Source organism: Balaenoptera ricei, chromosome 2 (genome assembly GCF_028023285.1).
Source record: "Balaenoptera ricei isolate mBalRic1 chromosome 2, mBalRic1.hap2, whole genome shotgun sequence".
NCBI classification, from domain to species: Eukaryota; Metazoa; Chordata; class Mammalia; order Artiodactyla; family Balaenopteridae; genus Balaenoptera; species Balaenoptera ricei.
The window spans coordinates 240,385-312,473 of NC_082640.1; the positions used below are offsets into that span (position 1 = coordinate 240,385).

The 72,089-nt window shown below is 39.5% G+C and overlaps 1 protein-coding gene across 1 annotated transcript; it reads right to left on the reverse strand.

Annotated features, from left to right (window-relative positions):
- Positions 1-23,033: 23,033 nt before the first annotated feature.
- On the reverse strand, positions 23,034-44,906 carry LOC132360216 (patched domain-containing protein 3). Its single transcript, XM_059915257.1, has 4 exons — positions 43,842-44,906; positions 42,631-42,752; positions 26,960-27,105; positions 23,034-24,703 (listed from the first exon to the last, which is right to left on the reverse strand). Exons 1-4 carry the CDS (start codon positions 44,904-44,906, stop codon positions 23,199-23,201), a joined length of 2,838 nt encoding a protein of 945 aa, XP_059771240.1. The 3' UTR covers positions 23,034-23,198.
- Positions 44,907-72,089: the final 27,183 nt, after the last annotated feature.

The window sequence follows — 72,089 nt, forward strand, 5'->3', positions numbered from 1 at the left end:
CGTGCTAAGGGGTATCTAGAGAGTGGGATAGGTTTAATAACTACCCTAACCCTAACGCGTACCCTAACCCTAACCCCTAACCTAACCCTAACACGTACCCTAATCCTAACCCGTACCCTAAACCGAGCCCTAACCCTAACACTAACCCTAACCCTAACCCTAACCCTAACCCATACCCTACGCCGTACCCGAACCCCTCCCCGAACCCGTACCCTAAGCCGTACCCTAACCCTAACCCTAAGCCTAACCCTAACCCTAGGCTACCCTTGACTGCTTCTGCCTCCAATAGATTTCCTAAGCACTAGTGTTTTAAGGAACAGCTTAAAAAGAGAATCCTAATGTGATTTCTTTATAATGGGTGTGTTCCTTATCTTATCCTAGTGTCTAAACTCTTCTCCATGGCTGGACGCCCAAATAATATTCCTTTACGTGCTAAGGGGTATCTAGAGAGTGGGATAGGTTTAATAACTACCCTAACCCTAACGCGTACCCTAAACCTAACCCCTACCCTAACCCTAACACGTACCCTAATCCGAACCCGTACCCTAAACCGAGCCCTAACCCTAACCCTAACCCTAACCCTAACCCTAACCTATACCCTACGCCGTACCCGAACCCCACCCCGAACCCGTACCCTAAGCCGTACCCTAACCCTAACCCTAAGCCTAACCCTAATCCTAGGCTACCCTTGACTGCTTCTGCCTCCAATAGATTTCCTAAGCACTAATGTTTTAAGGAACGGCTTAAAAATAGAATCCTAATGTGATTTCTTTATAATGGGTGTGTTCCTTATCTTATCCTAGTGTCTAAACTCTTCTCCATGGCTGGATCCCCAAATAATATTCCTTTACGTGCTAAGGGGTATCTAGAGAGTGGGATAGGTTTAATAACTACCCTAACCCTAACGCGTACCCTAACTCTAACCCCTACCCTAACCCTAACACGTACCCTAATCCTAACCCGTACCCTAAACCGAGCCCTAACCTTAACACTAACCCTAACCCTAACCCTAACACATACCCTACGCTGTACCCGAACCCCTCCCCGAACCCGTACCCTAAGCCGTACCCTAAGCCTAACCCTAAGCCTAACCCTAACCCTAGTCTACCCTTGACTGCTTCTGCCTCCAATAGATTTCCTAAGCACTAGTGTTTTAAGGAACAGCTTAAAAAGAGAATCCTAATGTGATTTCTTTATAATGGGTGTGTTCCTTATCTTATCCTAGTGTCTAGACTCTTCTCCATGGCTGGACCCCCAAATAATATTCCTTTACGTGCTAAGGGGTATCTAGACATTGCGATAGGTTTCATAACTACCCTAACCCTAACGCGTACCCTAACCGTAACCCCTACCCTAACCCTAACACGTACCCTAATCCGAACCCGTACCCTAAACCGAGCCCTAACCCTTACACTAACCCTAACCCTAACCCTAACCCATACCCTACGCCGTACACGAACCCCTCCCCGAAACCGTACCCTAAGCCGTACCCTAACCCTAACCCTAAGCCTAACCCTAACCCTAGGCTACCCTTGACTGCTTCTGCCTCCAATAGATTTCCTAAGCAGTATTGTTTTAAGGAACAGCTTAAAAAGAGAATCCTTATGTGATTTCTTTATAATGGGTGTGTTCCTTATCTTATCCTAGTGTCTAAACTCTTCTCCATGGCTGGATTCCCAAATAATATTCCTTTACGTGCTAAGGGGTATCTAGAGAGTGGGATAGGTTTACTAACTACCCTAACCCTAACGCGTACCCTAACCCTAACCCCTACCCTAACCCTAACACGTACCCTAATCCTAACCCGTACCCTAAACCGAGCCCTAACCCTAACACTAACCCTAACCCTAACCCTAACCCATACACTACGCCGTACCCGAACCCCTCCCCGAACCCGTACCCTAAGCCTTACCCTAACCCTAACCCTAAGCCTAACCCTAACCCTAGGCTACCCTTGACTGCTTCTGCCTCCAAAAGATTTCCTAAGCACTAGTGTTTTAAGGAACAGCTTAAAAAGAGAATCCTAATGTGATTTCTTTATAATGGGTGTGTTCCTTATCTTATCCTAGTGTCTAAACTCTTCTCCATGGCTGGACCCCCATATAATATTCCTTTACGTGCTAAGGGGTATATAGAGAGTGGGATAGGTTTAATAACTACCCTAACCCTAACGCGTACCCTAACCGTAACCCCTAACCTAACACTAACACGTACCCTAATCCTAACCCGTACCTTAAACCGAGCCCTAACCCTAACACTAACCCTAACCCTCACCCTAACCCATACCCTACGCCGTACCCGCACCCCTCAAAGAACCCGTACCCTAAGCCGTACCCTAAGCCTAACCCTAAGACTAACCCTAACCCTAGGCTACCCTTGACTGCTTCTGCCTCCAATAGATTTCCTAAGCACTAGTGTTTTAAGGAACAGCTTAAAAAGAGAATCCTAATGTGATTTCTTTATAATGGGTGTGTTCCTTATCTTAGGCTAGTGTCTAAACTCTTCTCCATGGCTGGACGCCTAAATAATATTCCTTTACGTGCTAAGGGGTATCTAGAGAGTGGGATAGGTTTAATAACTACCCTAACCCTAACGCGTACCCTAAACCTAACCCCTACCCTAACCCTAACACGTACCCTAATCCGAACCCGTACCCTAAACCGAGCCCTAACCCTAACCCTAACCCTAACCCTAACCTAAACCCTACGCCGTACCCGAACCCCTCCCCGAACCCGTACCCTAAGCCGTACCCTAACCCTAACCCTAAGCCTAACCCTAACCCTAGGCTACCCTTGCCTGCTTCTGCCTCCAATAGATTTCCTATGCACTAGTGCTTTAAGGAACAGCTTAAAAAGAGAATCCTAATGTGATTTCTTTATAATGGGTGTGTTCCTTATCTTATCCTAGTGTCTAAACTCTTCTCCATGGCTGGACCCCCAAATAATATTCATTTACGTGCTAAGGGGTATCTAGAGAGTGGGATAGGTTTAATAACTACCCTAACCCTAACGCGTACCCTAACCCTAACCCCTACCCTAACCCTAACACGTACCCTAATCCTAACCCGTACCCTAAACCGAGCCCTAACCCTAACACTAACCCTAACCCTAACCCTAACCCATACCCTATGCCGTACCCGCACCCCTCCCCGAACCCGTACCCTAAGCCGTACCCTAAGCCTAACCCTAAGCCTAACCCTAACCCTAGGCTACCCTTGACTGCTTCTGACTCCAATAGATTTCCTAAGCACTAGTGTTTTAAGGAACAGCTTAAAAAGAGAATCCTAATGTGATTTCTTTATAATGGGTGTGTTCCTTATCTTATCCTAGTGTCTAAACTCTTCTCCATGGCTGGACCCCCAAATAATATTCATTTACGTGCTAAGGGGTATCTAGAGAGTGGGATAGGTTTAATAACTACCCTAAACCTAACGCGTACCCTAACCCTAACCCCTACCCTAACCCTAACACGTACCCTAATCCTAACCCGTACCCTAAACCGAGCCCTAACCCTAAAACTAACCCTAACCCTAACCCTAACCCATACCCTACGCCGTACACGAACCCCTCCCCGAAACCGTACCCTAAGCCGTACCGTAACCCTAACCCTAAGCCTAACCCTAACCCTAGGCTACCCTTGACTGCTTCTGCCTCCAATAGATTTCCTAAGCACTAGTGTTTTAAGGAACAGCTTAAAAAGAGAATCCTAATGTGATTTCTTTATAATGGGTGTGTTCCTTATCTTATGCTAGTGTCTAAACTCTTCTCCATGGCTGGACGCCCAAATAATATTCCTTTACGTGCTAAGGGGTATCTAGAGAGTGGGATAGGTTTAATAACTACCCTAACCCTAAAGCGTACCCTAACCCTAACCCCTACCCTAACCCTAACACGTACCTAATCTGAACCCGTACCCTAAACCGAGCCCTAACCCTAACACTAACCCTAACCCTAACCCTAACCCATACCCTACGCCCTACCCGAACCCCTCCCCGAACCCGTACCCTAAGCTGTACCCTAACCCTAACCCTAAGCCTAACCCTACCCCTAGGCTACCCTTGACTGCTTCTGCCTCCAATAGATTTCCTAAGCACTAATGCTTTAAGGAACAGCTTAAAAAGAGAATCCTAATGTAATTTCTTTATAATGGGTGTGTTCCTTATCTTATCCTACTGTCTAAACTCTTCTCCATGGCTGGACCCCCAAATAATATTCCTTTACGTGCTAAGGGGTATCCAGAGAGTGGGAAAGGTTTACTAACTACCCTAGCCCTAACGCGTACCCTAACCCTAACCCCTACCCTAACCCTAACACGTACCCTAATTCTAACCCGTACCCAAAACCGAGCCCTAACCCTAACACTAACCCTAACCCTAACCCTAACCCATACGCTACGCCGTACCTTAACCCTAACCCTAAGCCTAACCCTAACCCTAGGCTACCCTTGACTGCTTCTGCCTCCAATAGATTTTCTAAGCACTAATGTTTTAAGGAACGGCTTAAACAGAGAATCCTAATGTGATTTCTTTATAATGGGTGTGTTCCTTATCTTATCCTAGTGTCTAAACTCTTCTCCATGGCTGGACCCCCAAATAATATTCCTTTACGTGCTAAGGGGTATCTAGAGAGTGGAATAGGTTTACTAACTACCCTAACCCTAACGCGTACCCTAACCCTAACCCCTACCCTAACCCTAACACGTACACTAATCCTAACCCGTACCCTAAACCGAGCCCTAACCCTAACACTAACCCTAACCCTAACCCATACCCTACGCCGTACCCGAACCCCTCCCCGAACCCGTACCCTAAGCCGTACCCTAACCCTAACCCTAAGCCTAACCCTAACCCTACGCTACCCTTGACTGCTTCTGCCTCCAATAGATTTTCTAAGCACTAATGTTTTAAGGAACGGCTTAAAAAGAGAATCCTAATGTGATTTCTTTATAATGGGTGTGTTCCTTATCTTATCCTAGTGTCTACACTCTTCTCCATGGCTGGACCCCCAAATAATATTCCTTTACGTGCTACGGGGTATCTAGAGAGTGGGATAGGTTTAATAACTACCCTAACCCTAACGCGTACCCTAACCCTAACCCCTACCCTAAACCTAACACGTACCCTAATCCTAACCCGTACCCTAAACCGAGCCCTAACCCTAACACTAACCCTAACCCTAACCCTATCCCATACCCTACACCGTACCCGAACCCCTCCCCGAACCCGTACCCTAAGCCGTACCGTAACCCTAACCCTAAGCCTAACCCTAACCCTAGGCTACCCTTGACTGCTTCTGCCTCCAATAGATTTCCTAAGCACTAGTGTTTTAAGGAACAGCTTAAAAAGAGAATCCTAATGTGATTTCTTTATAATGGGTGTGTTCCTTATCTTATGCTAGTGTCTAAACTCTTCTCCATGGCTGGACGCCCAAATAATATTCCTTTACGTGCTAAGGGGTATCTAGAGAGTGGGATAGGTTTAATAACTACCCTAACCCTAAAGCGTACCCTAACCCTAACCCCTACCCTAACCCTAACACGTACCTAATCCGAACCCGTACCCTAAACCGAGCCCTAACCCTAACACTAACCCTAACCCTAACCCTAACCCATACCCTACGCCGTACCCGAACCCCTCCCCGAACCCGTACCCAAAGCTGTACCCTAACCCTAACCCTAAGCCTAACCCTACCCCTAGGCTACCCTTGACTGCTTCTGCCTGCAATAGATTTCCTAAGCACTAGTGTTTTAAGGAACAGCTTAAAAAGAGAATCCTAATGTGATTTCTTTATAATGGGTGTGTTCCTTATCTTATGCTAGTGTCTAAACTCTTCTCCATGGCTGGACCCCCAAATAATATTCCTTTACGTGCTAAGGGGTATCTAGAGAGTGGGATAGGTTTAATAACTACCCTAACCCTAACGCGTACCCTAACCCTAACCCCTACCCTAACCCTAACACGTACCCTAATCCTAACCCGTACCCTAAACCGAGCCCTAACCCTAACACTAACCCTAACCCTAACCCTAACCCATACCCTACGCCGTACCCGAACCCCTCCCCGAACCCGTACCCTAAGCCGTACCCTAACCCTAACCCTAAGCCTAACCCTAACCCTAGGCTACCCTTGACTGCTTCTGCCTCCAATAGATTTCCTAAGCACTAGTGTTTTAAGGAACAGCTTAAAAAGAGAATCCTAATGTGATATCTTTATAATGGGTGTGTTCCTTATCTTATCCTAGTGTCTAAACTCTTCTCCATGGCTGGACCCCCAAATAATATTCCTTTACGTTCTAAGGGGTATGTAGAGAGTGGGATAGGTTTAATAACTACCCTAACCCTAACGCGTACCCTAACCCTAACGCGTACCCAAACCCTAACACGTATCCTAATCCTAACCCGTACCCTAAACCGAGCCCTAATCCTAACACTAACCCTAACCCTAACCCATACCCTACGCCGTACCCGAACCCCTCCCCGAACCCGTACCCTAAGCCGTACCCTAAGCCTAACCCTAAGCCTAACCCTAACCCTAGGCTACCCTTGACTGCTTCTGCCTCCAATAGATTTTCTAAGCACTAATGTTTTAAGGAACGGCTTAAAAATAGAATCCTAATGTGATTTCTTTATAATGGGTGTGTTCCTTATCTTATCCTAGTGTCTAAACTCTTCTCCATGGCTGGATCCCCAAATAATATTCCTTTACGTGCTAAGGGGTATCTAGAGAGTGGGATAGGTTTAATAACTACCCTAACCCTAACGCGTACCCTAACCGTAACCCCTACCCTAACCCTAACACGTACCCTAATCCTAACCCGTACCCTAAACCGAGCCCTAACCTTAACACTAACCCTAACCCTAACCCTAACACATACCCTACGCTGTACCCGAACCCCTCCCCGAACCCGTACCCTAAGCCGTACCCTAACCCTAACCCTAAGCCTAACCCTAACCCTAGGCTACCCTTGACTGCTTCTGCCTCCAATAGATTTCCTAAGCACTAGTGTTTTAAGGAACAGCTTAAAAAGAGAATCCTAATGTGATTTCTTTATAATGGGTGTGTTCCTTATCTTATCCTAGTGTCTAGACTCATCTCCATGGCTGGACCCCCAAATAATATTCCTTTACGTGCTAAGGGGTATCTAGACAGTGCGATAGGTTTCATAACTACCCTAACCCTAACGCGTACCCTAACCGTAACCCCTACCCTAACCCTAACACGTACCCTAATCCGAACCCGTACCCTAAACCGAGCCCTAACCCTTACACTAACCCTAACCCTAACCCTAACCCATACCCTACGCCGTACACGAACCCCTCCCCGAAACCGTACCCTAAGCCGTACCCTAACGCTAACCCTAAGCCTAACCCTAACCCTAGGCTACCCTTGACTGCTTCTGCCTCCAATAGATTTCCTAAGCACTAGTGCTTTAAGGAACAGCTTAAAAAGAGAATCCTAATGTGATTTCTTTATAATGGGTGTGTTCCTTATCTTATCCTAGTGTCTAAACTCTTCTCCATGGCTGGACCCCCAAATAATATTCCCTTACGTGCTAAGGGGTATCTAGAGAGTGGGATAGGTTTACTAACTACCCTAACCCTAACGCGTACCCTAACCCTAACCCCTACCCTAACCCTAACACGTACCCTAATCCTAACCCGTACCCTAAACCGAGCCCTAACCCTAACACTAACCCTAACCCTAACCCTAACCCATACCCTACGCCGTACCCGAACCCCTCCCCGAACCCGTACCCTAAGCCGTACCCTAACCCTAACCCTAAGCCTAACCCTGCCCCTAGGCTACCCTTGACTGCTTCTGCCTCCAATAGATTTCCTAAGCAGTAGTGTTTTAAGGAACAGCTTAAAAAGAGAATCCTAATGTGATTTCTTTATAATGGGTGTGTTCCTTATCTTATCCTAGTGTCTAAACTCTTCTCCATGGCTGGATTCCCAAATAATATTCCTTTACGTGCTAAGGGGTATCTAGAGAGTGGGATAGGTTTACTAACTACCCTAACCCTAACGCGTACCCTAACCCTAACCCCTACCCTAACCCTAACACGTACCCTAATCCTAACCCGTACCCTAAACCGAGCCCTAAACCTAACACTAACCCTAACCCTAACCCTAACCCATACCCTACGCCGTACACGAACCCCTCCCCGAAACCGTACCCTAAGCCTTACCCTAACCCTAACCCTAAGCCTAACCCTAACCCTAGGCTACCCTTGACTGCTTCTGCCTCCAAAAGATTTCCTAAGCACTAGTGTTTTAAGGAACAGCTTAAAAAGAGAATCCTAATGTGATTTCTTTATAATGGGTGTGTTCCTTATCTTATCCTAGTGTCTAAACTCTTCTCCATGGCTGGACCCCCATATAATATTCCTTTACGTGCTAAGGGGTATCTAGAGAGTGGGATAGGTTTAATAACTACCCTAACCCTAACGCGTACCCTAACCGTAACCCCTAACCTAACACTAACACGTACCCTAATCCTAACCCGTAACTTAAACCGAGCCCTAACCCTAACACTAACCCTAACCCTCACCCTAACCCATACCCTACGCCGTACCCGCACCCCTCAAAGAACCCTTACCCTAAGCCGTACCCTAAGCCTAACCCTAAGACTAACCCTAACCCTAGGCTACCCTTGACTGCTTCTGCCTCCAATAGATTTCCTAAGCACTAGTGTTTTAAGGAACAGCTTAAAAAGAGAATCCTAATGTGATTTCTTTATATTGGGTGTGTTCCTTATCTTATCCTAGTGTCTAAACTCTTCTCGATGGCTGGACCCCCAAATAATATTCCTTTACGTGCTAAGGGGTATCTAGAGAGTGGGATAGGTTTAATAACTACCCTAACCCTAACGCGTACCCTAACCCTAACCCCTACCCTAACCCTAACACGTCCCCTAATCCTAACCCGTACCCTAAACCGAGCCCTAACCCTAACACTAACCCTAACCCTAACCCTAACCCATACCCTACGCCGTACCCGATACCCTCCCCTAACCCGTACCCTAACCCGTACCCTAACCCGTACCCTAACCCGTACCCTAACCCGTACCCTAACCCTAACCCGTACCCTAACCCATACCCTAACCCGTACCCTAACCCTAACCCGTACCCTAACCCGTACCCTAACCCTAACCCGTACCCTAACCCGTACCCTAACCCGTACCCTAACCCTAAACCCGTACCCTAACCCTAACCCTAAACCCGTACCCTACCCTGTACCCTAAACCGTACCCTAAGCCGTACCCTAAACCATACCCTAATCATAACCCTAAACCTAAACTACCATTTACTGTTTCTGCCTCCAATAGATTTCCTAAGCACTAGTGTTTTAAGGAACAGGTTACAAAGAAAATCCTACTGTGATTTACTTACAATGTGTGTGTTCTTTATCTTATCCTAGTGTCTAAAATCTTCTCCATGGCTGGACCCCAAATAATATTCCTGTACGTGCTAAGTGGTATCTAGAGAGTGGGATAGGTTTAATAAATACCCTAACCCTAATGCGTACCCTAATCCTAACCCATAACCTAATCCTAACCGTACCCCAAACCTAGCCCTAACCCTAAAACTAACCCTAACCCTAACCCTAACCCATACCCTACGACATACCCTAACCCGTACCCTAACCTGTACCCTAAGCCGTACCCTAACCCTAACCCTAACCCTCAACTACCACTTACTGCTTCTGCCTCCAATAGATTTCCTAAGCACTAGTGTTTTAAGGAACAGGTTAAAAAGAATATACTGAAGTGATTTCTTTATAATGTGTGTGTTCTTTATCTTATCCTAGTGTCTAAAATCTTCTCCATGGCTGGACCCCAAATAATATTCCTTTATGTGCTAAGTGGTATCTAGAGAGTGGGATAGGTTTAATAAATACCCTAACCCTAAAGCGTACCCTCACCCTAACCCATACCGTGAACCTAACCCATACCCGAATCCTAACCCGTACCCTAAACCTAGACCTAACCATAAAACTAACCCTAACCCTAACCCTAACCCTAAAACCATGACCCTAACCCTAACCCTAACCCTAACCCTAAACCCTAACCGTAACACTAACCCTAACCCTAAACCATAAACCTAAACCCTAACCCTAACCCTAAATCCTAAACCCTGACCCTGACCCTGACCCTAACCCCTAACCCCTAACCCTAACCCTAACCCTAACCCTAACCCTAAACCCTAAACCTAAACCCTAAACCTAACCCTAACCCTAAACCTAACCCTAACCCCTAAACTCTAAACCCTAACCCCTAAACCCTAACCACGAACACCACAGAGCCTCAGCCTAGCCAGGGGAACTCTCCCACACCCACAAACACCTAGTCCCACATGCTCTTACCTATTGGACCCCTATTGGGGTCAACCCCTATTGGACCGAAACCACTATTGGACTGAAAGCACTTCATCTGATGCACCTTCAGCCATGGCAGCTGGTGATGACACACACAGGTCGAGGCCATTTCAGTCCTAGTTGGGGGTAGTGTGAGCAATCAGGGAAGCAGAGGGCCAGCAACAATGGGGAGGGACAGCATGCACTGAGGGTGAGGGCCACAAGACAGGGGCACAGGGACTGTCCAGAAAAGGCAATGCTGAGATGTCAGCGGGCCACTAGGAGTACAAGCATGGGGTCTCATCACTACAGACACCAGTGCGGTCTCTCCCACAACACCTGGCATGTCAGCCAGCCTCAGTCACTCAAACTTCCCATGACACAACCTTGCCGTTAGGCCTGTGCATGATGATCCCTACACTGGAGGGACTGCTCACCTTGTCATCCATCCACGCATATCTTCCTGTTTTCATCTGCTCTGACCTGGGCTCATGTCCAGAGGACATGTTCCTGAGGAAAGCAGCCTAATCCATGCACAACCACAGGCTGTGACTCTGGACAGGAACAGGCAGGACAGCTGCTCACAGCAATGGGACACGGGAGTCAGGATGCAGCATTCCCCCCGCCCTGGCACAGCATGGGGGAAGCACATACACATGCACACACACAGCCCTACACTGGATGCCAACCTCTCAGAACCCTCCCCTGACTCAGACTGGGGTGGCACAGGCTGTCGTAGACAAAGTGGAGTTCTCAGCCCCACCACAGGGCCAACATACACCTCACAGGAAGGTGACGGGCTCTGCCCACAGGCTGTGGCAGTTGCACCAGTGGCTACTGTATACTTTGGAAGGGCAGCAGCTGGGGGGTCCAGCACTCCAAGGCTCCCTCTCACATCACTAGAGACTTTCTCAGCAAGGACACATTGTCACTCATTGTCATCTCCTGTCAGGCCAGCAGAACCACTTCAAGAGATGGCAGGACTGGGCTGCACCTGGGGCGTTTGTGGCATGGGTAAGCAAACGCCCCACCTGAGCGTTTATGGTGAGGACGGGAAAAAGTCTGCGTTGCCTCAGGCTCACCTGTTTGCCACATGAGAGGGCTCGCCTGAAGTCTGAGCCCCTCACTGTGCTGCCCAGCCTGCGACTATTGCACCCAAGTCCTGGCAAAAAAGGTATTCATGGCATTCACCGGGCAACCTCAGTCCCTCTAGCACAGTAAGGATGACCACGATGAGGTACTTGCCCCAGAAGTGGGACAGGTGTGCCACCTTACCATCAAGGCGCCCAGGAAAGCTACTCACAGGACACACCACCACAGTGGTGACATAAGGGGCTTGCTGGGAATAGGAAACAGCACTGCTTGGTTTTCAGCACCTGAGGGACAACCTGTACAACTCCAGAGGCACCACAGAGAGTAGGTGACACATGCTCACACACCAAGGAGGCATGCAGCAGAGCGGCGGGATGGCTTTCCCCAGGGCAGGGAGGGCCACTTGCAAGACACGCCAGGAAGGTGAAAAAAGTGTCTGTTGCATCAGGGGACCACAGCCACACTGATGTCCTGAAGCAAAGGACAAGAGACTAAGGTCGGGATAGAGTGGGCACTCCTGCGTTCCACACACCACCAATAGGCAGGGGGGGAGAGGCAAGGGCCCCAAGGGCAGGACAAGAGTGGCCCCATTTGCTTTGAACTTGCAGCCCTCATCTTGTTCAGCTTAGCCCCAGCCCTGGAGAGCATGACATAACCACCAATCCGTGTGTATGGAATCCCCAAAGGGGAGGCCCAGGGAGACCATCACCAGCAGGGCCTGCTTCAGCCTCACCGGACACCTCTTCTCAGGTGACAGTGCCCAACACTTCTGGGAATATTACATCTCACACATGACATGACACCTGTGAGATGAGGTTATCACAGCCACAGCAGAGTAGAGGACCCACACTGCATGGCCTCACTGCCCTGGGGTTGCCAGGGGCCAGAGATGGAGTATGATGTAGGATTGGGTCAGCTGGACACACACCTAAGAGCCAATGCACACGCCCAGGCAGGCAGCTCAAGAAGCAAGGGGAGAGCCAGGTGCAAAGTTGTGGTCAAACCCAGAGCACTACGCACGTCCAGAAGCCCAATGTCCCTGGCAACACGCACTGAAGAAAACCACACCTCTCTAGCAGCAAAAAAAAATGCCCACAATTAGGTGAAAAACTTACCACACCCAGCAATGGTGGCTGGCTATTCACAAATTGCAGGGGGGCCCACGGCACCTCAGTCCAGCCACTGGTCCCCAGCACTACCCCATCACTGCCAGCCCCAGAGCTCTCACGGCCATCTCAGGGTAGCGTGGCAGCAAACGGGGGTGGGGGGCAGGAGCGGCAGGAATGAGGGAGAGAGTGGGCAGGGTATGCCCTCTCCAGTTCGCCCAAGCTGGCAGGTACCGGTCCGTCAATGTCTCCAGATGGGGACTTGGGGAAAATTCTGCAGACGCACCTCTGATGACTGGGCCCCAAAAGGGACAACACCCAGACCCGTGCCACCCTATCCAGGTTATCTCTCATGGCCCGGGGCAGTCCACACCTCCTGAGTGCGACTCCGAAAAAAGAGTCAGAAAGAATCCAACCCCCAGGACTCACGCGTGCCTGCCACTGAGTCCATTCCACGCTCCACGGGCCTCAGCACATACTGGTCAGTCTTCACCTCGGGAGCAGGAAGTGTAGAGGGAGTGGGGAAATTAGTAAGGTTGACAAAGAACCACCGCGCCACAGGCGTCTGGGTGCAGAACACTCTCGCTTTCCTCCCCGCAGCGCCGGGCCATCGTAGGGTGGGTCCATGAAGCTAGAGGGGCGCTGGCGGATACCGGTACGCCGGGCCAGGCGGCTCCACGTCCGGGCGGAAGCGCGGCGCGGACCGCTCCCCTGTGAGCCTGCGCGCCCAGCCTCCGGCGAGAGAATGACACGCCCACGCCCCTGCCTGACCAGGAGAGTTGCCGCCAGCTTCGCCGGACTCCCGGAACTCCGCTTCCCGCTCGGCGGCCGCGTCCCATCCATCGCAGAGCTCACCGGAGCTCCAGAGGGAAGAGACGATATAAAAGAGGCCGCCAGATGGCGGCCGACAACCGGCGCGAACGTCAGCGGGAAGATTCCGAGCGCCCGGGAGCGAGGACGCAGCGCTGGCCGCCCCAAAGCCAGAGCTTGTCCCGGGGCGGGTGGAGGGCGTCCGCCCCGGCCCCGAGGCATCCTCGTGGGACTTAGCTCCCAGTTTTGCATGGCACAGCACGGCACGACCGACCCCGGCAGCAGACAAGGGGAGCGGGGGCGGGGAGAGGAGGCGGGGAAGATATTGGCTGGCGTCTGCCGCCATGGAAACACACTACCCACGCGATTTCCAGGTGGTTAAAATTCCAAGGAGACGCCGGCGGGGCCTGGTGGCCAGCAAGCGCTGCCCAGAGTGCAAGAGCGAGATCCTGGCTCCTGCGAAGGAGGGAAGCCGTGGACTGGCAAACCGAAACCCAGCAAGTGCTCAGAGAACAACAATGCATGAATCGGTTTTCATTCCATACTTTCGAACGGAGGAAGTCTTTCGAATGTACAGGGAAAGCCCAGAAGCTGGAAAGGAAAGGCTGACACGCTCAGACCCATACAAGTGGAAATAAAAATCTATCTCTGCATAGACCGTGACAAAGTCCAAAGACAACAAATTGGTGTGTGGGGGACACTGTGGGAAATGCACTTGCGGTCATGAGGACATGGATTTCAGCGTGACTTACCACAATAACAGGGGAGAAAGAAGTGTGTGTGTGTCAATAGCTATCCACTATACACCGAGTTCCAGTACATGTATACAGTGCAACATTGTGTGTTGTGTGTTTGAAATATGTTAAATGATGATGATAAACTGTAGTCCAATAAAAAAAACAAAATAAAACGACCACCCAAAACTCAAGACGTAGAACTTCCAATGTCAGGCATTAAAAAATAAATTTTTAAAAATGGAAAAAATATATATATCTGATAAAGGGTTCCTATCCTATCCCTAACCCTAACCCTAACCCTAACCCTAACCCTAATCCCTAACCCTAATCCCTAACCCTAACCACAACGCTGTGAGATTAGAAATCAACTACAGGAAGAAAAAAAAAAACACTGTAAAAAACACAAACACATGTAGGCTAAACATTACGCTGCTAATAACCAAGAGATCACTGCAGAAATCAAAGAGGAAATTTTAAAAATACATAGAAACAAATGACAATGAAACCACGGTGACCCAAAACCTATGGGATGCAGCAAAAGCATTTCTAAGAGGGAAGTTTATAGCAATTCAATCTCACCTCAAGAAACAAGAAAAATCTCAAAAAGAATCTAACTGTACACCTAAAGCAACTAGACAAAGAAGGACAAAAAGTCCCCAAAGTTAGTAGAAGGAAAGAAATCATAAAGATCAGAGCAGAAATAAATGAAATAGAAATGAAGAAAACAGTAGCAAAAATCAATAAAACTAAATGTTGGTTCTTTGAGAAGATAAACAAAATTGATAAACCTTTAGCCAGACTCATCAAGAAAAAAAGGGAGAGGATTCAAATCAATAAAATTAGAAATGAAAAAGGAGAATTTACAACACACACTGAAGAACTACAAAGCATCATAAGAGACTACTACAAGCAACTATATGGCAATAAAATGGACAACCTGGAAAAAAGTGGACAAACTCTTAGAAAGGTACAACCTTCCAAGACTGAACCAGGAAGAAATAGAAAATATAAACATATGAATCACAAGCAATGAAATCGAAACTAATTAAAAATCTTCCAACAAACAAAAGTCTAGGACCAGATGGCTTCACAGTCAAATTCTAGCAAACATTTGGAGGAGAGCTAACACCTATCTTTCTGAAACTCTTCCAAAAAATGGCACAGGAAGGAATACTCCCAAACTCATTCTGCAAGGCCACCATCACCCTGCAACCGAAACCAGACAAAGATATCACAAAAAAGAAAATTACAATCCAATATCACTGATGAACATAGACAGAAAAATCCTCAACAAAATACTAGCAAAGAGAATCCAGCAACACCTTAAAATGATCATACACGGTGATCAAGTAGGACTTCTCCCAGGGATGCAAGGATTCTTCAATATACGTAAATCAATCAATGTGATACACCTGGGGTCCTCAACCCAGGGCCATGGACCAGTACCGCACAGCACGAGGTGAGCGGCTGGCAAGTGAGCGAAGCTCCATCTGTATTTACAGCTGCTCCCCATCGCTTGCGTCACCAACTGAGCTCCACCTCCTGTCAGGTCAGTGGCATTAGATTCTGTGTCCCCTGCATTGGCAGGCAGACTCTTAACCACTGAGCCATCAGGAAAGTCCCTTTTTTTATATTTAAATATTGAGCCATCTGGAAATTTATTTTAGTGAAATGTAAACAGGTTAAGAAACAATGACATTGAGTGCTTTCTTCAATCAAAAATTGTGCTACCTTTCCATAATATGGAATTTAACGGCAACATGGCTGCCGAATCAAGGAATACATTTTCTAATTCCTTTCATTTATACGTGTGGCCATGTGACCAGTAGAATATGGTCAAAATATGCATGGAAGTGATGTGTTTCACCTATAGGCCAAGACCTTTAAGAAGTTCTCTGTCCCATCTGCCATCTAGACACAGGCAACAAAAGAGGCCATTTGGATTGTGACACCATAAGTTGGCAGGAACCTGGGTCCCTGAATCACCATGGTCAGGATAGGTACTCACTGACCAGGAACATCTACAGTGACTGTTACATGAGTGAGAAATACACTTTCATTGTGGTAAGCCACTAAAATGTTGGGGCTTACTTATTAAAGTGGCCAATATGGCTTCACCACTAAATAATCCAGTAAGGAGATAGCTGTCCCTAAGCACTTGTGTCTGAGAACACTTCACTTTATTCAGCGAGCACTCTGCCCACTGCCAATGTATTTCCTGAGCCCTAGAGGATCAAGAACTTTTAGAGTTAAATCTCCTCAAAAAAAGAAGCACACAGAAGAGGAGAAACACAAAAAGGAACCAAGGAAGACAAAAGCGATTGACCCCCCTCATGAAGTACATGACGGGGTGATTGGGAGAGGGCAACCTAGATGAGTTTATCTGAGTGAAAGAGGTGAAGGTGGGCAAGCTTTAGCTAAACAATGAATGGTCTGATAATTCAGTAACTCATTGACTTCATATTTCTGCCTATGCTAGACCTTCCACATCAAGATGAGAGGACTATGTTAGAAAACAAATATCTGAGCCCCAAATCAAGGGAAATTACAATAGTCCTTTGGTATCCGAGGGAGATTGGTTCCAGTACCCCCTGCAGATACCAAAATCCATGGATGTTCAAGTCCTTTATATGAAATAGCTAGTACAATTGGACCCTCCACATCCTCAGTTCTGCATGGTTCAAGTCAACCAACTGAGGATCGAAAATCGGTTGGTGGAATAGAGGATCTCACCCACGGATATGGATTGTAATCAAGGGAGAGCACTCAGTCCTAGCAAACAGGGCTGGTTTACAGGTTTTTCAAGAAGGAAAGGGATCAATGTAAGGGTCAGGATAAGAAGTATAAACCTAAGGGTATTTTCCTGAAAGGAGACAGGGAAATGTAACCACTAAAATGTTGGGGCTTATTTATTAAAGTGGCCAGTATGGCTTCACCAATAAAGAATCCAATGAGGAGATAGCTGTCCCTAAGCACTTGCGTCTGAGCACACTTCGTTTTATTCATTGAGCACCCTGCTCACTGCCAACGAAAGGGAAATGTTAGTTACATAGTATTTGTAAAGGATCTGGAAGGGAGGCGGTTTATCAGTGGGTGACTTTCGCAGTTAACTACATGTTAAAGTGAAAATTCTATTCAGGGCACTTGTGTCATCCACATCACTAGACTAGACCATGGAAGAATCTGAAAGTAAAAAGCAGAGGTATATCAAACCAATCCAGGCTTATTTCAATTCATCTCTTAATAATAATACTTCATTTAAAACAAGCCGTCCAGGACAAACTTAAAATAGGTGGTATACCAGAATAGCAGTAGAAACCAGTTTTAGCTGCTGGACACAGAATTAACAATTGCATATGGATTTATCAATGACCTGAGCAAAATAGGCTTCATTTGTAAATATGAATGGGTAACCAAAGATTCCTCCTGAGGGATACATGAAGAAGGAGGTGACGAGCTAATAAAATACCTAAAGTAAGTGAATAACAATTATTTGCCAATTAAGTTGAGGTTGAATTAAAAATATTCAAGCATTACAGTACACACTTGTCCCTCTTAACTGCCCAATATTACACAGATTTTACAAATGTTTGATTCTTTGAGGAACTACTTTGTAAAGCAATCTAGTGCCCTACAAAGTTATTCAACTAGTTTGTGAACTAGTCTTCTATTATTTTTTGTTGCAATTTGCTCAAAATCACTTGTGAATCTTTAATCAAAGTGTTCAGTGAGTGGAACTTAAAGTTTTGAAGCCTTTAGCAAATTGGAATTCTCGAAAACATGGTGTATAAATAGGAAGTCATTGAATCTGTCACTACAAAAGTGAGGAAGGAAATGACCAAATCAAATAAGGGAGTTCAAACAGTGTACCTGATTGAAATTTTATAATTATGCTTTGTAATTTCATAACTTGTGAGAAGAATTTTTGGCTGAGCTTCCATTTGGGGGATAAACTTAACATTCTGTAATGAATAGAATGAAATTGAAAAGCTCTATTATTTTGTGATATTTCTATTTTGTTTGGCAAAATATTCAAGATAATTAGAAATAGAGACAACATAGTTGATGAGTTTTGTGTTATAAAATATTTGTCTAAGAATGACAGTCTCAATGAAATAAAAATGGACAGTATGATGAAAATATCTGGACTAAAATATTTAAATATTTCCATACATAAAAACATAATTAAGTACCTTTACAGAGCAGAATTTTCCTGAGCTTACCAGAAATCTCACCATAAGTAGAAAGAGTATTTTTCCAACAAAATATGGGCTACAGAGAAGAGTTTATCAAAGGTGTCAATAAATTTCAATTTATTAATAATAAAATGCAACCTTGGAGACAATTACAATTTTATGAACCAACTAAAAATCATGAGAACATATTTGTAGTTAAAGTCGCTGAAGGAGAGGGGAAAGACAATGTGGCAGGAAAACATTTGAAGAAATAAATGCTAAAATATTTCCAAATATGACAGAAACTATCAAGCCACAGGTCCTCAGTGCTTAAAGATACCTAAGAAGATTGAATAGAAAAAACACCATATACAATCTCATCATAGTCAAATTGCTGAAAACCAATAATAAAAAAAGCTTAAATGAAGCTAGAAGAAAAAAAGGCACATTCCATAAAGAAGATCAATATAGCAGTGAAGGGGAGAAAATATCTGCAAATGAAGCAACTAACAAAGAATTAATCTCCAAAACATACAAACAGCTCATGAAACTCAATATCAGAAAAAAACAACCCAATTAAAAAAATGGATGGAAGACCTAAATAGACATTTCTCCAAAGAATACACACAGATGGCCAACAAACACATGAAAAGATGCTCAACATCACTAATTATTAGAGAAATGCAAATCAAAACTACGGTGAGGTATCACCTCACACCGGTCAGAATGGCCATCATCAAAAAAATGTACAAAAATGCTGGAGAGGGTGTGGAGAAAAGGGAACCCTCTTGCACTGTTGGTGGGAATGTAAATTGATACAGCCACTATGGAGAACAGTATAGAGGTTCCTTAAAAAACTAAAAATAGAACTACCATATGACCCAGCAATCCCACTGCTGGGCATTTACCCAGAGAAACCCATAATTCAAAAAGACGCATGTACCCCAATGTTCATTGCAGCACTATTTACAATAGCCAGCACATGGAAGCAACCTAAGTGTCTATCAACAGAGGAATGGAAAAAGAAATTGTGGTACATGTATACAATGGAATATTACTCAGCTATAAAAAGGAATGAAATTGGGTCATTTGTAGAGACATGGATGGACCTAGAGATTGTCATACAAAGTAAAATTAAGTCAGAAAGAGAAAAACAAATACCGTATATTAACAGACATATGTGGAATCTAGAAAAATGGTGTCGATGATCTTATTTGCAAAACAGAAATAGAGACACAGACATAGAGAACAAACATATGGACACCAAGCAGGGAAGGGGGTGGGATGAATTGGGAGATTGGGATTGACATATATACACCACTGATACTACGTATAAAATAGAAAACTAATGAGAACCTATTGTATAGCTCAGGGAACTCTACTCAGTGCTCTGTGGTGACCTGAATAGGAAGGAAATCCAAAAAAGAGGGGATACATGTATACATATAGCTGATTCACTTTGCTGTACAGTAGAAACTAACACAACATTGTAAAGCAACTATACTCCAATAAAAATTAATTAAAAATATATAACAGTGAAGGATGAATTCTAATCAAAGCACTGCATCAAGAAGACAATGCAATGACATTTTTAAAGGGCTGAAAGAAAAACATCTTCTCAACCTAGAATTCTATATCCAGTTAAGCCAGGGGTCCCCAACGCCCGGGCCACAGACCAGTACAGGTCCGTGGCCTGTTAGGAACTGGGCCACACAGCAGGAGGTCAGCAGTGGGTGAGTGAGTGAAGCTTCATCTGTATTTACAGACACTCCCCATTGCTCCCATTACCGCCCAAGCTCCACCTTCTATCAGATCAACAGCGGCATTAGATTCTCATAGGAGCGCGAACCCTACTGTGAACTGCACATGCAAGGGATCTAGGTTGCATGCTCCGTATGAGAATCTAATGCCTGATGATCTGAGGTGGAGCTGAGGCGGTGATTCTAGCGCTGGGGAGCAGCTGCAAATACAGGTTATCATTAGCAGAGAGGTTTGACTGCACAGAGACCACAATAAATCAATTGCTTGCAGACTCGTATCAAAACCCTATCGGTGAGTGGCAAGTGAAAACAAGCTCAGGGCTCCCATTGATTCTGCATTATGGTGAGTTGTATAATTATTTCATTATATATCACAATGTAATAATAATAGAAATAAAGTGCACAATAAATGTAATTTGCTTGAATCATCCCAAAACCATGCCCCACCCTCCCTGGCCCATGGAAAATTTGTCTCCCATGAAACTGGTCCCTGGTGCCAAAAAGGTTGGGGACCGCTTAAACTATTCTTAAATAACGAAGAGAAAATAAAGGTATTGTTTGATTCATGGTCAAAGAAGAAATCACAAGAAAAATATGAGCTTATTTTGAAATGAATGATAATGAACACCCCTCATATAAAAATTTCTGGGTACAGTTAAAAGAGTAGTTAGAAGGAAATTTATAGCATTAAAAGCTTTCTTAGAAAAGAATAAATGTTAAAATCAGTGACTTATCCTACCACCTTATAAAGCTAGAAAATGAAGAGAAAGTTAAACTCAAAGAATGAATAAAGAGTGTGGCAATCAAGTAGCAAATAGAGAAATAAAAGAAATGAATAAAGCCAAAAGTTGGTTCTTGGAAAAATTTAATAAAATTGATAATCCCTTGATCAAGAAATAAAAGGTACATAATACAAATTACCAATATCAAGAACTGCACAGGGGACATCACTAGACATTAAAATGGTAAGAAAATAATCAATTAGCCAATTAGCAAAATGGGCAAATTCCTTATAAAACCAAACATACCAAAATTGACCCAAGAAGAAAAAGAACATCTGAATGGCCTTCTATTTGTTAAAGAAAGTGAATCTGAAATAAAAATCCTTCCCAGAAAAACTCCATGCCCAGAAGACTTCACTGGTGAATTCTACTGAACATTTAAGTAAGAAATGAAAGAATTATATCAACCATACATCATATATTTCAGAAAATAGAAGGGGAGGAATATATATTTACTAGCTTGTTTCCTGAGGGCAGCATAACCCTGATATAAAGACCTGAGAAAGGCATTACAAAAAAGGGAATTGTAGACCAATATGCCTCATAAACATAGGAACATATATCATTGACAAAATATTAACAAAACAAAGACAGCAATATATGAAAATAATATGCCATGACTAAATGTGAGTCATCCTAGGAATGCAAGGTTGGTATAATATTAAAAAATCGTTCAATATAAATTGTCACATTCACAAATTAAGATAAAAAAATAGACATGATAATCTCAGTCAATGGACAGAAATTATTTGACAAAATTTAATACCCATTCATGTTAAAACATCCCAGAAAACTAAATGTAGAAAAGAGCTTCCACAATCTGACAGAAGATGGCTATGAAAAACTTCCAGGTAATCATCATACTTCCTGAGATATTGACCACGTTCCTTACAAAGTTGGGAACAAGGCAATGATGTCTGCTTTCAGTACATTTTCCCACATTTTACTGGACATTTTAAGCCAGTGCAATAAGATAAGTACAAGATAAAGTTTATGTAGGGAGAAATAGGATTGTCTTTATGTGACCTTTACATAATTGCATAGATAAAAACTATTAGAGAAACTAAAAAACTCAACATGAACTAATAAATGAACCTAAAAAGATTACACAGTATAAGGTAGGTATACCAAAACCAATTGTATTTTTATGTACCAGTAAAAAAAAAATGGAAAGGGGATTTAAAATATTTACAATGATATAATAAATTAATGTACTTAGAAGTAAATCCATGTAAATCTATAACACATGCCTGAGAGAAATTAAAGAAGATATAAATAAATGGAGAGATAAACCATGTTCACAGATTGGAAGATTCCATACTGCTAAGATATCTATTTTCCCCAAATTGATCTGTAGATTCACCATAACCCAATCATGATCCCAATCAAAAATCCCAGATTTTTTTTTTTTGATAAATTGACAAATGATTCTAAAATTAGTATCTAAATGCAAAGAACCTAGAATAGCCAAAACAATTTGGAAAAGAGGAAAAATGTTGGATACCTTACCTAACCTAATTTCAATAATTAATAGAAAGCTTCAGTAATCAATGCAGTGTGGTATGATAGAAAAACAGATCAACGCACAAAAATAGAGCCACACATAAATTGTCAATTGATTCTTTGACAGAGGTGCCAAATTAATCCCTATGGTGAAAGGACAGTCTTTTCACTAATGCTGCTGGGACAACTGGATAACTATAATGGGAAGACAATGAACCTCTACCCATACTTCCCAACAAACACGGGTCTATGAATCATAGACCTAAATGTAAAAATAAAACTACTAGCTTTGAGAAGAAAACATAGATGAATTTTTTGTAATCTTGGATTAGGCAAAAATTTCTTACAGAGCACACAGAAAACACTAACCATTAAAAAAAATGATAAATTGGATTTCAAAACTTAAAAACTTCAGTTCATCAAAATACACCACTAAGAACATGGATAGAAAAACCCCAGACTACGAGAATAAATAATAATCAGTTGCACTTTCACATAATAATGCATATGGGAAGTACAATGAAAATAACATTCCATTTATAGCATAATACATAAAATATTTGAATTCCAGGCATAAACTACTAATGATGAAATAAAAGGAAAAAATAACTGGAAAGTTATACTTATGCTTGATTGTATAGACCATAATAAAGATGACAACACTTCCTAATTTAGTAAAGATATTTTAATGTAAGACTAATTAATTTTTCTCAGGATATTTTAAATAACATTTTTAAATGGGATTTCCACACCAAGGAAACATGCCTTTGTTTTTAGTTTATTGACTATTCTTAATAGCACATTTTTATCAGATTGGATTGGGGCAATCAGGAATTCTATAATTGGTCTTTGATTGGTTAGTGGCTAGTCAAACAAACTTTCAGAAAAAGGTTAAGAATACCGGAATAAAAATTAGGCCATGAGCAACTCCAAATACCATAACAAGAAACATAATCTTAAAAAATGTCCTGAAGATGTATGCTTTAGCTGCAGATAAGACACACACCCCTATTATTGTTGAAATTGCACTTTGCAACACAGGGTAGCCTAGCAGATACAATGCCTCGATGGTTTTTTGGTTTACTGAGGGCTTTGAACTGGAAACAAATGCATAGGAAATGTGCGCAGAAAAATCAAAAGAAAACCCTATACAAATGACAAGATTAATCATGGATATGGAATCAAGATTGACGTTCCAGAATGCCATGAAACCCGTTACTCCCACAATCACAGAAGCGATAGCAAAAGTTACCCACAAAGAACACAGCGGGTGAGGGATTAACAGTAAGGAAACAATGAACATAGCTGTTGAGGCGACAATTACATTTCGAACGGTGTTTTCTAATATTGCAGAATACTGATCAAAATATATGAACGCCTGGTTATACACCATTAGGGGAATTTCACACTTTTCGGCCATGTCTCGGAACTGGAGTAACATCAGCTTCTTATTGGTTGAAGAAGAAACACCCATGGTCTGAATGAAGGCCCGGGAACAAATGATTTCCTGTGATGATGTAATGTTAATATCATACATAAAAAGCGGAGAATCTATTACAAAATTGGGAATATTTTTTAGAAAAGTTATCTTATCATTTACATCGTGATGGTGGTTTTCCATATATTTCACATATTCTCGTAACCAAAACTCTGTGAGATTTTTATCTACATAGTCACTGTTTTCAAAATCTACAAGACATTTTTCCAATTTTTGCCTAGCATCTCCATCCCAATAGTCAAGAGCTTCAGTAACAATAACCATAACCCTGGGACCATAACTTGAAAAATGTTCTTCTTCTACATTAAAATACGGTGTGATGTAGGAGTCGTCACTTGCCAAATTTCGGAGGTCTAAACCTTCCTGCACTTGGAAACACCCATATATACTACTTATGATGTACAAAATGTATATAAGCACTACAAAAAACTTGGACTCAGTGCTTGTGAGAAAAGGACCAAAATAGTCTCTAAAAAACAAATTCATTGGGTGGATATCAGCTTTATGTTTGTCTCGGAGAGAATTACATGGGAGGCAGCAGGGCTTTTTTAATGAGGAACATTTTTGGTCAGGAGTTTCTGGTTTCTTCAACCAGCGTAGACAGACTACTTCTCTTTTACCATCCAGGGCCATAAATGCTCCAAAACAGGTGATGTTATAAAAATAACAAAAGAGCAGGGTTGTTCCTGTATAGATGCAGAAGTATTGTACGGACCTGAAAGAGGTCATAATTCCTGTATAGAAGGCCAGGATGTTGGTGATGGTGGTGATTGTAATGGACACTGCCACTTTTGAATAGACATTGGACATCCGCTCTTTTATGCTATCCATGAGGTTGGTCTTCTGCCAGGCAGAAATCATGATAAACATGTCATCGACCCCAACGCCTGTTAAAAAAAGAAACAGACTCTTCATACATATGAACATCCATTAAACATTAAACAGATCAGTTCACACCATTTCTTTGTCCATCTCTTAAGGTCTTATTTATCTTCCTCAGTCTGTGTTTTGATACTTCTTTCTGTGATGCTTTTTCTGGTTGCCTCTGAATCCACAACAGAACTTATCACTCCTTGCTCTGTAGTAGCTCTGTGCTTTGTACATACTCCTATTTGCACAGAGCACAGTATACTCTACTCCTAGTCATCATTTAGGGTGTTTTAATGATGAGTCAGGAAACCTGGCTGCTGGGTGTTAGGTGAAGCAGGATTAGCAATGTATCCTTGACTCCATTAGAATACTTGAGAGACCATTTTCTCCCATAAACCATTTTATTCTAATGCACTAATGTTGAGCCAACATACTGTTGCTTAAAATATGAGCTGGATTTATCTGTTCTACATTTAGCATCTAGCTATCAATGTGGTCTGATTGTAGAGGCACCCCATAATTTATAGACACACACACACACACACACACACACACACACACACACACACAAGTGCAGTTTTCCTGCTAGTCTGTTTTTGATACCCAGAAGGCTGTCATTCAAACTTCACTTGCCCAGGTTAAGGCATTATCTCAATAAAATGCAGGCTCTCTTGAGATCAGAAATATGCACCAAAGTAAATATTAATAATCCTTTACATATTAAATGCTTACTAAGGTAATCAGTTTTTTCCACAATGACGTTTCCTGATTGGTTTGGAATAAAGAAGACAGGAGAACATCTGAGGACTTTGAAACCATCAATGAAGGCTAGGAGAGGAGGACCACAGAGAAGAAATGGGATTACAAAGGACAGCATGAGCATGTTGCAGACAAATTTCATCTCCCTCAAGCTTTCTACTGCTTTCACTCATGTACACCTCTGTTTCTGTGTGTATTGATACAAAATCAGTACTTGGAACTAACATGCTGATTTTCATTTCAATTTTAAGAGATCTTCTCCATGGATTACCTGGGAGGGTACTGGGAGTTGCACTTTGCCTCTAATTCAGATGTTGTGTTCGTATGACCAAGGTAGGAGGGCCTACACTGACACAGGTTTACGTAGTGTGTCATAAACTGCATCCCGACACTCACCCTGCTGCCAGCTTTGTGGATTTCAGTTGTATTCAACTGAACAAAAGGGAAGAATCAGAGGTACTAAGGACGACGAATAAACTCATTGATATTTATTAGGTATTTAAAAACCACTGTCTCCCCTAGGAAATCAAATATTATTTCTTCCAAGTTGTTTACTTTCCAAAATATAAACATATTTATCTTCTCATGCTTATTGTAAAATAAATCCTGAAAGTACAGGAAAATGCAAAGAAAAAATTTAAACAACTGTAATTCCACCCTTCAGGGATATTCCTTGCTAATATTTTAAGTATATCCATCCAGAATTTGCTCTGTACAAATATACACATATATTTGTATATCTATTTTAAACATCTTGTTTCATAGCCAGCATTCTTCATTTAACACTTTATAGCTACCTCTTTTTAAAGACTGAATAGGATTCCAAAACTTTAATATGCTATGTTTGAGTGGACCGATCCTATGTCGATATGGGATTAGGTTGTTCTTGTTTTTCCTATTCTAAATCACACTGAAATGAACATACACGTTCTACTTTGTGACCACTTGTCCAATAATTAGGACAAACTCCTAGAAGTGGAGTAGGCAGGTCAAAGGTATTCCCTTTTAAATTTTTAAGTCTTTTGATTTGTTGCAAAGTTGTATTTTAAAAGTGCACCAATTTACAAACTTCCCCCAGCAAGCAGAATATGAGTGTTCATTTGCATACAACATTCCCCAAACTTTTATTCTTGCTAATATTCATTAATAAGAAAAGAAAACAAAGGTGTCTCACTTTTGTTTTAACTTGCATCCCTTAATTAACTGAAACGTCAAATATTTTTTCTCATATTTTCAGTGACTAGTATTTTGGATTTTGTGTGTTTGGTGTGTGTGTGTGTGTGTGAACTGCCTGTTCATGTCCCTGGTCTGTGTTTTTCCATTTGGGGTACTAGATTTTTCTAACTCTAAAGACACAGAATTCCATCTGATTTTCTTCTTTCCTGATACCCCATTTTGGATCTGTAGAGCCACCTAAATATAATTATTCTGCTTAATCTAACACAATCCCCTTCCATTATCCACCCCACACCCCCACATACACAATGTGCAGCCTCACGTTTTGTTTTACTCACCTAGAATAAGAAATGGTGAATTTGCAACTATGATCACAAATGGCACCCCAATGTACAACATCAGGCCAAAGCTGCTCACCACTGCCAAGGCAGCAGAAATCACTCCAAAGGCTGCAACCCACATTTTGTTTCGTATACAGTCACACCTGTAAATTTGGAGGGAAAAATCATGGAACTTGGAGTGGTAGCTTCCATACTGAAATTCCAGCAATTCATAACATTCTTGAATTGGATACCTATACAGAGCCCTCTTGGGCAATAATTCTCATACCTGTCTGCTGGAGAACTTTAATTTCCAGGCACTAGCCCAGACCAACTGAAAAAAAAAGGGGGGGTCAGAGACAGAAAAGTTGGAAATCTGTACTTTTACCAAACTATACTGGTTGATTCTTACACATCTAGCCAAGCACAAATCCACTGACTGGCATTTCAGGACCACAAAGATATACTAAAACACTGCAGATGGTTAATTCCACTCTGATCTTCAAAGGAGTGTGAATGGAACACAACAGCAAATGGAAGTACCTATATCCAGTTATCTTCTCACCCACCTGTGACTCAAGTTAGCCCTAAACACAATCCTAAATAGCTCCTGTATCTCAAAGCTGGTTCAATATGTATCTGGCTAACAAAAAGTATGAAAGTCTCCTTCTAGAAGCAAAAAGAACTACAATCCTGCAGCCTGTGGAACAAAAACCACATTCACAGAAAGATAGACAAGATGAAAAGGCAGACGGCTATGTACCAGATGAAGGAACAAGATAAAACCCCAGAAAAACAACTAAATGAAGTGGAGATAGGCAACCTTCCAGAAAATGAATTCAGAATAATGATAGTGAAGATGATCCAGGATCTCGGAAAAACAATGGCAAAGATTGAGAAGATGCAAGAAATGTTTAACAAAGACCTAGAAGAATTAAAGAACAAACAAACAGAGATGAACAATACAATAACTGAAATGAAAACTACACCAGAAGGAATCAATAGCAGAATAACTGAGGCAGAAGAACGGATAAGTGACGTGGAAGACAGAATGGTGGAATTCACTGCTGCAGAACAGAATAAAGAAAAAAGAATGAAAAGAAATGAAGACGGCCTAAGAGACCTCTGGGACAACATTAAATGCAAAAACATTCGCATTATAGGGGTCCCAGAAGGAGAAGAGAGATAGAAAGGACCAGAGAAAATATTTGAAGAGATTATAGCCAAAAAATTCCCTAACATGGGAAATGAAATAGCCACCCAAGTCCAGGAAGCGCAGCAAGTCCCATACAGGATAAACCCAAGGAGAAACACGCCGAGACACATAGTAATCAAATTGGCAAAAATTAAAGACAAAGAAAAATTAATGAAAGCAGCAAGGGAAAAATGACAAATAACATACAAGGGAACTCCCATAAGGTTAACAGCTGATTTCTCAGCAGAAACTCTACAAGCCAGAAGGGAGTGGCATGATATACTTAAAGTGATGAAAGGGAAGAACCTACAGCCAAGATTACTCTACCTGGCAAGGATCTCATTCAGATTTGATGGAGAAATCAAAAGCTTTACAGACAAGCAAAAGCTAAGAGAATTCAGCACCACCAAACCAGCTCTACAACAAATGATAAAGGAACTTCTCTAAGTGGGAAACACAAGAGAAGAAAAGGACCTACAAAAACAAACCCAAAACAATTAAGAAAATGGTCATAGGAACACACATATCGATAATTACCTTAAACGTGAATGGATTAAATGCTCCAACCAAAAGACATAGACTGGCTGAACGGATACAAAAACAAGATCCATATACATGCTGTCTACAAGAGACCCACTTCAGACCTAGGTACACATAGAGACTGAAAGTGAGGGGATGGAAAAAGATATCCCATGCAAATGGAAATCAAAAGAAAGCTGGAGTAGCAATACTTATATCAGATAAAATAGACTTTAAAATAAAGACTGTTACAAGAGACAAGGAAGGACACTACATAATGATCAAGGGATCAATCCAAGAAGAAGATATAACAATTATAAATATATATGTACCCAACATAGGAGCACCTCAATACATAAGGCAACTGCTAACAGCTCTAAAAGAGGAAATCGACACTAACACAATAATAGTGGGGGACTTCAACACCTCACTTACACCAATGGATCATCCTAAATGAAAATTAATAAGGAAAAACAAGCTTTAAATGACACAATAGACCAGATAGATTTAATTGATATTTATAGGACATTCCATCCAAAAACAGCAGATTACACTTTCTTCTCAAGTGCGCCCGGAACATTCTCCAGGAGAGATCACATCTTGGGTCACAAATCAAGACTCAGTAAATTTAAGAAAACTGAAATCATATCAAGCATCTTTTCTGACCACAACACTATGAAATTAGAAATGAATTACAGGGGAAAAAATGTAAAAAACACAAACGCATGGAGGCTCAACACTATGTTACTAAATAACCAAGAGATCACTGAAGAAATCAAAGAGGAAATCAAAAAATACCTAAAGACAAATGACAATGAAAACACGACAATCCAAAACTTTTGGGATACAGCAAAAGCAGTTCTAAGAGGGAATTTTATACCTATAAAAGCCTACCTGAAGAAATAAGAAAAATCTCAAATAAATAATCTAACCTTACACGTAAAGGAACTAGAGAAAGAAGAACAAACAAAACCCAAAGTTAGCACAAGGAAAGAAATCATAAATATCAGAGCAGAAATAACTGAAATAGAAACAAAGAAAACAATAGCAAAGATCAATAAAACTAAAAGCTGGTTCTTTGAGAAGATAAACAACATTGATAAATCATTAGCCAGACTCATCAAGAAAAAGAGGGAGAGGACTCAAATCAATAAAATTAGAAATGAAAAAGGAGAAGTTACAACAGACACCGCAGAAATACAAAGCATCCTAAGAGACTACTACAAGCAACTCTATGCCAATAAAATGGACAACCTGGAAGAAATGGACAAATTCTTAGAAAGGTATAACCTTCCAAGACTGAACCAGGAAGAAATAGAAAATATGAATAGACCAATCACAGGTAATGAAATTGAAACTGTGATTAAAAATCTTCCAACAAACAAAAGTCCACGACCATATGGCTTTACAGGTGAATTCTATCAAACATTTAGAGAAGAGCTAACACCCATCCTTCTCAAACTCTTCCAAAAAATTGCAGAGGAAGGAACACTCCCAAACTCATTGTATGAGGCCACCATCACCCTGATACCAAAACCAGACAAAGATACTACAAAAAAAGAAAATTACAGGCCAATATCACTGATGAATATAGATGTAAAAATCCTCAACAAAATACTAGCAAACAGAATCCAACAACACACTAAAAGGAGCATACACCATGATCAAGTGGGATTTATCCCAGGGATGCAAGGATTCTTCAATATACGCAAATTAATCAATGTGATACACCATATTAACAAATTGAAGAAGAAAAACCATATGATCATCTCAATAGACGCAGAAAAATCTTTTCACAAAATCCAACATCTATTTATGATAAAAAACTCTCCAGAAAGTTGGCATAGAGGGAACCTACCTCAACATAATAAAGGCCACAGCCAACATCATTCTCAATGGTGAAAAACTGAAAGCATTTCCTCTAAGATCAGGAGCAAGACAAGGATGTCCACTCTCACCACTATTATTCAACATAGTTTTGGAAGTCCTAGCCACGGCAATCAAAGAAGAAAAAGAAATAAAAGTAATACAAATTGGAAAAGAAGAAGTAAAACTGTCACTGTTTGCAGATGACATGATACTATACATAGAGAATCCTAAAGATGCCACCAGAAAACTACTAGAGCTAAGCAATGAATTTGGTAAAGTTGCAGGATACAAAATTAATGCACGGAAATCTCTTGCGTTCCTATACGCTAATGATGAAAAATCTGAAAGAGAAATTAAGGAAACACTCCCATTTACCACTGCAACAAAAAGAATAATATACCTAGGAAAAAATCTACCTAGGGAGACAAAAGACCTGTATGCAGAAAACTATAAGACACTGATAAAGAAATTAAAGATGACACAAACAGATGGAGAGATATGCCATGTTCTTGGATTGGAAGAATCAATGTTGTGAAAATGACTATACTACCCAAAGCAATCTACAGATTCAATGCAATTCCTATCAAATTACCAATGGCATTTTTTACAGAACTAGAACAAAAAAATCTTAAAATTTGTATGGAGACACAAAAGACCCCAAATAGCCAAAGCAATCTTGAGGGGAAAAAAAGGAGCTGGAGGTAACAGGCTCTCAGACTTCAGACTATACTACAAAGCTACAGTAATCAAGACAATAGGGTACTGGTACAAACACAGAAACATAGATCAATGGAACAAGATAGAAAGCCCAGTGGTAAACACACGCACCGATGGTCAACTAATCTATGACAAAGGAGGCAAGGATATACAATGGAGAAAAGACAGTCTCTTCAATAAGTGGTGCTGGGAAAACTGGACAGCTACATGTAAAAGAATGAAATTAGAACACTCCCTAACACCATACACAAAAATAAACTCAAAATGGATTACAGACCTAAATGTAATAAGACCGGACACTATAAAACTCTTAGAGGAAATTATAGGCAGAACACTCTCAGACATAAATCACAGCAAGATCTGTTTTGATCCACTTCCTAGAGTAATGGAGATAAAAACAAAAATAAACAAATGGGACCTAATGAAACTTCAAATCTTTTGCACAGCAAAGGAAACCATAAACGAGACGAAAAGACAACCCTCAGAATGGGAGAAAATATTTGCAAATGAATCAATGGACAAAGGATTACTCTCTAAAATATATAAACAGCTCATGCAGCTCGATATTAAAAAAACAAACCACCCAATCCAAAAATGGGCAGAATACCTAAATAGACATTTCTCCAAAGAAGACATACAGATGGCCAAGAAGCACATAAAAAGATGCTCAACATCACTAATTATTAGAGAAATGCAAATCAAAACTACAATGAGGTATCACCTCACACCAGTTAGAATGGGCGTCATCAGAAAATCTACAAACAACAAATGCTGGAGAGGGTGTGAAGAAAACGGAACCCTCTTGCACTGTTGGTGGGAATGTAAACTGATACAGCCACTATGGAGAACAGTATGGAGGTTCCTTAAAAAACTAAAAATAGAATTACCATATGACCCAGCAATCCCACTACTGGGCATATACCCAGAGAAAACCATAATTCAAAAAGACACATGCACCCCAATGTTCATTGCAGCACTATTTACAATAGCCAGGTCATGGAAGCATCCTAAATGCCCATCAACAGACGAATGGATAAAGAAGATGTGGTACATATATACAATGGAATATTACTCAGCCATAAAAAGGAATGAAATTGGGTCATCTGTTGAGACGTGGATGGACTTAGAGACTGGCATACAGAGTGAAGTAAGTCAGAAAGAGAAAAACAAATACCATATATTAATGCATATATGTGGAACCTAGAAAATGGTACAGATGATCCGGTTTGCAGGGCAGAAATAGAGACACAGATGTAGAGAACAAACGTATGGACACCCAGGGGGGAAAGTGGCGGGGGGGTGGTGGTGGTGGTGGTGTGATGAATTGGGAGATTGGGACTGACATGTATACACTGATGTGTGTAATATTGATGACTAATAAGAACCTGCTGTTTAAAAAAAATAAAAATTAAAAAAAAAAGTAAAGCCTCCTTCTAAAAGATTTTCATACTCTCCTCTGCTGGAGAAGTGAGCTCTAGAAAAGTGGCTACTAATTGCAAAAAAAATGTGATATGTACTCCATTTTGAGTAACACAAGCTATGCCTGTTTCTTGGTTGGACCAACAGAAATGGGAATACATACACAGCAATTAAAGAATGGGTTTAATACTTTTCCTCCCAACAACCATGACTTTACATTTTAAAATACTGACAACAGCCTCTGGTTTTCTACTTTATTCATTCGCTAACTGCTCCAAAACAAATGACTGATACCTGCCTCTAGATATTTTTTAGCAGGAGAGAGAAACTAAGTTTGGTTTGAAAACTGGGAGAGTCAACTAAGCAAATGGAGCTACTGATTCCAAAACAGCAAGAATATAACTAAAGACCTTATTCAGGCAGGACCACATTAAAATAGCTAACCTTTCTTATTACTACCAAAAAAAAAAAAAACTACACTGTGCCTGTATCTCACTTTTTCTCAAACTGCTGGTGCTTTCAGTTAAACTCAGGGCCCAAAAATAAACACACACACACACACACACACACACAGTCTCACTCCAGAGCAAAAGTAAATTTCTTTGTAAATCAAAAGTAAATCCAACTTTGATTATAACAAATACTTTCTTAAAGTAACAATACTGGTTTATAGGAGTTTAAGATAAGAAAGTAACACAGATGAACCGTGAAATCAACAAGATTAATGAGGATAAAAGCTACATGTGACATGTTTATCCCCATTCCCTCTTTCAGGTTTCTGGATTTTTTTGGTGTAAATTTTTCAGAGGATGGGGGAGTGAAGTAGATTATTGGCTAGAGTGACTTGACTTTGACTAGTTGCTGTGTTGACTTTTTCTAAATGACCTTTATTTTAATGTTCAATAGGCAATGGAGGGAAGATGTGAATGTAGAGCACTGTTTGGTGAACACACTTGCAGATTTTCTAGTCCCCAAGAAGGACCTTGGTTAAGCAGTTTATCAGAATGACTTAGAAGAGTCTTAGAACTTCAGATTCCTGCAGTCCTGGAACACAGCTCTGCAGATTCTGATCTATAGGTTTGTAGAGAAGCTGCAGAATCCAAGTGTCTAAAAATTTCTTCATATGATTCCAATGCTCAGGCAGTTACGCATCACGGGCAGCAAAATAGCCAATTTTTTGAATTTTCTATTCACTTAGCAGGGGAGGGCTAAAGTAGAAATCATTCCACTTAGAATACAGTCTATGTACACGCTTGGTGAGGGATCCACATCTTCCTTGAAACATAATGATGTCTATCAAGACTAAAGAATAGTTTACAGTGTATTTGAGAAGGGAAAGATTCTCTGGATTTTTTTTCTGAAATTGATCTCACATTTGGTGTAAGTTTTGTCATTTCCAAAATGTCAGACAATTTTGAAATAGTCTGGAAGCTCAACATACCAGTACTTACCATAGAATGAAGTTCAATTTGGAGTATACCTTTTGAGAAAGTCTTACTATTGTTTAAATGACTTCACTGCAAGACAGTAAATATGGAACCACAAAATGTGTTTGAATAATGGTTCTGTATGAGGTAAGTGCATGTAGGCAAGGAATAACTTTCATATATAAGTGTGTGAGACAGGCAGGGTGGGGATATCTTAGGGACTGTCTAGGAGGCCCCACCCAGAACAGAGATAAGATTCTCAGTGATAACAGAGAACTGGGAGTGAGAGATGTCAAGGAACTTACAAAAGCTCTCACAGGATTACCAGTTGTATATTCAAACCCAGAAAAAGCATCTATTAGACCATCACTCAGCATGTATGGCTTAAGAATCTTCCTCTTCCCTTTCCTCTTCTCCTTGGGCATGTTCCAACCCAGGAACTAGTACAGCAAGATAAGAAGTGGTAGAAGAGGGCAGGGAAGCCCTTTTTTTCCCCGTAAAAGGCTTTCCCATGCAGTGTGCTCCAGCTAAGAGAGGGGGAAACCTTAGCTTCAAATCAAGTTATCACTTTTTGCTTATTACGTGGACATGGACATTTTAATTCCAATTGGAGGACTCTGCCTTACCTAAGAATGACAGTGAAAGTCACAGGTCCTGCCTCAGTTTTTATGGGGCAGAGGAAGAACTTGCTCTACCTACAAAACTTAAAGGGAACAGAGGGAGATGAAAATAAAGTTGCTTTATGTTTACACCTCATGTGTCCTGTGTGTTCAATATGTTGGTTACATAAGCATAAAAAGTCTTCAAAGACAAATGTAAGTCATTTTCTAATTGCCTTCAATACAAGATTTTCTGAATTACTGTCCACAATTATTTGCTACAGATAAGCAAGAATTGACATAACTTTGTATATTCAGAACCAACTATCCAGTAGAAGACTTTTGTCAAACTAGTTCTTGGTACCTTATAGATTCCATACTAATTAAAAAAATTATTTATCCTACTAACTTTAACAAGATTGAATTTTGCTTTCTTTCCTCCCCCGTCCCTCCCTTCCTCCCTTCCTTCCTTCCCTTCTTCCTCCTTTTTTCTTCCTTCCTTCTTTTTTTGTTTCTTTATTTTCTAAGGGATGTGATCTTCCTTTCCAGAATAACAAAGTTATAAATTAGTTTATTGACTCTAAAGATGCACCCAGTGTGGTTAAGTCCCTTTACCTATTGGAGCCTCACATCTTTCTCTACCTTAAACCTAGAGAGTTAAATTATATCATTTTCCCCCAAACGTATGTACTTATGAGAATAAACTAGAGAAATTTTTGAAATATAGATTTTCAGATTTAGCCTCCAGATACTTGATTCAATAGGGCAGGGCCTCAGAATGTGTGGTTTTAGGGCTCTCTCTGTGACTCTGATGTGAGAATCATTAGAATAATATTATTTGTGAGGTTCTTTCTACATCTAAATTCTATTTTTTTTTTGGCTGATATTTTTCATATTTTAGCTTTCCGGCCATAAGAGCTCAAACTAACCCTAATGCCTAGATAACAAGTGCTTAACAAGGTAAACTCTACACCAGACCAATGGAAATGCCCATGTCAATTAAATTAGAGCTTATTTTTTTGTATAGTTAAAAGTACTAGTTCAAATTTATAATAGAAATAAAGACTTGTTTCTTAGCTCTATCAGCATATCTGCCTCCAAATGACACAACTAATCATAACTGGCACAACATGTAAGGTAATAAACATATGCCAAATCAAACAAAACCGGCCAAAATTTCTTTTTACTATTCCATTTGATTTCATACTATTGCTAATGGGCAAAATTTTTTTTAAGTCATTAGGTTTAAAAAATAAGAGTTTACTGTTAGACATCAGAAAAATGTAGAGTAAGAATTTTCCACTTCTTGTCTCCCAACAGATACATAGAAAAACAAGCAGAAGTTGTCAGAACCAACTCTTTGATCTCTAGAAAACAGTCAAAAGTTTACAGAGGGCTGAAAGAAAAAAAAAAAAAAGGCAGGGGGCCTTTAAAACAGTAGGAAGGTTTGTAGTGAGTTTATATGCCCTACCTCACCTCCCTCTCTGGTGGGATAGAAGTTTTAAAATGGCAGTGATCATAAAGTGGCAGATGTGTTAAACTGGCCATAGTCTTAAAGTGGCAAGAGTCTTAAAGCAAAGTCTTAAAGCAACAGCAATCTTAAAGCATCAACAGCCCATGTTACCAGTGTGGGACTATTTCCTTATTTCTGGAAGGAGCAGAGCAGACCTTATTCACATAATATTTTATATATCTGTTCTAAACTGTCTAGGGACTACCTGAAGGACTGATGCAAGGCACTCCTCTGTTGTGTCTAACACAAAACTCAGGTTGAGAAAGGTGGAAACACCACAAACTGAATAAACAAACTTCACATGCATAGGGCAGAAGATTACAGCCCAAACATACAAAAGACTGCCTAAGGCAGAAGCTGGGGAGCATTCCTCTGGGAGTTTAGAATATTCACAAGTGCCTGTGTATACTGGGGAATTTAAAAGTCACCCAGGGCAAGATATAATGCTCAAAAAGGACTTAAGACACTAAGCTTTCACCTATGGCTAATCCCCAGTCACGGCATAACCCTGGGTAAGTGTTGAAGGAGAGTCCAGAACCATTTTGAAAAGACTGGGAGAGCTCCTGGCATGCAAGGAAATTTCTGTCAAAACACTAGCTGAACACAAGCTAAGGAACGGGACTTCAGTGACAACATAAACAAGGAATACAATCTTTGCAATAATAGTTTGGGAAAGTCACTAAGAAGATCAACTACTACAGTATTAAACAAACAAGCAAACAAACATCAGGAAACCCTGGGGAGGTAGGAAATCTGATTTCCAGTTACCACATTATAATAGTCAAATGCCAAGTTTTCAACAACAACAACAACAACAACAACAACAAAATCCCAAGGCATACAAAGAAATAGGAAAGTATTGCTCAGGCAAAGGAACAAAATAAATTGACAGGAAAGACAGAGACAGGACCTAGTAGATAAAGACTATAAAACGCTGTCTTAAATAAGCTTAGAGAACTAAAGGTGAGCACTGACAAGGATATAAGGAAAATAATGTATGAACAAAGTGGTCATTTAAATAAAGAGATAGAAAAAAACTTAAAAGGAACTAAAATTCTAGAGCTGAAAAGTACAACTGAAATAAAAACCAAAACACTAGAGATGTTCAATAACAGATTTAGTAGGCATAATAAAGAACCAGTGAACTTGAAGATAGGTCAATTGAAATTACTGAGTCTGAGAGGCTGAAAGAAAAAAGGATTAAGAAGTGAAAAGTACCTCACAGACCTGTTAGATTCCAGCAAGCAAACCAACATACATATTATGGGTGTCCCTGAAAAAGAAGAGAGGGAAAAAAAGGCAGAAAGAATATTTAAAGAATAATGACTGAAAACTTCCCAAATTTGATAGAAGACATGAAGCTACAAATCCAAGAAACTTAACAAACTCCAAGTAGGATAAACTCAAAATGATCCACACCATGAGACATTATAATCAAACTATTGAAAGACGAAGACAAAAAGAGTCTTGGAAGCAGCAAGAAAGAAGTAACTGATCATGTACAAAGGATACTAAATAAGTATAAAGGTTGATTTCTCATCAGAAACCATGGAGGCCAAGGGACAATGGATGATATTGAAAGTGTTAAAAGAAAAACCCATCAACTTCAAGGTAGTGTCCAGAAAACTCTCCTTCAAATATGAAGGAGAAGTTAAGACATTCACAGATAAAGAAGAGCTGAGGGAATTTGTTATCACTAGGCCTGTCCTATAAGAAATGCTGAAGGAACTCCTTCAGATTGAAATGAAGGAAAAAAAAAAAGTAACCGAAGTCATGAAGAAATACAGATGTCCAGTAAAGGTAAATACATGGGCAAATACAAAAACAAGTATTATTGTATTTTTGGTTTGTAACTCTACCTTTTATTTCCTACAGAATTTAAAAGACAATTACATAAAAATAACTATAAATCTATGTTATAGTGCATACAATGTATAAGGATATAATTTATGACAACAACATAAGGGAGGGAGGACAGAGATGTATAGAAGCAGCATAGTTAAAAGTTAAGTAGGTATTAATTTAATACAGATCATTTTAAATTTAAGATGTTATATGAATCTCCATGGTAACCACAAAGAAAGTCTCTAAAAACCATCACAAAAGGAAATGAAAAAATAATCAAAACAGCTCACCAGAAAAATAGAAACTAAACATAAAAGAACGCATAAATCAGGAATTCACTGGTCCAGTGGTTAAGACTTGGAGCTTTCACTGCCTGGGCCTGGGTTCAATCCCTGGTGAGGGAATTAAGATCCCACAAGCCGCGCAGCATGGCCAAAAAAAAAAAAGGCATAAATGGATGAAATGAAGGACAATAAGCTATAATATATACAGAATACAAACAGCAAAACAGCAGGAGTAAGTCCTTCCTTGTCAGCAATTATTTTAAATCTAAATAAATTAAACTTTCTAATCAAAAGGCAGATATTGTCAGAATGGATAAAACAGCATGATTCAACTATATGCTGTGTACAAGAGACTCACTTTAGATCCAAAGACATGAACAGATTGAAAGTTAGAGCATTGAAAAAGATACTCTATATGAATAGTAACCAAAAGAGACCAGGGGTGGCTACACTGATATCAGACAAAAATAGACTGTATTTCAAAAACTGTTAAAAGAGACAGAGGAACACTATATATCGATAAAAGGGGCAATTAATCAGGAAGATATAACAACTATAAACATAAATTAACCACATAACAGAGACCCAAAATATATGAAGCAAATATTAACAGAATTGTAGAGAGAAATATATAGCTCTACAGTAATAGTTGGCAAATTCAATGCATCACTTTCAATAATGGATAAAACATCTAGGCAGATAATTTATAAGGAAAATGAAAACAAACATACAAAACACCATAATTTATGAGATGTAGTGACACCAGTGCCCATAGGTAAATTTATAGCTACATTAAAAAAGAGAAAAGATCTCAAACCACTTTGTGGATTTAGACACCTTGTGGAACCAGAAAAAGAAGAGAAAACCAAACACAAACCTAACAGAAGGAAGAAAATAATAAAGATTAGAACAGTGATAAATAAAATTGAGAATAGAAAAACAATAGAAAACACCAACAAAACCAAAAGTGGTTATTGAAAAAGATCAACAAAATTGACAAACATTTATCTAGACTGACAAAGGAGGGGGAAAAAAGATACAAATAACTAAATCAGATATGAAAGTGAGGACATTACTACTGAACTTACAGAAATGTAAAGTATTATAAGAGACTACTATTAACAACTTATGCCAACAAACTGGATAACCTAGATAAAATGCACAAATTCCTAGAAATACACAAAGACCTAAACTGACTCAAGATGAAACAGAACATTTCAACAGACATGTAACAACTAAAAGGATTGAATCAGTAATCAAAAACCTCCTAACAAAAAAAGTCCAGGACCAGATGGCTTCGCTAGTGAATTTTACCAAACATGTAAAGAAGAATTAATACCAATCCTTTTCAAACCCTTCCAAAAAGTTGAAAGGAAGGGAACACTTCCTAACTCATATGATGAGGCCATCATTACATTGATATCAATTCCAGACAAAAGTATCACAAGAAAGCTACAGATAATACCTCTTATAAATATAGATACAAAAATCCTCAACAAAATTCTAGCAAACACAATTCAATAGCATATTGAAAGGATTATACATCATGACCATATGGGATTTACCCCAGGAATGCAAGAGTGGTTCAACATGGGAAAATCAATCAATGTAATACACCACACTAATAGAACAAAGGATAAAAACCACATGATCATCTCAAAAGATGCAGAAAATGCATTTGACAAATTCCAATATCTTCTCGTGATAAAAACACTCAAAAACAAGAAATGGAAGGAAAGTTCCTCAAAATTATAAAGTCAAGTATGAAAACTGCACAGCTAACATCATACTCAATGGTGAAAAATGGAAAGCTTTCCATCTAAGATCAGGAACAAGATAAGGATGCCCACTTTCACCAATGATATTCAACATTGTACTGAAAGTGCTAGCCAGAGCAATTACACAAGAAATCGAAATAAAAGGAATTCAAATTGGAAAGGAAGAATTGTAACTATCTCTTTTCACAGATTATATGATCATATATATGAAAAATCCAAAGACTCCACAAGAAAACTACTAACGTTAGTAAACAAATTTAGTAAAGCTGCAGGATATAAGATAAACACACAGTATTCAGCTGTTTCTATCCATGCACAATGAACAATCCCAAAAGAACTTAAAGAAGTAACTCCATTTAGTGTTTAAAATAATGAAATACTTAGGAATACATTTGATCAAAGAAGTGAAAGACGTGTATGCTGAAAACTACAAAACATTGATGAAAACTAAAGAAGACCTAAATTAATGGAAAGACATTCTTAGCTCACGGGGAGGAAGAGATTGTCAAAATGACAATCTCACCTAAGCAATCTACAGATTCAACACAATCTCTATCAAAATTCCAATGACTTTTTTTTTTCAGAAATGGAAAGGTCAACACTCAAATTCATATGGAATTACAAGGAGCCCTGGATATCCAAAATAACCTTAAAATGAAAAAAAATTGGACAGCTGAGATTTCCAGATTTCAAAACTTATAGCAAAGCTACAATAATTAAAACAGAGTGGTACTAGTATATGGATTGACATATAGACCAATGGACTAGAACTGAGCGTCTGGAAATAAACCCATACGTCTACAGCCCATTGATTTTTGGCAAGGATGCCAAGTCCATTCAACTGGGAAAGAACAGTCTCTTCAACAAATGGTACTTGGACAACTGGATTTCCACATGTACAAGAATGAAGTTGGACCCCTACTCCACATCACATACAACTATGAATTAAAAATTGCAATCACCTAAATTTCAGAGCTAAAACCATAAAACTCTTGAAGGAAACATAGGGTAAATGTGCATGACCTTGGATTTGTCAATGGATTATTAGATATAACACCAAAAGCACAAGTAGCAAAAATAAAAATAAGTTGAATTTCATCAAAATTAAAACATTTGTGCATTAAAGGACATTACCAAGAAAGTAAAGAGATAATCTACAGAGTGGGAGAAAATATTTGCAAATCATATATCTTGATAAGGATTTAATATCTAAAATATATAAAGTACTCATCAACAATAGGACTCAACACAACAAAAGAACAAACAACTTCATTAAAAATAGGCAAAAGTGGGAATTCCCTGGCAGTCCAGTGGTTAGGACTCCACGCTTTCACTGCCAAGGGCCCGAGTTCAATCCCTGGTCAGGAAACTAAGATCCTGCAAGCTGTGTGGCACAGACAAAAAAAAAAAAAGGGCAAAGGACCTGAACAGACATTTCTCCAAAGAAGATATACAAATGACCAGTAAACACATAAAAAGATACTTAATATCATTAGTTACTAGGGAAATGCAAATCAAAACCACAATGAGATGTCACTTTGTACCTACAAGGATGGCTATAATCAATAAAACAGAAAATAACAAGTGTTGGTGAGGATGTGGAGAAATTGGAAAATTTACACATTGCTGGTGGGATATAAAATGGTGTAGCCTCTGTGAAAAATAGTTTGGTGGTTCTTCAAAAAGCTAACCAGAGAATTATCATACAACCCACTAATTCCACTCCTAGGTATATACTGAAATGAATTGAAAACAGGTTCAAACAGAGATTTGTACACCAACGTTCATTGCCGCATTATTCACTATAGTCAAAAGATGGAAATATTCCAAGGGCCCATAAACGGATAAGTAGATAAAATGCAGTATATACATAAAATGGAATATTATTCAGCCATAAAAAGGAACTCATGCTACAACATGGATAAACCTTGAAAACATTATGCTAAGTGAAAATAAGCCAGTCACAAAAGGACAAATACTGTATGATTCCACTTATATGAAATCTCTACAATAAGCAAATTCATGGAAACAGAAAGTAGATTAAAAAGTAACCAAGACTTGGGGGAGACAATGGGGAGTTATTGCTTAATGGTTACAGAGTTTCTGTTTGGGGTGATGGAACATATTTATAAAGAGATAGTTGTGATGGTTGTACAACAGTGTGAATGTAATTAATGCCACTAAATTGTACACTTAAAAATGGTTTTTAGGGACTTCCCTGGTGGTCCAGTGGTTAACACTCCATGCTCCCAGTGCAGGGGGCCCAGGTTGGATCCCTGGTCAGGAAACTAGATCCCGCATGCCGCAACTAAGAGCCTGCATGCCACAACTAAGAGCCCACATGCTGCAACTAAAGATCCCATGTGCTGCAACTAAGACCCGGCATAGCCAAATAATTAAATAAATATTTTTTAATGGTTTTTAAAATGGTACATTTTATGTTATACATATTATATACATATATATCACCACAATAAAATATTTTTTAAAGTTAGAGTTTAAAAAACTAATAAAAGTCTTTTACCTGTAGCATGATGTGATTGCAAATAATATGATTAGAAGGTATGCCAAGTGAAACAAGGGGATCACTGTCATAGAAGTTGCCTCAAATTCCAGTTGTCTAGAAAGTGATGTAAAGTAGACCACCTGCCACAAAAATATACTCAGATAAGTAACTTTTAATTCTGATATTGTGTGTGTTACAAATGATATTGAAACACTACAGCTTGATTGAAACATTAAAATTCAGTAAAGAATCAAACTATGTGGATTCTGATTTTAGAATAAAGAAGGTAATAAAGATTTGCTTCTTCCCACAAACCTCTGGCATGCTTTCCAAAGTTTCTTTCAAAAATCTAAAGTTTAAAACTCCTGAATATATGAAATCTGAATCTTATATAAAAAAATCATTAAAAACTATAGACATTTTGGCTTTTTCTAAATTTTTATTAGGTTGTTATCTTTTACTATTTTAATTGCACAAATATCATTTCATTAAGGACTGGGTATTCAAAGGCTTCTTCCAGAAGGTGTCTCATTTTCACCAGTTTTATTCAGAGTATTAGGTTTGCCAGCCCAGCAATTACTGAACAGCTAACATGTGCCTGGCACTATGCTATAATTTACTTTTAAAATGCTCAGCATTCTTTTTCAACAACACCATGGAACTTTTGCTTGTAGATTTGTTTTTTTTTTATTCCACTGAACTCTAAACAAATTTTAGGGGGCTCCCAGAAACAGCAAAGGCTTTAACTAAAAGTAAGAATTTCCAAGTAATATGACCAGAAAACCAAACTAAACCTTAAGATCAATTTCTGTACTGAACACAACAACCTTGAGGAGGTATAATTTGTGTTTTTCAGCAAAATATTACCAAGGATTTAAGATTTCTGGCTTTTTTTTTTTTTTTTTTTTAGGTCTTAGCTCTCTTTTTTATTTTATTTTATTTTTAAAAAATTTTATTGTAGTATAGTTGATTTACAATTATGTGTTCGTTTCAGGTGTACAGCAAAGTGAATCAGTTATACCTATGCATATATCCACTCTTTTAGATTCTTTTGTGGCATTCTTCAGTGCACTATGTTAAGAAAGTTGGATCAAGGACCAAATACAGCAGAACACACCCAGCTTCAAGTCAAGGGCTCCATCAAGTAATTAGGGAGTGCGGTTGGAACAAGTCTTCTTATCCCTCCCACCTTCTCCTGGCCTCCCTATAAAGCCCCAGCCGCTAGGTACCTGGATCTTCTTCAAGGCCAGACTCTTTTCAAGGTTGCCAACTTGGTTCAGGAAGTGGATCAGCCACGCCTTGCTACGTTCGCTGTCCTCGCCTTCGCCGGTCTTCAGGTAGTACTGCAGCCGCATGGCTTTGGCCTCCAGGAGTAACTGGCTCAGTCCCATGCTCTCGCCTAACACAGTTCCTCCAAGGATGTTGGTCAGGTACACGACCTGGCCGGCTAGGCTGTAGATGGGGAAGGTGATGTTTTTCAGGTTGAGGACATTGTTCGTTTTCCAGGCGAACAAGAGTGGGTTGGAGGGGACACAGTAGCCCTGGTTCTTCGAGCACACCTCATTGTAGAGGATCTGGGTTCCGTTTCCCTGTGTCACAGACAAAGCCTGGACCGCGTCGTCCACTTCACTAATTTCTGATAAGGTTTCTTGCTCCAGCAGCGAGTTGGTGTTGGAGACCACTAGAATGGAAGCATAATTGACCTCGGTGCTCTTCCTGGAGATGGAGAAGAGATCAGAGTCGTTGGCGGTGAAATGTCCCTGCACGAAGCGTCGCTCAGCCTTGGCGGGGCTCCCTATCGGGGTGTACTGCTCCTCGAGGTCTTCTTCTTCTTCCTTGGGCAGGTGAATCAGGCCAGTGCCGAGGACGGCCGTTAAAACCATGGGCAGCAGCAGGAAGATCCAGGGGTGCGAGCCCACCTCCCATCCCAGCCGCCGGAAGGCCCGGGAGAGCGGCGCCTCCAGGCAGTCGGTGTGGCAGCGGGGCCTCGCGGACACTCCGTTCTCAGACTCCGACGCCGGCAGAGGCGGCGGCGACTCCGGCGGGGCCCCTGCGCGCTGCCCCGCAGCCCAGCCCAGCTCGGGCTCCTGTCCCGGACCCGACGCCGAGAGCGGCTCCGGCTCGGGCTCTGCGGCCGGGAAAAGCTCCGAGCCGAGCCCTGCCGCCGGCTGCGGCCGGCTCTCCGAGTCCGGTCCCGGCCCCGCCTCCGGCCCCTGCGCTTCTGACCCCGGTTCCTGCCCCGCCTCCCGCCCGGGGGCCGCCTCTGGCGCAACCTTAGCTGGATTAAGCCTCATTTCCGGGAAGGAAAGGCGACGTTCACAAACAGGACAGCGATTGGAAGGGCGCTGCTGGACGGAGCGCCCATCTCCACCCACCCGACGGTTTCCTGGAAATTCTGAGGGAGTCTGTTTGAGCCCGGGCTGCTCGCGCCCGGATGCTGGAGCTTCGCTGGCGGCCACGTGGTAGCCTAACCAGCCCCAAATGTGTCCCTGCGCCCAGCCTCTCAGGATTCAGTGAATGCAAGAAACACTTCTTACAGGCGAATGGAATCGTGCCTGTCCTACAGGACTCACAATTTATTGGCAGAATTTGGCTGGTTCACGTGCGCACCCCCCGCACGCACACACACACACAGACACACACACAAATGGCACAGATATGTCATGTGTTCTAAGTGGCAGCTTTTACCTTTGGGGGGGATCATCCTGAAGCATGGTTCTCAGGGTAAGGCTTTGGTGAACCTGGTACACCTAATTTAGTTGTTTTTATTGCTTAACTACAGACATAACATTCTCCTTGTAAAAAGTTAGAAGTAAATGCATAGAATGAAAAGTGAAAAAACAGAAAATAACCCAAAACCCAACCCTAGAACTTCCTTCTGTCCCATTCCTCCTCTTAACGGAAGTGTTAAAAAGTGGGTGTTTATCCTTACAAACCGTTTTCTTTGCATTTGCAGGCATATCAAAATATATGCAAGTATATCTTTTCCATGAGTATTATTTCACTATCTGTGTATGCAGATTACATTGTTCACCAAATATGTCAAAGGATCTTAACATGTGACTGCATGTAGAGTTATCTTACTCTTTTGAATTGCTTTATAATTTTCCAGTGTATGAGTGAAACATAAATTAATGAGCCATAACCCTATTGATAGATCTGTGGGTCTTTTAGAGTTGTGAGATGTTTTTGTAGAAAGGGATTTACTGGGCCAAAGGATATCCCATTTTAAATTTCAGAGTTACTGATAAAATCCATAGAAGTTGTATCAGTTTACACCCTCATAAGCAATGCATGAAGTTTTGTTATGTCACAGCCTGTCCCAGAATGTCATTAAAATGTTTGATTCGTGCCACTGGTATCTTATTTTGATTTTACTTTTTTAATTTGTTGCTTAGACTCACCATATTTCCTCTCTGGGTGAACTATCATCTTATATCTTTTCCTGGTTTCCCTTTTGGACTGTTAGAATTTTCTTCCTGATTCTAGAAACCATTCATATACTAATGAAATGACTGTTTTGAGTCATGAGTCTCCCCGCCCCCCTATTCTTCCATTCCCATTTTGCTGGTTGCCATGCCTTCTGTTTGTAGTTGAATTAACTAATTTTTTTAAAATGAGTTCTGGATTTTGTTTCATAATAGACAGCTGTTTCCCTTTCAGTGATTATAATCTACTTTAAATTTTTTAAATTCACTCCTTTTTTTTATTACTGAAGTATAGTTGATTTACAATGTTCTGTTAGTTTCTGGTGTACAGCAAAGTGATTCAGTTACACATATAAATACATATTCTTTTTCATATTCTTTTCCATTATGGTTTATTACAGGATGTTGAATACAGTCCATATCCAGTAGGGTCTTGTTGTTTATCTATTTTATATATAGTAGTTTGTCTCTGCTAATCCCAAACTCCTAATTTACCCCTGCCCCACCCCCTTTACCCTTCGGTAACCATAAGTTTGTTTTCTATGTCTGTTTCTGTTTCAAAAATAAGTTCATTTGTGTCATATTTTAGATTCCATATATAAGTGATATCATATGGTATTTATCTTTCTCTTTCTGACTTACTTCACTTAGTATAATAATCTCTAGGTCCATTCATGTTGCTGCAAAAGGCAGTATTTCATTCTTTTTCATGGCTGTGTATTCCGTTGTGTATATGGGCCACATCTTTTTTTATGCATTCATCTGTCAACGGACATTTAGGTTGCTTCCATGCCTTGGCTATTGTAAATAGTGCTGTTATGAACTTTAGGGTGCATATATCTTTTTGATTTAGAGTTTTCTCTGGATATATGCCCAGGAGTGGGATTGCTGGATCATATGGTAGTTCTATTTTTAGTTTTTTAAGGAACTGCCATGCTGTTTTCCGTAGTGGCTGCACCAATTTACATTCCTACCAACAGTTTAGGAGGGATGCCTTTTCTCCACACCTTCTCAAGCATTTGTTATTTGTAGACTCTTTAATAATGGCCATTCTGACCAGTGTAAGGTGGTACCTCATTGTAGTTTTGATTTGCATTTCTCTAATAATTTTTAGCAATGTTGAGCAGCTTTTCATGTGCCTATTGGCCATCTGTGTGTCTTCTTTGGAGAAATGTCTGTCTAAGTCTTCTGTCCATTTTTTGATTGGGTTGTTTGTTTTCTTATTGAGTTGTATGAGCAGTTTTTATATTTTGGAAATTAATCCCTTGTCAGTCACATCATTTGCAAATATTTTCTCCCATTCTGTAGGTTGCCTTTTTGTTTTATTTATGGTTTCCTTTGCTGTTCAAAAGCTTGTAAGTTTGATTAGGTCCCATTTGTTTATTTTTGTTTTTATTTCTATTGCCTTGGGAGACTGACCTAAGAAAACATTGGTATGATTTATGTCAGAGAATGTTTTGCCTATGTTCTAAGAGTTTTATGGTGTCATGTTAACAAGCCTTTAAGCTATTTTGAGTTTATTTTTGTGTATGGTGAGAGGGTGTGTTTTAACTTCATTGATTACAGTGGCTGTCCAACTTTCCAATACCACTTGCTGAAGAGGAGAAAATGTGCATTTAAATATTGATCCATCTGGAAATTTATTTTAATGTAATGTAAAGAAGTGACATTGAGTGCTTGCTTCAACCAAAATTGTGCTACCTTTCCATAATATGGAATTTAATTGAAACATGACTGCCCTATCAAGGACTACATTTTCTAATTCCTTTGACTTACACATGTGACAACGAGATCAGTAGTCGACTACAAGCGCTGTGGCAAAGGGAAGGCCATCTGCATTCCATTGAAGTGAAGTAAGTTACTTAGGGCATAGAAAATATCCAAAAGTTGAAAAAACGTTAGATTTTTTGGGAAGAGAACATGGCAGGGGCATTGATCCTCACTAGGCCCCAGAGGGTACAGACTTCAGAAGGACAAATAATAGGTTCTGTTCAGGAATCTGCTGAGGTTGATTCTAAATCTGAAACAGATGTTGGGACCTAGGGGAAAGTGCCCCCGAGACACAAGTTCCAGGATCTACATAAATTCTGCTTAAATAGAACTAGACAGAATCCACACTCAATCCAAGAATGCATGGTCTATGTGGGCAATGGAAATTAAGAGGTTTTGGATCTTTTTCAAGGCATTATGGCATCCTAAAGTAAGACTTTGAGGCTAATGTGCCAGGGTTCAAATCCCAGCTCTACCTCTTACTACCTGTGTGATTTGGGGCAAGTCACTTAACCTCTCTCTGCAACACTTTTTCCATCTATCAAATGGAGAAAATAATACCTAGCTCATGTAGTTGTTATGAGGATTAAATTATTTAATACATGCAAAATTATTTAAAATATGAAATTCAATACAAGCCATTATTATTTGAAATAGTTAGACCATTGAGTGGTTTCTTGGTTATTGTTTGTAGTTTGATACCTTATCAACGTAAGGACAGTTTGCTACAATGTTTTTTTTTCTTTTTTGTTAAATGAATGAGTTAAAGTTTTGTCAAATCACATTTGTTATTTCATTGGGAAGATCATATGGATTCTCTTCTTCAATGTATGTACAGGAAAACAGTGTTATTATATTTTTCTAATTTTGAAAAATGCTAGAAAACCCTAAATGTCAGAATATAATGTGGGTTCAATTTATTGATAGTTTATATAGCATTTCTGCATTCATGTTTATAGTTTAGATTGGCCTACAATTTTCTTTTATTGTCCAATTTGGGTAACAATGTTATGTTAGCCCCTTAAAAAGTTGGATAGCTTTCTCTCTTTTTCTATTCTCTGCAAGAGTTTCTGTAAGATAGAAATAACTTGTTTCTTGGAGGTTGCTAAATCTCTTCTGTGAAATATCTGGGTCTAGTTCCTTTAAGAGGTGGACATTTTTATATTTCTAAAAATGTGTTAATGTCATTTGTTTTAAAATTAATTGTCATAACACTGTCATGTGTTTTTGAAGGTTAAAAAAATCTGTTCTTTATCTGTACTTACCAGGCTTCTTCCATTCCTAATGTTAATTTGCATGTACTCTCTTTTTTCCTTAAGCAGACTTTTTCTATTTACTACTCTTTTAAGAGAAACAGGTTTTGATTTCCAATTTAACTCTATTTTAAAATTCTTTCATCATTTTGTTTCTTTAATTCTACCTTTGCTTTTATTTACTTCCTCCAATTTTTGTCGTTCTTCTGATTTCTTAGGCTCACTGCTTCTTGTTTTATAATAAACACATTTAAAACTATACATTTTCACTTAAGTATTGGATTAACTATTTTACAGGTTTTGATGAGTAGTGTTCTAAAGATAAATTTTCAAAAATGTACTAATTTCCTTGGAAATTATCCTATTTTGTGTCATCTGTTTACCATGCTTTTATCCCCATTTGCTTTGTCTATTGTTTTTCTTTGCTCCTTTTGTTGGATTAGTATGTTTTTCTTAATTCCTGTGGTTTTCTTTAAAAGGTACTCTTACATTTTTAACATGTGTGTTAGCTTCACATTTCTTTAACATATTCTAAAGTTAATTATTAACTCTGTTCTCTTCCAAAAGCAACAAAATATTTATAATTTTTTTATTTCATGCTGAAACACTTCACCATCAACTTCCATAGTATTGTTATCCAGAATTTTCATTCTGATTTTTAAACACATCCATGAAAATTATTGTTTTTTTTCATACTCAATACTTAATTTAGTTTAGCAATATGTTATCCAAATGGATTTGCTAACCACTACATTTCCCTCCTACCTCTTTCATGCATATTCTTCAGTAGTTTCTTCACAAATGTCAGTGAGGAGTAAACTATTATATTTTCATATTTGTTTTATTTTTCTAACAGCTTCATTAAGATATAATTCACATACCATACAAATCAGCCATTTAAAAGTGTACATTTTAATGACTTTTAATACAGTCACAGAAGTGTGCATCCTTCCCCATAATATGTCAATGCTACTCTCTCACTTCATCCTACGTTCCCCTTCCCCCCCTACCCCGTGCCCTCAAGTTCATTCTCTATGTCTGTGTCTTTATTCCTGCCCTGCCACTAGGTTCATCAGTACCGCTTTTTAAAATTCCATATATATGCATTAGGATACGGTATTTGTTTTTCTCTTTTTGGCTTACTTCACTCTGTATGACAGATTCTAGGTCCATCCACCTCACTACAAATAACTCAATTTTGTTCCATTTTATGGCTAATATTCCATTGTATATCATATTTGAATACATATTGAATTATCTTCCTTCTTGAATGATAAATTATTATGTATTGAATTCTAGGTTCAGGGTTCTTTACTTTGGGTACATAAAAGATATTTTCCCGCTTTTATTTTTGCTGATGAGAGCTCTGCTACCAACCCGATTGCTGTTTATTTGTAGGTAATCTGTCATTTCTTTAAAAATAGACTTTATTTTTCAGAGTAGTTTTAGGTTCACAGAAAAATTGGACAGAAAGTACAGTGATTTCCCAAATACCCCCTGATCCCACATATGCATTCTCTCCCCAGTATCAACATCACCCACCAGAACTATAAAGAGTAAAAAGTGAATCTCCTCTTTGCCCTACACCACTCCCCTTTTCAACTCCCCAAATACACTCTCTTCCATTGTTATCATTTTAGTGGGCATCCCTCCTGAATGCTCCATTTGTCTGTCTACACACACATAGTGCAACAGCGCATCTGGATCATAATACAGATGTATATATACATTCATATACATGTGATTGTTGTAATGGTCAGTTTTGTGTGTCAGCTTGGCCAGGCTGTAGTCCCCAGTTATTCAATCAAACGCTTATCTAGGTGTTATTGTGAAGGCATTTTGTAGATGTGATTGAAGTCCACAACCAGTTGACTTGAAGGAAAAGAGATTATCCTAGATAATCTGATGGGCCTGAATCAGTTATTTGAAAGATCTTTAGAGCAGAGCTAAGTCTCCCCTGAAGAAGAAATTCTGCCTGAGCACAGCAGCTTCAGTTTGTGCCTGACAGTTCTAGACTGTTGTGGACAAAGAATGTCACCTGCCCTATCAGTAAACAAAGGACGTTGCTGCCATCAGGCCCTCAGCCACTACAGCTGCCCCCAACTGTGCACCCTGAGGGGATTCAGGATGGAGAAAAGCAGGGTACTGACCCCAGATCACTGAGGTGCACATCAAAGGAATGATTTCAATGAGCCCAGGCTCCTGCATCTTCCCATACACAGAAAAGCACTAAATTCCTTAACTTGAGATGTCTGGTTTTCTTTAATTAACAGTCACCTTTTATGTTCTGACCGTCAGGATTGAGTGAAGGAAAGATTTCTCGGAGACTCTAAGACATGTATTAATGATGAAACAATTCACGTTGTACCAGTCTAATGTTGCTTCTTTTAACACAGTTGTATCATATGTGCATTGTAAACCTTAGCGCAACCATTTTTAGTTTTTCTCTAACTTTGCTTTTGAGTAAATCACAATACTAATTTATTACTTTATCATGAGAAATATAACAAACAGGCCAGGTTTTCTTTTATGGATTAACATTCTTCCTATATAATATAAGTTATGTGGGAAATCACAATGTTACAATTTAAAAAATTTTAGTGCAATGGTTCTTCACGTTTTGGGATGCGAATATCCAATATGTGACCTCTCCTCAGGCACAGTGTACGTGTGTGCATGTATTCAAGGATTTTCGTGTTTCCAAAACTTATCCCCTGGACTTAACCTTGACTCAGCAGTTTGGTGAATGGAGAGCAGTGCAGATTCTTTGATACCTATTCTGCCAGTACTGCAAGTGGGAGAGCCATGTGATTTCAGGCCTATTTTTTCTTTAAATTTTCACTGTGTGGAATTTGCATGTGCAGTACTAATTGGGATAAACCACATTCTGTAAACATTAATATAAAGACTAAAAAACTCAGACCAGAAAGTTTGCTTAGTTACATCCCTGATAACATAGCCTAGGACAAGAAGGCGGGAAGTTATGTTTGTGTCATTTGTACCAATAAATCTGACCATTTACACTTGGTTATTTGGAGGGAGCATTATGCACCGGTCAGGGCACCAGCTCCATAGTCAGACACACCTGTGTTCACCCCCAGCGGGGCAACTTCTTAGTTGTGTAACCTTGGGCAAGTCAAATGGGCATAATTAGAGCACTTGCCTCCAAGGAGTTTAGGATCGTGCTGGCTTTATAATTGCTCAATCGTTGTTCAACAAACAACAAATTACTATGCCAATGTTTATAATATTTAGAACACTTGTTTTGGTTATGGGAAGGCTTTCTGACCTCCATTTTTGTGCCAGGTTGGTGAGATAGACTCATCTAGAAAGAGTTTCTTAGGCTTCTCTGTGTTGTTCTGACTGAGGTCTCTTCCTCCAGCACAATCCCTCAGAAGGATGGGGTGGGATGGGGACAGACGGGTCCCAACATGGAACCAAGCTATGGTGAATTCCTAGAACACAGACAATCTGCAATGCCTTCCAAGCCTGCGGATTGAAATTGTGACACATTCTGCATTCCCTTTCTGCAAGTTGTAGTTTGAATTTGAGGTCATTAGATATAGTTCTTGCTTTTTACTTTTTGGAGAACTTAAGTCTACCAAACAAAAGACTTGCGACAGCACCACTAAAGCTCTTATAAGGAAGATTTCAGAACTTGAACTTTAACTTTAGAAATTAGATATCTAGAAGTCAATGACAATACATTTTACACAAATAAATTTAAATAATTACAATTTTTAAAACTTCCCAGAGTGAAGCTCTGGAAGAGACAACATTTGTGCACTAATTTTGATAATGGGTAATTTAAACAACATATGGTAACATTTACAAAAATGTGTAAGTAAGTGATCAAAATTAATTCATTAGACATTTATATTTCTGTCATATACTTGCATAGGCGTTTCCTGATTCTGTAGGATCAGTGGTTCTTTTGGTGACATAGCATGCAGCAAACAGATGGAAAACATTAACTACTATTTTTCCATACTTGTCAAAAATATTCTGTAATTGTTACTCTAATTATATATATATATATTGTACTAAGTCACAATAAAGAAAATATTCTTGACAAAGTGAATCATTGGTGTGAAAGGAAAAATAAACTAGACTTTAAAATGAAAATAAATATGAGCTGGATCTTGAGTAGTGATTTTAATTTAAAAGCCATGGAGAAATAAAATGATAGGGGTTGGATTTTGCTTTCTTGGATCTTTACACAACATTTCTATATATTTTTAGCATCTACAGAGCATGGGCTATATCTGATACTTCACAAGTGACCCAAACTTGTTAACTAGCCAATAAAGCATATTCTGAACCACTTGGTCTGATTTTATCATTGGTATTAAGTCAGCTAAGACCTCCATTTTTGACAGTGATGTTCAATATGAAATAATTTTTGTCATATTTTCAGGACTTTACAAAAGTTGTAAATTGCTGTTAATGTTTTTAACATCAGAGCTAAAGAATTTTAGAGGTAGTAAGGAGGTAGGCAGTTATCTGGTCCACCTCCTTTTTTTACACAAAACTGATGCATTTGCACAGAAGAATTTAAATGGTTTATTACTGTTGATTGGGATCCATTATTCCTACTTTGCCTCTCAATTGTTTTTTAGTTTTTAAAAATTCTTTTTTTTTGGCAAAGGAAGTTCTGCAACTCTGGTGATTTTACTTTTGTCTGTTTTTTTGTCATGACTTATAGGGTATACTTCTTTGTTTACTAACTGTATTTTCTTTTGGCTGTTCAGTATAAATACTTGTTGTGGGTCTATAATCAATTAAGCTCTCTGTGGCTAGCACAGAAAGTCCTTATTGTCCTGAGGGCTGTCTTCTTATACCTTTGCAGCACCACCTGCTAATTGACCTAAGGAAATTAGAACTCTCTCAGGTAAAAAAGAAACTTTTTTTTTTAAGTACTTTAGAAAAAAGTAATTTATTAAATGGATACTGTGGGACTCTTACAAAACAACTTAGCTCTGGAAAGTCTTGGGTGTAGCTGGGCCTCAGGAACATCTGGAATCAAGCCTTGAATGCCATCAAGACCCCCTGTGGCTTGTCGCTTTTTGTTTTGTTTTGTTTTGTTTTTGTCTGCCTTGTATTCCTTCTTTTTGAATGCAAATGAATTTTTCTCCAAAAGTCTACTAGCAGAGGGACTTTCCTGGTGGCACAGTGGTTAAGAATCCACCTGCTAATGCAGGGGACACGGGTTCGATCCCTGGTCTGGGAAGATCCCACATGCCGCAGAGCAACTAAGCCCGTGCGCCACAACTACTGAAGCCCACACGCCTAGAGCCTGAGTTCCACAACAAGAGAAGCCACCGCAATGAGAAGCCCACACACCGCAACGAAGAGTAGCCCCCGCTCGCCACAACTAGAGAAGCCTGCATGCAACAACGAAGACCCAACACAGCCAAAAAAATTTTTTTTAAAGTCTACTAGCAGATTTGAGTTTGAATCTTAATAGTTTCCCAGTTCTGGTTCTAAAATTCTAGGTAAAGGACACTGATTGGCTTAGCCTGAGTCATGTGCCTGCTTACAGACCAGCTGACTCAGGCCAGGAAGTGAATTACCAGAGAAACAATATCTTGTCCCAAGTGTCCTCTCTTGGTCCAATCAACTGTATCCAGGAAGTAGGATCATTATGTCTCCCACCATAACCATGAATACTGGGAAAAGAATAGTTCCTAGAAAAGGGATGCCAGATGAATAATTGCCATGGTGGTCACTATGTGACCAGAATTGAGATTTGCTCTCCATGGGTTCCTAAATCACCATTCCAATCTCTCCTTTCCCCAGCCATGTAGGAATAGGTCAGAAATTTTAAAGCAATCTGAAGAACTTGTCCTTAGATTTTACCCACACATCTTTTTACCAGTACTGGGATTTTTAACAGTTTTAATTGTGTAATAGATGATACATATGAAAGTTCATATGTGACATTGATGTAAATTAAGAAACACAAAAATAAACAAATGCTTTATGTTTCAAAAACAAACCACAAAAATAGATACGTGCGAATCCATGACCTAAGCTAAGGAAATAACATATTACAAACACTCCTGAAGCCCCAGTCTGTACACTCTGCAGCATGCCTCCAACACCTTACTTAATATGGTAGATAAATACTAATACAGTTCCCCTTGTTGGCAGGAAGACAATGGAAGGTAGTAAAGAATGCAGTCTCTGGATTAGAATTGTACCTTTTCCACTTACTGCATGCATGAGATTATGCAAATTACTTCATTTCCCTATCCCTCTCTCTAGTCTTCATCTGTAAAATGGAATTAAATTGTTCCCCTCTCATAGAGTTTGAGGATTATATGAGAAATGCAACATTCTTTATAATAGTGAAAGCCTGGAGCCTGGAAACAATATAATATAGATATTCATTAACAAGGGACAAATTAAACAAATTGGTAGACTCGAACAATTGACTACCATTGAGCATAGAAAAAGAGATCAGATTTGTGGTTACCAAAGGCAGGAAGGGGGTGCTGGGTGGGGGGAGGAATTGGATGAAGGCATCAAAAGGTACAAACTTCCAGTTATAAGATAAATAGGTACTAGGGACGTGAGGTACAACGGGATAACTATAATTAACACTGCTGTATGTTATATATAAAAGTTGTTAAGAGAGCAAATCCTAAGAGTTTTTACCACAAGGAAAAATAATGTTTTTCTACTTCTCTTATTTTGTGTCTACATGAGATGATGGATGGTCACTAAACTTATTGTGGTAATCATCTCATGATGTATGTAAGTCAAATCATCATGCTGTACACCGTGAACACATACAGTGCTGTATATCAAATATATCTCAATAAAACTGGAAGAAAAAAGATAGCTACAAGAAACAACACTAAAAAACCCATATCTAATGGAAAGTAATCACACAACACACAATGTAATATATCAATACAATTTTTTTTTATTCAAAGTTAAAAAATAAATCAGTGTAAAGTCAATTTTTCTTTCTTTGAAAGGACCATCTCTTCTTTCTGAAATTATCTTTTTTTTCTGTTTTGTTGGAAGGAATGTTCTTCCTCTTAAGAAATTAATTAAGAATCCCTATAATTTGCAAAGTGTTCTAGGTCTTAAGGAATTAGCAGTGAGCAAAACACAGAAAGTCTCTAAACACATAGAGCAAATTCTAGAAAACAAATAAATATATAATGTTATATCAGTAGTAATAAGTGCTATGAAGAAAAATGAAGCAGGGTCAGGAGTTGAAGCAGTGGGGCTCAACCTTGGCTCAACACTGGAAACAACTGAGCACTTTTAAAAATGCTGAAGCCTTAGTCCCACCTGCAGAGATTCTATTCCAGTTACTTGGAAGTGCAGCTTGGGCATCACAATTTTTAAGTTGCTCAGGAAGTTCTAATGCACAGCCAGAGCTGAGGACCACTAGGTTAGAGAGTGACATAAGATGCTATTTTAGGTGAGTGTCTCCTCTTTGACAAGGTCATGTGGGGAGGGATCTGAATGAAGAGAGACAGTGAACCAAAAGAACATCTCAAGCTTCCATCCAAGTAGGTGGACCACACGGGCCAGGTCCTGGTGAGGAGTGGGAAGGAGGTTAGCTGGGGTGGAGCAGAGTGGGGGGAAGAATGAAAATAGCATTCACTTGGAAAGACAAGAGCCAGACCGTTTAGAACCCTGTAAGCCATGGAAGGAATATGGGTTTATTCTAACATGATGGAAACCATAGGAGGATTGTGAGCAAAGAGGAGTGAAATAATCTAATTAATATTTTAAGAGGTTTACCCTGGCAGTTGTGTGGAGAATAGACTAATTATTGGGTGTGAGAGTGGAAGCAGGGGCTAGTCAGGAAGCTGTTGCTGTAGGTCAGGCTAGAAACTATGGCGGCTTAGACCAGGGTGTTGGAGATCAAGGTGGTAAGAAGTGATTGGATCTGGGATAACTGGAGAAGGTAGAGCCAAAGGAATTTGCTGCTAAATTGGATTCTGAGTATGAGAGAAATAAAGGAGTTAGGAATAACTCCCAAGCCTTTGGCTTGAGCAAATATTTTGGGTGAATGGGATGCCATTTACTAAGTTGGATGACACTAGAGAAATGGATTTATGTTGGCAGGAAGGGATCAAGAGTTTTGTTTTTGGACATGTTATGTTTGAGATGAAATGATGTTGGGTTTTACTTGATGTTAACATCCTCAGTTGACAATCCGCTGTAACTTTGGCCCCTTAATTGTAAAAGCTTCACTATTCCATGAATATGTTAAGACACTGACTTCTTGTTGTAGAGCATGATTAGGAAATGTGTTAATGTTATAAATAGCTCCAGGTAAATATGTCTAAAAGAAATTAGAGCACTTCCAGTTTTAAGAAACTAATGTTCTTTCACCAGTTAGACTTTCAAAGTCACGTGTCCATGGTTTTATCATTTCCCTGAAGTGTCTACATTATGGCAGAAATTAGTCTAACATTAGATTGGGGGTTTATATGGAAATACATTCACAACAGTGGTTGGACCAAATCCTTTCAGTTTCATGTCACTGTCTGTGTATAAAATTAAGATATCTATAATATTATGAGACATCTGCATGCATTGCAACATCTCAGAAGATGAAAATCAAGAATTTATGTAAGTTAGGAAAAAAATCTTTTCTTTCAGCACCTTGGGTGATACCAGAATATAATGTGTTATAAATGCTGAGAGATGTTGTTACTATTTAGTAGAGTCATATTGAATTTCTGAATTTTTCTCTATTATTGGAAATGGAGCAATAAGATAATTCCCTATGATGTCAGCAGCCACATTGTGAATTTGAATGTGGGCAGGTTCCCCTGTGGCTCAGAATGTCTGAACAGGAGTCAGAATCAAGATCGTGATATTACATCTTTCAAATGGGAAGGAAATAGAGTTCTCCCGTGCTTCTCTGGCAATAGAAACAAAAAACTAATTACATTTTTTTTTTAGAAAAAACCAAAAACACTAAAATTTCCAAGAATCTGAATATCTTCCAGTGATGCCTATTTCCTAATATCCAATGATTTTATTTACTATCACTAGGTATACAGGCCTCTACTTTGAAAATATACTCAGCAAAATGGATGCAAAAGCAATAAAACCATCCCTTGGGGAGACAAACTGCATTTTGTAATTTCATTTATTGCGAATTTATCTGAAACTAAACTGTAGCCATATGAACACTAGTGAAATTAAAAGCACTGTCACATTGTGACTATTTGGGTCACTTTCCTGGGTAATTTCAAGGGTCTCTTCATAAATATAAGCAGCAAAAGTATCCAAGCATTAGTGAAGTCTCAAAGATGTTTTTTACATCCACAATGTTTCTTTCTACTGGTTTTCCTTTGTGATCCATGATGTATCCCCAAAGCAGAGCTTAGTGTATTTATTGAAGAACTTTAAAAAAACACACATAAAGCCTGCTCCATAGAGGTTCCCAAGAGTGCTCTCTCTTGGTCCAAAAAAGTAGCTTTCACTGGTGATGAGAGCTGGAAAGGAGGTTGGGAACAAACATTCCAGGAATTCCAATTCTCCCTCTGCCTCAGCTGTCAGCTCACTGCTTCCTCTTGGTGATCTTTTCACAATCATGAAAGAAGTTTAAAAACATGATATATCTGACTAAAGCTGACAATGCAGTCCTACTGGCACAAATAAAATTTGGTCTTGGTGCAGCTACATGAGTCAAGCACACACACAGATGTCTGATAGTTATGACTAACATATGTTTAACATTTACTTTGTGCTCTTTCTATATCGTTTAATCCAAAAAACAGTGCAGTGATGTAGGTGTTACCAATACCCCCATTTTACAGGTGAGGGAATGGGCCTTAGAGATTAAGTAACTTGTCCCATTCCCTCTGGCCACTAAATGGAGCAGCTGGAAACACTATCATATTTCTCCAGTCACATCCATAAAACCTCCAAGAGCAGCCGGTATGGTCTCCCAGGTTTCTGGGCTCTTGACTAACCCCAAATAAGACATATAACACCCCTCCTCACCAACTTTTCAGGAGACCAACCACATTGCTAGACCCTTTGGTAGAGAGTAATTAATGCCTGTCCTTGATAAGCAATATCCTGGAGGCTTAGAGGACTAAAGATATTTAAAGCTGGAAAGACTCAGCCGACTGACACTGTTTACCCACCTGACAAAATCTGGTCGATGGGGAAAAGGAAAGAACAATAATTATCTAATAAAACTACCCTTCCTTTTCCTGAAAATTAACTTGAAGAAGGATTCTATTTTTAGAATAAATAAAAGTCTAGAGTTGAAAAGGACCTCTAGAAGCAAAGAACAGATCAATACTAGTTGCTTTTTAAGTGAATTCTTGAACACAAGTCTTTGTTTTAAAATTTTATACATTGTGAAGTTTTGCAATAACCAAAGATGGCTGGTTTTCAGGTCTTAAGCTTCTCCAGAAGGAAAAGTCTTGTCTTGAATGCATTTCTAGCTAAAAAACGCTTCAGCAAACTCTGGCTTAGGAATCATGAGCAACTTTGTTCTTTCTCAAACTGTTCCTCTCAGAAGTCATTTCTGCTTACTCTTTGCCAAATGGCTGGGGTGCCCTCCACCCTGCTGTCCCCCGGAATTCACCTCCAGTCAGATGTGCCCTGTCACCTCCCCCAGTTAGTCTGTTTCTGTGCTCCTGAGCAGGGGAACAGATCCAGAGGTTATAATACACTGAGGCAGTATTTTCCCTTTGGACTGCCAGCCTGAGTCAGGCCCAGGTGGGTGGTGATGCAAGTTGAAACAAACATGGGCTCAGTCCAAGCCTTTGGTTTTGATCTGTAGGAAAACTTCTTTGTAATGTGTGCCAGAGAAATGCAATTTAAAAAAATAATAATAATATGCAGGGAATTGTTATGTAAGAGCTAAGACTGCTTTATGGTCCCGTGGCTGGGATGTTTAAAATGCTATATTACAAGTAGACAAATGTAAAGTGGAAGAATATTACAGCAAAGTTTTGGTATAAAACGTAGCCTTTATAGGAGATTGGAGTTTAGTACTCCTTTTAAAGGACCTGGAGGCCATCCTTTAGCTTCTCAAGAAGTCACCCCAGTTACTGCTGCTCTTTTCTCCCAAATCATGGAAGTGTTGGAAGGTGATGAATCACAAAGCTGAGAAGAGTCTTCTCATTCTTGCTCCCATAATCTGGTGAGAAACTATATGACTATGTAATAACCTCTTAAAAAATTAGCTATAAAAGGAGATTTCTTGAATTCTAAATTGATTTATAGTGTAGGTAAATTTTTACTTGGGACAACATAGGCCCAAATTGACATCAAGGTCACTTATTTCTACTTTCTTTTCATTCAACCAATTTTAATCTATACAATGAGGTGGATAGTTGTAAAAAACTATTCAAGTGACTCTCACAAAAATTTTTAAAACATTAGCCGTTAAAATGATTACTTCAATTCTCCATTTATTAATGTAATGCTGACATATCATTTATAGAAAAATTATTTATACTCCAGTTTTTATTTCTCTGGTTAAATATTTTTATTATTAATATTATAAAGGATATTTAATGTTCATACATCCTGAGAATGTGCATAATAACAATCTGCTTAAATTAAATTAAGCTCTATTTTTTGTGTGTCTCAAAATGAAAATTTATCATTAATAAGCAAAATCAATACTTTAGGTATTGAATCTAGGTGGAAGGTGTATGGACATTCCCTGTAAAATTCTTTCAACTTTCCTGTATATATGAAAATTTTAGTAATAAAAAGTTGTCAAAAGACAGGCTAGACTTACCTGATGTGACCTCTCTAACTTTCTCATTAAAATACCCGAGAAGATACACAAAAGGCCAACAACTGGAAAAAGTGCTGGAGAGGGTGAAAAAAGCCTGTGTACAAAACTGAAAGGCAAGTACACTGACAAGTGTTGTGTCACTGGGGGTGGTCTAAGGGACACATTCTGGGGCTCCATGTGCGCTGAATTCTACACTAAAGCAGCAGGGATACAGCAATAAGGAAAAAGGCATTGATTCTCCTCAGTGGCCTGCCTGGAACAAGGAACTCTCTTGGACGGAAACACTAAAGAGGCTTTCAGCCGTTGGACTTCTGTGTATGAGCTCTGTTGTAAGCTGGTCAGAGCGACCCCCCTTCTCCACTTACCCACTTCGAGCCCCGCCAAGCTTCTCTTTTCTTTCCGTATCTATCTAGACTGTAAAACTTCTGGCACACTGCTGGCAGGGAGTGATCTGTTTCAATATAAAATGATTTTTTTTTAAAGGGTATAGTCAAGCAGAAAGAGATAAAAAGCCCCAAGAACAACATCTGTAGGGGTAGGCTTTCCCAAATGTCACCGGAGAGCTGGAGACGGCGGCCACCTCTTTACTGCAGCTGGAGAGCCCACACTCTGGGAGGACAAGCCCCCCTTCCCTTAGGGCAGAGTATTGGTGACAGTGACATGGGTTTCAAAGCCAAGCTTTTACGCCGAGTGAGTCTAAAGCTACATATTTAGCTTTTGGTCTCTTCATTTGTCCTAAGATTCTTGCTTCCACGTGGTATCATTTCCCTTCAACCAAAACCCTGTTAACGTTTTCTGCAGTGACTGTCTGTTGGCAGTGAGTTCTCTCAGCGTTACTCTGTAATGCCTTTACCTTGCCTTCATTTTTGAAGGCTGTTTCCAGTGGACATAATATTTTAGCTTGCCAGTGTTCTTTTTGCCTAATTCTCCTTTCAGGACTTTAAAGATGTGGTTCTAGTGTCTTCTGGTCTTCATGGCTCTGAGAGAATTCAGCCATCATTCTTATCATTGTTTCCCTGAAAGTAAAGATTTTTCCCCATCTGGGTGCTCTTAAGATCTGCTCTTTGTCTTTGTTTTTTAGCAAAGTTTGACTCTGATGTGTCTAGGAGCAGTTTTCTTTGTGTTTACCCCACTTGCAGTCCACTGATATTCTTGAATCTGTGGGTTAATATCATAATCAATTGAAGAAATTTCTCAACCATTATTTCTTCAAATTTTTCGTGTGTGTCACTCTCTCTCCTCTCCTTGGACTTTAATTACATGTACAATGTTAGGCTATTATTGTTATTGTCTGGCAGAACTCAGATTCCATCTCTTTTTAACCTCCTTCCCTCTGTTTAGTTTAGTTTTGGACCATTTCAACTGACTTGGGTACAAGCTCAATGATTGTTTTCTCTGCTGTGTCCAGTCTGCTAAGTTCACTGAATGATTCCCATACCTGTTATATATTTTCTATTTCTAATATTTCTATTTGTTTCTTTTTTACAACTTCTGGCTCTCTGTGGATTTTGCCCATCTACTTGTGCGGTGTCCATTTTTTACCCACTAGAGCCTTTAACATATTTATTTTAGTTACGTAAAGTCCCTGTCTGATAAGCCCAACATCTGGGCCTTCTCTGGATTTGCTTTTATTGACTGTTTCTTTTTTCAATCCTAGCTCATATTTACTTGCGTCTTTAAATATGTCATAATTTTTGCAATTAGATGAGACATTGTGTATAAAAGATAAATGGAGAGGAAATTAAATAATATTTATTTCCAGAAAAGTGTATTTCAGTTCTTCAGTCAGGCTCTTGGTGTAGGGGCCTGAGTTCATCTAATCTGTAGCTGAGCTGAGTATGGACTTTGTTGCAGGTGTGTTAGATTCAGGTCATCACTAGCTTTAAATGTTTTGAGGGGAGAACTAGCATTTTCCCTTTAGCAGAGCTTGGGACCCTACATATCTCTTTATGTTCTATAGACAAGTTACCAGCTTGCTAAAGCATGGGAGATATGTCTCTGCTTGGGAGATCTCTCTCTAGCTGCCAGCTTTTTGTGTCCATGGGAAATTCTCTTTGCTTTTCAACTATGACCCCAATCAGGGCCTCACGAGGTCTCTCTGCAGCCTACCCCCAGGCTTTGGAGAGCCTATTCAGTGCCCTCAGTAGGGGATTTGTCTCAGCCCTCTGACATCCCTTAGCCATAGGAAGCTGCCAGGCAATGCCTTGCACTGAATGAAACATTCAGAAGTTTCTCTCAGCTCTCCTTACCTGCTCCCAGGCTTTGGATTACCACCTCTGTATATTCAGTGAAAGCCCATGGGATAGAGTTGACAAGTGAGTGCGGACTTGATCTGTGGATAAGGCTCCTTGGGATTCTAAACTGTCATGACAACTCATGTGAGGCATTAATATAATGGGATACAACTAAAGCAGCCTTCAAGGAAATACTTTGCCTTAAGGAATATAATAGAGAAGAAGGAATGCTGAAAACCAGTGAAAAGAAAACAGAAAAAGACCATCGAAATAAATCTAATCAAGGAGAAGTAAGGAAATAAAAATAATAATAAAACGGGTAATCAGCAGAATAGAGGGGATTTAAAAAGACCAAAGTTGAGTCTTTTTAAAAAGATATAAATTTGATAAATTTCTGGGAACACCAACTGAAGAAAAGAAGAAAAGGTATCAGCGATCAAGAATGGAAATGAAACACCTCCCAGATGTTACAGAAATGAAACAGATTAAAAGATATTATAAAACAAAACAAAATATACATCATGCAAAAAAAATAGGAAAACAGTGGACAAGTTCCTAAAACAAACAAACAAACCTTAAAACAAATTCAAAAAGGAAGAGAAAACTTTAATAATCATCAAATAAACAATTTAAAAAATCTAAGAAATCATATCAGTCAAATAGCTACAAAACACAATACTCTAGGCCCCTGTGATTTCACTGGCAAGGACTACCAAGAATTAAAGGAAGGAATAACACCAATCTTGCACAAAATCTTCCAGATAATAGGAATAAGAAAAGGGAAGACTTATTTTTGTGAGAGTAGCATAACTTTGATACTAAAGCCTGACATGGGTAATACAGGAAAGCAGAGTCACATGCAAATCAAACTGAGTAACATGTAAAAAGGATAATCCATCATTACCAAGGAGGGTTTATATGAAAGGGACAAATTTAACATTAGAAAATCAATAAATGTAATTAATTGACAAATGAAAGAAATCTTATAATAACCTCAACAGATCCAGAAAAATGTATTTGATAAAATTCATTTCCATTTATGATTCAAAACTCCCAGCAATTGTGGAATAGAAGGAAAATTATTTGTAGACTACCCAAAAACTTTCCATAAGCTTCAGATATAATGGTGAGTCACTGAAAGTTTCCCTTGAGTTTAAGAAAAGATAAGAATGTTCATTATCACCTCTTCAATTCAGCATTTTAGTGGTGCTCCTAGGCAGAACAATAAAGCAAGAGAAAGGCACAAAAGTCTGATGGTTGGAAAGGAAGAAATAAAATTGGCATAATTCACATACGACATGGTTGTGTTTGTAGATAAAACAATATAATAAGCAAATAAAATATTAGAGTTAATAAGAGAGTTTAGCAAGGTAGCTCTATTTAAAATCAATACACAAACTCCAATTGTATTTCCATAAAGCAGCAAATTCTTAAAATCATGATTTACGATAGCATCAAACAAAGTCAATTATCTAGGAATAAATCTCACTAAGGATATACAAAACCTTTAGAGGAAGAAATGAAAAATTAAGAGACATTTATAGATTTAAATGAATGAAGAGAAATACCATGTTCAAGGATTAAAAGACTCAATAATGCAAAAATTTTAATGTTCACAAATTGATTTGTAGTTTCAAAACAATCTCAATAATATTTTTTTTCAGTGAAATCTCATGAAAAGTTCCAACAGGTTCTTGTGTGTGTGTGTCTGTGAAACTTGACAAGTTGATTCCAAAATTTATACAAAAGAGAAAAAAGCCTAAATATAAAATGTATATGAAATTTTGAAAGGCCAAAAATAGCCAAAGTATTCTTGCAGTAGAAGTGTAAGATGTCAGGATTTCCTCTGCTAGGTATCAGGACCATTTCCAAAGCTCTACTAGTTAAGAAGCCTGCTATTAGTGCAGCAATAGATGAATAGTAATTGGATCAAAATAGAGAGCTCGTGGACAGTCTTACGCATATGTGGCCCTTGCTGTATGGAAGTGGTAGGCAGAATAGAAGGAAAGGAAAGTTCTTTCAATAAAAGTGCTGAGGTAATTGGATATCCATATGGAATAGAATGAATTGAAGCTGAATCTCTAACCTCACATCGTATACTAAAATTGAACTCAATCTGATTAAGACCAAAATGGGAAAGGTAAAACTATAGTTTTAGAAGACAGTAAAGGAGACTGTCTTCACTGCCTCAGGAAAGGGAAGAATTTCTTTTTTTGTTGTTATTGTTTAATTTTAAATTTTTTAACTGACATATAGTTGATTTGTAATGTGTTTGTTTTTGGTGTACAGCAAAGTGATATTTATAGATATATAGATACTCTTTTTCAGATTCTTTTCCATTATAGGTTATTACAAGATATCAAATATAGTTCCCTGTGCTATACAGTAGAACCTTGTTATTTACCTAGGGAAGAATTTCTTAAACATGAGCAATAACAACAAAGCACCTAAAGGAAAATATTTATAAGTTCAATTACATTGAAATTAAGAATTTCATTAAAAAATAAATAAAAGAAATGAAAAAACAACACAGTGTGGGAGAAGACTTTTTAAAAACTATACAACTGACCAACTGACCAAGAACTAGTATTCAGAACATTTAGAGAACTTCTACCACGAGAAAAGGACAGAAAGCCCTAAAAATGGACTTATCCCTTTTAAGTATCTAGACACGTGGTATGTGGAGCTCCACTTGTTGAACATGTGAGTTGGGATTGAGCATAGAGAGCTTTTTGATAAAAACTTTGAATTTCCAGAAAAGTTGCAAGAATGGTAACCCCTCCCTTCCAACTTTGTTTTTCCTTGAACCTCTTGGCTGCAACATATAAGTTGCTACATGACTGAAAATTATTTAGTCTCACAATACCAAGAGTTGGCAAGGCTGTGGACCTACAAGAACTCACATGTAGAATGAAGGAGCGTTTAAACCGGTACAACTATTTGGGAGATGGTTTAACGGTATATGGTTAGGGTCAGGATATGCCTACCAGGTATGACTCAGAAATTTCACTCCTAGCTATACCCTGGATACATATACAAGAATGTTCACAACAGTGTTGATAAAATTACCCCAAACTGGAAACAATCCAAATGGTCATCACTGAGAGAAAGGATTAAGAAATTGTGGGATTTTTATAAAGTAAAATATTCATAGCAATGAAATTGGATGAATTACAGCTGCACACAATATAGGTGCATCTTATTTTAAAAATTAAGAAAAGAGCAAGACAAAATATATCATCCCACTTAAGAAATTTAAAAACAAGCAAAACTAAACATTATTTATGGATGCATGCATGTACGATAACAATATAACGGAAAGCAGGAGATGATTAGCATAAAAGTCTGGATAAATGGTGTCCTCTCATGGAAAGGAGGGGGTTGGGGATAGGAAAGACTACACAGGTGGGTTGCTGCTGAGTTAGAACATTTCTATTTTCCTGCGTGATGGTTGCACCGGCATATGGTTTTTAACTATTTGTTAAACTACACATGTACATTTTAGATGTAGGTAATATTTCACAATAAAAATGTGTGTGTGTGTGTGTGTGTGTGTGTGTGTGTGTGTGTGTGTGAGAAAGAAGGAGAGAAAAAGAGAGAGAGAGAAAGAGGAGAGAGAGATTGATTTATTCTTGGTTTGGTTTATGTGGTCCCAAGAAACTTACTGTTCACTGAAGCCGCATCTGCCAGCAACAATAAAATTTTTGCTGTCTTAAAAAATGGATTGAAGATGAGAAAAGAAACATTCAGCTATAAGAAAAGCAGTGTATATTTCAAAGATAGACAAGGATTAAAATGCTAAAGAGCTGATGAACTTAAGCAAATCAGTGTCGTCCGGTGACATTCTTGTCCCTCTTGATCTGTGCTGAATTTTTCTAAGTTCATAGTGACTCTTAAAATAACTGTCTCCCTGTTTTCTCCTAGAAGCTGTTGACTGGAAAAATAAAAGCACAACCTAAAAGTTGAGAGTTGTTTTATTTGATGGATATTCTGAGGACTTCAAGCCTGGGAGACAGGACTCTCCGATAGCTCCAAGAGACCACTCTCAAGAGGTAAGGGAAGAGCCAGGGTATATAGGAGGTTTTGCAACAAAGACCAGGTAGTTGGAACTTCAAAAGATGACCAGTAATTAAAGACAATGAGACATCTCAAGTTAAAATTTAGCACTTTTCTATTTATGGGAAGATGCAAGAGTCTGGGCTCACTGAAATCATTCCTTTGATGTGCACAATTGTCCTGTGCTTTCTCATGCTGAGTCTCCTCAGGATGCACCGTTGGCGGGGGGTGGGGGGGGCGGGGGGGTGGGGTGTGTGTGTGCAGCAGTTGACTGCTGGATGGCAGGCTTTCTGTTTCCATTCTGAGCTCCCTCGGGGCGCACTGTGATTGGCTGTAATGTGATGGCTGCAATACCCTTTGTTTACTGATGTGGCAGGCAACACATTTTTCATGGACAAAGTAGATGATACTAGAACAGAATAGTTCTGTTTTTTCCCCAGCTGAAGCCTTTCTCATTATGGATGTCGTGAGTGAATCATATCTATTTACTCAGACTTTTGCTATGTCTTCGAAGCTATGAGTCTTCAAAGTAGAGTAGCAAAAAGGAGTAACAGGATAGCTCTGAGATGTGTTTCTAAAGTTAGAAAGTACATATTTTTAATTCACGGCCTCTCCACCGCTGCGGGAATACTACATTCTTGGTTTTGTTCTTCATAGTTACAAAGACAACCTATAATTTTGTAGCTATATAAAAAAAAATTTCATAACTTTAAATAGCACTAGGAGTTCACTGTGAAACTTTTAACCCCTCTGAAAACAAACAAAAATAAAAACTAAAACTACCTTTGAACACATGAACACAAAAAACCCTCATCAAAATGACTTCCTATAACTGGAACACGTGTGACTCCACATTCTCAGAAAGAAAGAATGATCTGTATGTTCTGTATGAAAACAATCATATTGAGTAAGAGGAAGTTAAGGGAACTAAAGATCCTTTCAGGGGAAAATGAATAGCTAAGAGAGTTAATGAAGGGAATAAGTCTATGCATTCAGGCCATGACATTGCTAATTTAGAACAAGCCATCTTCAAATGTTTAAAATAATCATCCTGAAGAGAAACATATTAAATCACAGTAATATGGTTTAAATTAGAGTAATAGAGTAAAATTAGGCAAGAACAAAATTATTTATTATTTTATTTAAAGGCTAATTTTAAAAAATCTTTCCAGGATGATTGATTATGATATGAAAATGACTTTTTAGGAAGCACACGATTTTCTCAAAGATTTTTGTAAGGCTGCTCCTTTTCTGGTTTGGAGAACACCGGTGAGTTAACATATATTTGTTCTGGTGAAGGATTTCTGCCCCATAGCTGTACCCTGCAGGCCCTGCTCTGCCAACCTGGTACCTCCAGTTCTCCTTAGCAACTAGGATAAGCAAATCAAATCAAGAGAACTGAAAGGAAAGGACCATAAGGTTAAACTTTACATTTTTGTGTACAGAAGTCTAGAGTAAGAGCTGGAAGATCTAGACACTTAAGAGCTGCATGATTTAGAATAAGACACTCAAACTTTATAGGTCTGTTACTTTGATCTGTAAGCTAGGGATAAAATTACTTATCTTGCCTACATCATTGGGTTGTTAAAAGGATCCAATAAATAACGTGTTTTGTGAAAATACAAAGTAAAGGAGAGGATCGTTATTCCTCTAGGACGACTCCGTGCTGCTTGTTCCAGCCCACTTTCCGAGGAACCTTTCCCCTGACGCAGCTCTGGTCTTGCTGCTGGACCGCCAAGCTCTGTCATGGAGCCAGTGATAGGGCAGAAGCAGTAGTGGTCTTGAAACCGCACTCTTAGGATGGGATTCGAACCCAGTCGCACCTCATATGCGACTTGAACCCACAACCCCTGGCTTAGGAGGGGACTCAAACCCACAGTCTTCTGATTGAAACCACACACCTGGTCTCAGGACTTACTGAAGCTCAGGTTCTTTGTGTCTCCACGAAGAAAGAACTCATCGAGAGGCAAAGTGATCGAGAGGTAAGAAGTGGATTTAATAGTATAGGATGCTTGTGAGAGATACAAGTGGGCAGGCAAGAGGGTGCTGCCCCAAGAGCTGGGCGGACTACATTTTTATAATCAAGGGAAAGTGGGGAGGGGTAGAAGACCACCTTCTTCCTCATTCTTGGACTCTTCAGTCATTAGCTCCTCCTACATGTTGGGCAGACGTGTTTTCGACCCTATATGGCTCAACCAAGACTGTCATGGCACTATGGAAGTGAGCAAAAATGTGTAATTTATACTAAAATGTGGTAAACAATCTCAGGTTTCAGTATAATGTCACCTTTCCCCTATATTTCTGCTCTTAATACACGTAGAAAAAAGCCCCTTCTCAAGGATCATTAACTTGCAGACTTCAGTGGGCTGGACGTAGGTCTCATTCCACCATTGTTTCATTGTTTTGGGGCATGTCTCCTGCTTCTCCTGCATGGTTTTGTGGCCAAGCAAGCCTGCTTTCTTGAGTGGTCATTATACAGGGTCTCCCATGCTTCTCTCTCTACTTACGATTCGCTAGTGGGATTAACACTATTTATTCACCTACTTTGTCCCTTTACTCTGTCCCTATCAGCCTGGACAATGGGAGGTGAAGAAGCTAAACAGAGCATCCTAATGGCTACACCCTCTGTTATATTCATAGCCAGGAAGAACATTTCTGACAATTAGTCTGTAATAGAAATGTTTCTGAACAATTTTCTTCTACCTTGGAGTCCTCTCATTCTGATCTCCAAAATGAAGATTTGAATTGGCATGAAGGACAGCCCTTACTCTGAAGCGATCACCTTCTCTACCAGGAAGAGCTCCATCCTCATTGTTGAATCATGAAATGAGTGGAGGATGGTGGAATTTGGTTTACTAAGTATTGTTTGAGACAGGCAGCACTGTTCAGGTCTACAAAAAGGTGACACTTTACAAAATAAAATATATCTTTTAGTGGGTCGTGAAGAAGAATGTCTAGTGGCAGTGTTTTCTAGACTTTTCTGGGCAGAACACAAGCTTTGCATTGATATTACAGGTGCATAATTTATGTGTCTAAATACATAATCATAGGGGTCAATTTAGAAAGGAATTTTCCCATTCATTATGAGAGTTCACAGGCTAAGGAAGGAATACATTAAGGTTAAGGAATGCTAATATGTATGTGGGCATCAACAAAGTTGAAACCAAGACTAACCAGACTCACTTGCCTTACCGCAAAAGCAGGGTTTCTCAGCAGTGGTGTTATCACATTTTGAGCGGGATGTTTCTTCGCCGTAGGACACTGTCCTGTGCATTGCAGGGTGTTTAGCGGCATCCCTGGCCTCCACTCACTAGATCCCAGTAGCACCTCTCCCACTTATGACAACCAAAAATGCCTCCGGACATTGCCAAAGTCTGCTGGGGAGCAAAATCAATCCTGGTTGAAAATCACTGTACTAAAACCATTCATTTAATTTACTGCATAAAAATACTGTTTCCACTTCTGGAAATTTTCTCTTATAAAGTAATATGCTTTTCCAATAATCAACAAATTTTAGTTCCCACTCATTTTTACGAACAATGTTTTTATGGCTTTATGAGTTACAAAATAGTTCTACATACAACATTATGGAAGTGAAAGAAGGAAAGGAGGTAATGTTTACTTAGTATTTACTACATGCCATTTGCTAAAGGACTTGCTTCAAATACATTCTTCTATTTAGATCTTGGATAACGTCTACAGGAGAGTTACTTCCCTCCATTTATAGATGAGGAAACAAACTTACAGATGTTAAGCATCTTTCCCAAGAAATCTAGCTTACCATCTTGACTTCAAGTTTTAACTGCTCTTGTCCCACATAACAGGTGCCAGTGAGACACTGATCTTTTATACTTGAAGGTAAAAATAGCAACTATAATCTATGTGTCAGAATTAGTTATTTCCTTAGGGGCCCAGGTCATTTTTTATGGGGTGTCACACTTTTCCATTTTACAATTTAAGAGTCTGGCCCCAAACCACCAAGTTGCAGGCATGTAGCATCATTAAAAGAAAATTCAATTCAGTGTTCTGCACCAGGCCAGTTAAAATAACCAAATCAACCCACACTCTCTCTGGGTTGGTAAGTTACATTACCCTTCCATGTGGCTGGTTTGTAATATTAGAGGGCAGATGTAGCTAGGGTAGCAGATGTTAGTGGGGATTTGCAACAATGGAGGGAGTTTTCATTGCAGCCACATGAACAACTGGACATTAACTATTAGATACCTCTTTTCTTACAAGTCCTTTGCCCACTGCATCTCAGAATTCATCCCATTCTTTCTGGTCATCTTTTCCCCAGGCTTCAATCTGTCATCACACAGGTTAATCAGTCCTGTCCCTCAGGTATCCCCTCTTATTCCCTGATTCTCTAGGTCCCTTCACCTTTGGCTCTCCCCTAAATTAGATTCCCATCATTTACAGAGCAATTAGCTTTCCACTCCCTCAGGTTGGGGTCCACCTCTGCGTATTCAAAGATGCATCTATCATTTTGCCAAACAAAAATCCATCTCCTCAGGAGCTCACCCCTGTGCAGCTCTGAAGAACTGGCAGACCTTGCAGTTTCTGTCTTTCCTGTGTCCCCACTCCACCCCCATTTTCCTCCTCCCAAGCTCTGTGAGTGGAAGAGTTCAACACAGACATTTGTTTTCCCATTGATAAGAATTATCTAGCCACCCTGATACACATCATGAAAGGAAGCAGTGGTTAGTTGGTTTTTTATATTTTTTAATACTTTGTATCGAAGTATAAAACACATACTGAAGGGCTTCCCTGGTGGCGCAGTGGTTGAGAATCTGCCTGCCAATGCAGGGGACACGGGTTCGAGCCCTGGTCTGGGAAGATCCCACATGCTGCGGAGCAACTAGGCCCGTGAGCCACAATTACTGAGCCTGCGCGTCTGGAGCCTGTGCTCTGCAACAAGAGAGGCCGCGATAATGAGAGGCCCACACACCGCGATGAAGAGTGGCCCCCACTTGCCGCAACTAGA

Bases quoted from the DNA above. Each gene is read 5' to 3' on its own strand.
- LOC132360216 (XM_059915257.1), bottom strand. From the start codon at position 44,906: ATGAGGCTTAATCCAGCTAAGGTTGCGCCAGAGGCGGCCCCCGGGCGG. The intron at 42,753-43,841 runs GTACCTAGCGGC...TTTTTGTGGCAG, and splicing joins TGGCCTTGAAGAAGATCCAG to GTGGTCTACTTTACATCACT. The intron at 27,106-42,630 runs GTAAAAGACTTT...CCAAATTTACAG, and splicing joins GCAATCACATCATGCTACAG to GTGTGACTGTATACGAAACA.